At 44.1% G+C, this 72,089-nt stretch overlaps 1 protein-coding gene and 1 pseudogene across 2 annotated transcripts; both read left to right on the forward strand.

Moving 5' to 3' along the window:
* Positions 1-11,037: 11,037 nt before the first annotated feature.
* Positions 11,038-38,636, forward strand: LOC147109944 (myelin-associated glycoprotein-like; annotated as a pseudogene).
* An 11,678-nt stretch (positions 38,637-50,314) lies between these two features.
* LOC147109945 (myelin-associated glycoprotein-like) lies at positions 50,315-71,595 on the forward strand. Of its 2 annotated transcripts, none has more exons than XM_086003943.1 (10): positions 50,315-50,586; positions 53,816-54,172; positions 57,163-57,486; positions 58,709-58,969; positions 62,536-62,796; positions 64,046-64,303; positions 65,328-65,618; positions 67,211-67,304; positions 68,714-68,759; positions 69,956-71,595. In XM_086003943.1, exons 1-10 carry the CDS (start codon positions 50,538-50,540, stop codon positions 70,151-70,153), a joined length of 2,139 nt encoding a protein of 712 aa, XP_085860069.1. In that variant the 5' UTR covers positions 50,315-50,537; the 3' UTR covers positions 70,154-71,595. The 2 variants fall into 2 exon arrangements, with proteins under 2 accessions (XP_085860069.1, XP_085860070.1); XM_086003944.1 differs by having other exon boundaries at positions 68,717-68,759.
* Positions 71,596-72,089: the final 494 nt, after the last annotated feature.

Genomic DNA, 72,089 nt, shown 5'->3' on the forward strand with positions numbered 1-72,089 from the left:
TCCAATCCATGGGTACTGTTCCAGATTCCATCGAATGTTGGAAGATGATCAGCAATGCATCTACTATTTCTAGGGCCACTTCCTTAAGTACCCTAGTATGTAGATTATCAGGCCCTGGGGATTTATCGGCCTTCAATCCCATCAATTTCCCTCACACCATTTCCCTACAAATGCTGATTTCTTTCAGTCCTGCCTTTCTTCAGACCCTATGTTCCCCGACATTTCTGGGAGGTTATTTCTGTCCTCCTTTTTGAAGATAGAACCAAAATATGTATTTAATTGGTCAGCCATTTCATTGTTCCCCATTATAAATTCCCCTAATTCTGACTGCAAGGGACCTACGCTTGACTTCACCAATCTTTTTCTCTTCACCTATCTATAAAAGCTTTTACAGTCAGTTTTTATGTTCCCTGAAAGATTACTCTCATATTCTATTTTCCCTTTCTTAATTAATCCCTTTGTCCTCCTTTGTTGAATTCTAGACTGCTCCCAATCCTCTGGATTACTGCTTTTTCTGGCCAATTTATATGTCCTCTCCTTGGATCTTATGCGATCCCTAATTTCCCACGTTAGCCACTGTTGAGACACCTTGTTTGTTTTATTTTTATGCCAAACTGGGATGATCAAATTCTGTAGTTCATCTATGCAGTCTTTGAATGTTTGCCATTGCCTATCCACCGTTAACCCTTTGAGTGACATTCCCCAATCAATCCTACCTAATTCGCACCTCAGAGCATCGTAGTTTCCTTTATTTAAATTCAGGACACTACTCTGAGAATCAACTACTTCATTCTCCATCTTAATGAAGAATTCGATCATATTATGATCGCTCCGACCCAAGGGGTCTCGTACAACAATTTGGAGTTCTTTGAGGATGTAACTAGTGGCGTAGACAAAGGGGAACCAGTAGATGTGATGTATTTGGATTTTCAGAAGGCCTTCAATAAGGCCCCACACAAGAGTTTGCTTAGCAAAATTAGGGCACATGGAATTGGGGGGTAATATACTGGCATCGATTGAGAATTGGTTAACAGGCAGAAAACAAAGAGTAGGGATAAACGGATCTTTTTCAGGGTGGCAGGCTGTGACGAGTGGGGTACTGCAACGATCGGTGCTTTGGCCCCAGCTATTCACAAACTATATCAATGATTTGGATGGGGGGACGAAATGTTACTTTTTCAAATGTGCTGATTATGCAAAGCTAGGTGGCAGTGGCAGTTGTGAAGAGGATGTGAAGAGGCTTCAAGGGGATCTCGACAGGCTCAGTGATTGGGCGAGAACATGGCAGATGGAATATAACGTGGAGAAAAGTGAAGTTATCCAGCTTTGTAGAAAAAACAGAAAGGCAGTGTATTTCCTGAATGGTGAAAGATTGGGGAATGCAGATGCTCAGCGGGACCTGGGTGTCCTTGTATATGAGTCACTTAAATTGAATGTGCAGGTGCAGCAAGCCATTAGGAAGTCAAATAGTATACTGCTCTTCATTAAAGGAGGATTTGAGTACAGGAAAAAGAAGTCTTACCCCAATTATATAGGGCCTTGTTGAGACCACAGCTGCAGTACTGTGTACAATTTTGGTCTCCTTATCTAAGGAAGGATAAACTTGCCATAGAGGGAGTGCAACGAAGCTTCACGAGATTGATTCCTGGGATGGTGGGATTTTCGCATGAGAAGAGATTGAATAAATAGGCCTGTATTCTCTTGAATTCAGGAGAATGAGAGGGGATCTCATTGACGAATACAATATTATTAAAGGGCTTGTTAGGATGGATGCTGGGAGAATGTTTCCTTAGCCGGGGAGTCTAGATCCAGGGGCCACAGCCTACGGATAAAGGGTAGGCCATTCTGGACTGAAATGAGAAGACAGTTTTTCACACAGAGGGTGGTGAATGTATGAAAATCTTTACCACAGAGGGCTGTGGAGGCTCATTCATTGGATACATTCAAAACAGAAGTCGATACTATTCTGACTATTAAAGGCATCAAGGGGTATGACGAAAAGGCCGGTGAATGGAATTAAGGCAGAAGATCAGCCATGATCTCATTGAATGGCGGGGCAAGCTAGAAGGCCGAATGGCCTACTCCTGCTCCTATTTCTTATGTTCTTAAGTACTCCTTTGATAAATCTTCTATTATGCGGGTAGTCACGAGGCCAATTAGCCTCCAGTCTGATCCTGTCCTCTCTGCATGTTCATATGGATACTTGCAGGGGCCACTGAACAAGGATAGGAACTATTGATGTCTTTCCATTCCCGAACCCTGGGAACCGAGACAAGTTGGAATACCTCGGCCAAGTTTGACCAATGAACGACTCTATCACTTTGTTAATCTGCGTTGATTAACTTCATTGGTTAAAGCTGAGAGCGACACTGCAATGAAGTCTAATGCCACCCCAAGTAACCTAAAGCTGATTTATTATCAAAGGACGAAGCATCGGAGAAGGAATGAATGTGAAGTTTGGCGTGCACTCTGTGTTCCTGAATGCGACACCTCTGTGTGTCCAACCGAATGCTCGAGTCTAAAGGCAAGCTGACAGGCATGTCACAGACCTCCCTTGTTATTCGACATCTTAAAGCTAGTCTCGGCTCTGTAACAAAATGTATTGCGTTAGATTTGGAGCTACTGCCAGGTTGGGAGTGTTCTTTCTGCACCAGAATAATCGTCTTCATCCAATCTCTGATACCTGTATAATATTTTTCAGCTTACCAATACATAACCATAGGAAAAGATGATCAGCAAAATTGCAACTGCTGCACCGTGCCTCTCGCAAAACGTCAGGACCCATCATTGTTTTATTGCTTTTGGACTGGAGCATCCCCTCGCACCAGCATGTGATCTTCTGGGAGGGAGCACAAAAGAGATTAAAAGAACCACTCATCCTATTCCTCAAAAAAAGTCTGGAAATGTTTTCCGACCCCGTCAGTGGGCAAAAAGAGTTCCAGAAGATAACATGATCCATGAGGTACATCTCCCGACATCACAAGCATTCTTTTTGTGTAGCGTGATAATAACCACAGGAGGGAGCACTTCCATTTCCTGTTTGAACTGTTGCAACGAATTTGCACACATCACATGAGTTGCCAACTTATTCCAGGTTGATGACTCTCTGAGGAAAGCAAAACTTCCTGATATCTAACCTAGTTTTAAGATATATTGCATGACCGTGCTTTTCTTCTTAACTATCTAATTCAAATAGTCTGTCCACACAGCCACAGACTAGTTCCTTCGTAATTTTAATGACGTCGATTAAATTGCTCCCACGTCTGCAATTTTCTAGAGTAAAAGTAGTCAGCTCCTACGTGTATGGAATTGTGAACTAGGTACGTCTCTAACAGCCTTCCTCTGAACCTCCTTTCAGGGCCTCTATATCAACCATCATTTGAGGGGATCTAAACTGGAGACAAAGTTGCGAATGAGGCCGAACTAAGGTCTTCCCCAAAAATCCAAAGCTATGTTTTTATTTTGCTCTGGACCGCCTTGGCTGTATAACCGAGTACTCAATTTGCTTTTGTAAATCTCCTTTTGGTATTGGTCATGCACACTTAAAGCCTCATGTAATACGAGGGTTACCTCAAGAACGTGTATATATCCTCACTGCATACGCAAATCCGTTCGCTTGCTACCTGATAACAGAGGCCATATCTACCCTCTCAGGTGGATGTAATATATATTCCGGTCACTAGTTCAAAGAAGAGCAGGGAAGTTACCTTGTTGTACTCAGCCAATACTTATTCGTCAACCAAAATCACTAAAAACAGGTGATTTGGTTACTTTTCCATTGCTGTTTCTGGCAGCTTGCTGTGAGCAAATAGGCAGCCGCGTTTCCTACAGTACAACAGTGACTACATTTCAAAAATAAGTTATTTTTCTATAACGCGCTTTGAGACGTCCTTAGGTCGTGAAAGGTGCTAAATGCATGTGAGTCATAGAGTCATAGAGTTTTACAGCACAGAAAGAGGCCCTTCGGCCCATCGTGTCTGCGCCGCCCATCCATCCCTGTCCAGTCTAATCCCATTTTCCAGCATTTGGTCCATAGCCTTGTATGCAATGGCATTTCAAGTGCTCATCCAAATGCTTCTTGAATGTTGTGAGGGTTCCTGCCTCTACCACCCTTTCAGGCAGTGAGTTCCACATTCCAACCACCCTCTGGGTGAAAAAGTTCCTCCTCAAATCCCCTCTAAATCTCCTGCCCCTTACCCTGAATCTATGCCCCCTTGTTATTGACCCCCCCACTAAGGGGAAAAGTTCCTCTTTATCTACCCTATCTATGCCCCTCATCATTTTGTACACCTCAATCAGGTCCCCCCTCAGCCTTCTCTGCTCCAAGGAAAACAACCCCAGCCTGTCCAGCCTCTCTTCATAGCTGAGGCGCTCCATCCCAGGAAACATCCTGGTGAATCTTCTATGCACCCTCTCCAAAGCAATCACATCCTTCCTATAGTGAGGCGACCAGAACTGCACACAGTACTCCAGCTGTGGCCTCACCAGCGTTTTGTACAGCTCCATCATAACCTCCCTGCTCTTATATTCTATGCCTCGGCTAATGAAGGCAAGTATCCCATATTCCTTTTTAACCACCTTATCTACCTGCTCCGCTGCCTTCAGGGATCTATGTACATGTACACCAAGGTCCCTCTGACCCTCTGTACTTCCTAGGGTCCTACCACTCATTGTGTATTCCCTTGCCTTATTTGTCCATCCAAAATGCATCACCTCGCACTTTTCAGGGTTAAATTCCATTTGCCACTTTTCCGCCCATCTGACCAACCCGTTTATATCGTCCTGTAGCCGGAGGCTTTCCTCCTCGCAATTTACTACCCCACCAATTTTCGTGTCATCTGCGAACTTACTGATCATACCTTTTACATTCTCATCCAAATCATTTATGTAGATCACGAACAACAAGGGACCCAGCACCGATCCCTGAGGTACCCCACTGGACACAGGCTTCCAGTCACAAAAGCAACCTTCAACCATTACCCTCTGCCTCCTGCCACTCAGCCAGTTTAGGATCCAACGTGCCAAGGCACCCTGGATCCCATGGGCTCTTACCTTCTTAACCAGTCTCCTATGCGGGACTTTGTCAAAAGCTTTACTGAAGTCCATGTAAACCACATCCACAGCATTTCCCTCATCCACCCCACTAGTCACCCCCTCGAAAAATTCGATCAGATTTGTCAGACATGATTTACCCTTGACAAAGCCATGCTGACTATCCCCGATTAATCCTTGCCTCTCCAAGTGGAGATTAATTTTGTCCCTCAGAATTTTTTCCAATAATTTCCCCACCACAGATATTAGACTCACTGGCCTGTAATTCCCTCGTTTATCCCTGCTACCCTTCTTGAATAATGGTACTACGTTAGCTGTTCTCCAGTCCTCTGGTACATCCCCTGTGGCCAGAGAGGTTCTGAAAATTAGTGTCAGAGCCCCTGCAATCTCCTCCTTCGCCTCCCACAGCAGCCTGGGATACATCTCGTCCGGGCCTGGGGATTTATCCACTTTTTGGCCTGCTAAAACCGCTAGCACCTCCTCCCTCTCGATGCTAATATGTTCAAGTATGTCACAGTCCCCTTGCCCGATTTCTATGTCTGCATCGTCTTTCTCCATAGTGAACACAGATGCCAAAAATTCATTTAAAACCCCGCCTACATCCTCTGGCTCTACACACAGATTGCCACTTTGGTCCCTAATGGGCCCTACCCTTTCCCTGGTGATCCTCTTGCCCTTAATATACTTATTAAACATCTTAGGATTTTCCTTTATTTTGCTCGCCAGTGTTATTTCATGGCCCCTCCTCGCCCTCCTAATTTCTTTTTAAAGTATGCCCCTGCACTTTTTATACTCCTCTAGGGCTTCCTCCGTCTTTAGTCTTTTGTAACTGCCAAAAGCCCCCCTTTTATTTCTAATGCATTTTTGTATATCCCTTGTCATCCAAGGTTCCCTTTGCTTGTTGGTCCCACCCTTGACCTTTACAGGAAGATGTTGGCGTTGTACTCTCTCAATTTCCCTTCTGAAAGTCTCCCACTGTTTTGATGTGGATTTTCCTATAAGCAGCTGCTCCCAGTCCACTTTGGCCAGATCCTACCTTATCATATTAAAATCGGCCTTCCCCCAATTTAGAACCCTTATTTCCGGGCCGTCTATGTCTTTTTCCATGACCACCTTAAATCTCACCGAATTATGGTCACTGTCGCCAAAATGCTCCCCTACTGACACTTCCACCACTTGCCCGGCTACATTCCCCAGAATTAGGTCCAGTACCGCCCCCTCTCTTGTAGGACTTTCTACATGTTGGCTCAAAAAGCTCTCCTGGATGCACTTTAAGAATTCTGCACCCTCTAAGCCTTTCACACTCTGACTGTCCCAATTTATATTGGGGAAGTTGAAATCCCCCACTATTATTACCCTATTATTTTCGCACTTTTCTGAGATTTGCCTTCATATCTGTTCCTCTATCTCCCCCTGACTCTTTGGGGGCCTATAGTACACTCCCAGCAAAGTGCTTGCCCCCTTTTTGCTTTTAAGTTCTACCCATATGGCCTCATTAGAGGAACCCGCTAATATATCATCCCTCCTTACAGCAGTAATTGACTCCTTAATTAATATTGCAACACCCCCTCCCCTTTTACACCCCCCTCTGTCTCGCCTGAAGATTCTATACCCCGGAATATTGAGCTGCCAGTCCTGACCCTCCCTCAACCATGTCTCCGTGATAGCAACAATATCGTACTCCCATGTGTTCAACAACAACTTCAGTTCATCCACCTTATTTGCAAGACTCCTTGCATTAAAATAAATGCCTTCCAGCCCTGCCATATTCTCTTTTGCCTTCACATATTTGCTCTGCCTTCCCAGCTGACTTGTTTTTCCCTCTGTATTTGGCCATAAATCACCCCCTACTATAGCTCCACTCTGTACCCCAACCCCCTGCCAAGTTAGTTTAAACCCTCCCCAGCAGTGCTAGCAAACCTCCCCGCAAGGATATTGGTTCCCCTCTGGTGACTTCTTTCCTTCTTTCTTACTGAAATTCTTTCTTACTTATCTTACTTTACTTCTTTCCTCTGTTGCCTAGGACCTAAGAACTGGCTAGTCCTGCGTAAGCCTCACCCCCTCGCTATCTCTGTTTCCTCCTTTAAGAAGCTCGTTAAAACCTACCTCTTTGACCAAGCCTTTGGTTACCTGCCCTAATTTCTCCTTATGTGGCTCGATGTCAAATTTTTTGGTTTATAATACTACTGTGCAGCGCCGTGGTACGTTTTACTACGTCAAACGAGCTATATAAATATATGTTGTTGTTGTTGTTTATTCTTTCTTTCTTTCTGATACGGGGACCTGTAGGTGATTAGACCCAATAACATAGAAACATAGAAACATAGAAGATAGGAGCAGGAGTAGGCAATTCGGTCCCTCGAGCCTGCTCGGCCATTCAATGAGGTCATGGCTGATCATCCAAATTCAGTACCCTGTTCCTGCCTTCTCTCCATATCCCTTGATTCCTTTCGCCTTAAGAAATATATCCAACACCTTCTTGAATACATTTAATGAATTGGCCTCTACTGCCTTCTTTGGTAGAGAATTCCACAGGTTCACCACACTCTGGGTGAAGAAATTCCTCCTTATCTCTGTCCTAAATGCCTTACCCCATTTCCTTAGATTGTGACCCCTGGGTCTCGACACCCCGACCATCGGGAACATCCTTCCAGGATCTAGTATGTCTAGTCATGTTAAAATTTTATATGTTTCAATGAGATCCCCTCTCATTCTTCTAAACTCCAGCCTGATAAGCCCAATCGACTCAATCTCTCCTCATAAGTCATTCCTGCCATCCCAGGTATCAGCCTGGTCAATATTTGCTGCACTCCTTCCATGGCAAGAACACGCTTACTCAGATAAGGCGACCAAAACTGCACACAATACTCAAGATGTGGTCTCACCGAGGCCTTGTACAACTGCAGCAAGGCATCCTTGTTCCTGTAATCAAAACCTCTCGCTACGAAGGCCAACATACCATTTGCTTTCTTTACCGCCTGCTGCACCTGCATGGTTACCTTCAGCGACTGTGCACAAGGATGCCCAGGTCTCGTTGCACTTCCCCTTCTCCCAATCTATTGCCATTCAGATAATAATCTGCCTTCCTGTTTTTTACACCAAAGTGGATAACCTCGCATTTATCGACCTTATATTGCATCTGCCATGCAAATGCCCAATCACCCAACCTGTCCAAATCATACTGGAGTTTCTCGGCATCCTCCTCACAGCACACACGCCCACCCAGCTTTGTGACGTCTGCAAACTTGGTGATATTACATCTAGTTCCCTCGTCCAGATCATTGGTATATATTTTGAATAGCTGGGGTCCAAGGAGCGATCCCTGCGGTACTCCACTAGTCATTGTCTGCCACTCAGAAAAAGAGCCGTTTAAGCCAACTCTTTGCTTTCTGTCTGCCAACCAGTTCTCTATCCAAGTCAATACCTTGCCCCCAATCCCATGTCCCTTAAATTTACACGCTACTCTCTTGTGTGGGACCTTATCGAAAGCCTTTTGAAATTCCAAATACACCACATACACTGGTTCTCCCTTTATCTATTTTACCAGTTACATCCTCAAAATATTTCAGTAGATTAGTCAAGCACGTATTACCTTTTTTTAAATCCATGTTGACTTTGTCCAATCCGGTCACTTTTTTCCAAGTGCTCTGCTATTACATCCTTTATAATGGACTCTAGCATTTTCCCCACTACCGATGTCAGGCTTACCGGTCTGTAATTCCCCGCTTTCTCTCTACCACCTTTTTTGAACAGTGGGGTAACATTAACTACCCTCCAATCCATGAATACTGTTCCAGAGTCTATCGACTTTTGGAAGATGACCAGCAATGCATCTACTATTTCTAGGGCCACTTCCTTAAGTACACTAGGATGTATATTAACAGGCCCTGGGGATTTATCGGCCTTCAATTACATCATTCCCTAACACCATTTCCCTACAAATACTGATTTCTATCAGTTCCTCACTTTCATTAGACCCTATGTTCCCCGACATCTTTGGGAGGTTATTTGTGTCCTCCTTTGTGAAGGCAGAACCAAAGTATGTATTTAATTGGTCTGCCATTTCTTTGTTCCCCATTGTAAAATCCCCTGATTCTGACTGCAAGGGAGCTACGCTTGACTTCGCCAATCTTTTTCTCTTCACATATCTATAAAAGCTTTTACAGTCAGTTTTTATGTTCCTTCAAGCTTACTCTCATACTCTACTTTCCCGCCCAAATGCTTAGATCATCTCCATATACCCTCCCTTCAGAAGTACAAACCATAGGATTGAATTTTGCCTTTCCAGTCTGTACGGGTCAATACAACATCCCGCGTTGCACTTAAAATTTATTAATGACAGCGTGACTGAACATTTGGAGAATTTTGAACTGAATAGAGAGAGCCAAAATGGACTTCTAAATGGCAGGTCATTTTTCAAACCTATCTGATTCTTTTTGACGAATTAACTAAAATAGTAGACAGTGGAATATTTATGGAAATAGTTTACATGCTCTTCTAGAACGCATTTGATAATGTTCCACAGAAATGACTATTAGCTAAAAATAAAGTTCATGGAATTGAAGGCAAATTGTTAACTGGTTAGGAGATTGATTAGGCTTCATTAGACAGAGAGTATAGATAATGTGTATGTAGTCGATTTGGAAGGAAGTGACCAGTGGTGTCCCACAAGGATCTGTGCTTGGGCCACTATTATTCACCCTATTCCGACTGACATAATAGGTAGTGTAGACAGGAGCATAAAATTACAACGAGACATTGATATATTAAGTGCGTGGGAAAAATTGTGGCAGATGTATTTAAACACAGGTAAGTGTGACGTCATCCATTTTGGACAAAAATGGTGGATACGAGTATTTATTAAATGGTGAGAAATTAGGAACTGTGGCGTTCCAAAGAGATTTAGGAGTCCATGTACATAGACTGCTAAGGTGTGAGTTATACACCTGATCAAAAAGGCTGATGGTGTTTTAGCCTTTATAAATAGACGGCTTGAATGTAAAGAGGTGGAAGTTTTGCTGCACCTATACTTCGCCCTGGTTGGACAATATCTGGAGTGCTGTGTATAGTTCTGGGCACTTCGCCCTAGCAATGCTATATTACCCTTGGAAGGAATGCAGCTAAACTTGGAAAGAATTGACAGGGTAGATAGAGAGAAACGTTTTCCTCTAATGGGGAATCTAGGACAAGGGGAAATAAACTTTACAGCAATATCTATTTTAACGCAGTCTGGTAAAGGAATATAGGCACAGGTTCAGGTCCCATTTGTATTTGTAGTCACTGGTGAAGGTAGGTGTGTCCTGACCCAGGGCCCAGTTAGGCTTCATTTACATCAGCTTTGTAAAGTGTTCTAAAGCGTAGAGCCCAGACAGGTTTCCTATTCACTGGAGAAGTGATGTCTGCCCAATCTGATTAATGTTGGTTGATGAAATGATGATTGTCGCAACTAGCTTCCAGTTCGATTTAGGTTGACTAGTTTAGGAATGGGTGCTCAGATTGTGGGCCCAGTTTGTGTTTGAATGCATAGATTCGGGGTGTTAGCTCAGCTACGGGGCTTTTGGTTAAATTACCAGCTTAGGGATCTGCTTTCAGGTTCAAGGCCCAGTTTGGTTTTACTGACTAGATTAAGAATATGTGTCCAGACTGAGAGCCCGGTTGTGTTTAGAGATGTGAGCTCGAACAGAGCGGAAGCCATTCAGGGGAGGGGAAGGGATTCAAGGGGAAGGAAGTGGATTACGTTGAAAGGCAGCGGGTTTTCTGGGGTAATGCTGCACGTACGTGCGGTGAAGATGGGTAGGCAAGCGGTCACCCTTGCCCTGCGGTTTAAAACTCCACCCGACCCAACCCCCCGACCCGGCCTGTCCCCTGGTTCGAGGTGCCATTTGAACGGAGGAGGTGACGGCAGCCGTACGTTCCCACAAAGCAACTTGGCAGTAAAAGGACAAGCTGCACACTGGGAGGACGATTCATCTGATCCCGTGAACAATGAGGGAGTCGGCGAAGGCAGAGGGAGAGTCAAATGGAGTTGAGCACATTGCCGATTATTGGCAAGGTGATGGAGAGTGGGAGGTGCAGAGCTAGCGGCGGCCTCGTTGGCTTTCGCGCCTCACTTTCTGTGAGCCCCTAGAGCCCCTCCCCCAACATCACCCTCTTTTTAAATCTCCCACTTAACACACATGTAAAACCCTATTTGTAAACCCCTTTCGCTAACTCCTTAATATACCCCCAATTCACCCCCACATGTACCCCTTTTTGAACCAATGCTTAACCTTGTTTTTAAATCATTTTTCAATCCGCCTTGTGAAACCTCTTTTAATACCCGATTTAGGGTTATTTTATGAGGCACAGAGAAAGAGCCACCGAGTATGGAAGACAGAGAGAGTGTGAGAGAGTGGCAAAGAGTGAGAGACAGAGAGTGGAGCATAAAAATAGATTGGGGGGTGGTGGGTGGGGGCGGAGTTTGAGCTGTTGTTACCAGGACTAATTGCACTCTAAATAGAAACGAAGTCCTCACACCTCTGCCCTGGAGCTGTAACACTGCATGATGTAAAGAAAACCATCTCGGAGCAGCCAGATTGAAAGAGAACAGTGGATGAGGCACCGAGGATGCATCATGCGGACTTTGAGCCAAAACTGGGACTTGGATGTAAACACAAATCCGTAAACTACTCAATAAAACCAAGCTTGGCTCTGGGAATGAAAACACATCCCTTTGTGGGCGGGATGCAGTTCCTCTTCCTGTCCTGGGGAGGCGGTGAATGTGGGCTGCGTGCAGTTCCACCTCCTCTCCTGGGGCGGCGCTGTGTATTGGGTGGGTTCAGTTCCTCCTCCTGTCCTGGGGAGGCGGTGCGTGTGGGAAGGATGCAGTTCCTCCCCCTCTCCTGGGGAGGCGTTGCGTGTGGGGTGGGTGCAGCTCCACCTCCTCTGCTGGGGCGGCGCTGTGTATGGGGTGGGTGCAGTTCCTCCTCTTACATAGAAACATAGTAACATAGAGACATAGAAGATAGGAGCAGGAGTAGTCCATTCGGCCCCTCGAGCCTGCTCCGCCATTCAATGAGATCATGGCTGATCATCCAAATTCAGTACCCTGCTCCTGCCTTCTCTCCATATCCCTTGATCCCTGTCCTGGGGCGGCGGTGTGTGTGGGGAATGTGCAGTTCCTCCTCCTGCACTCCTGTCCTGGGGTGGCAGTGTGTGTGCAGAGGGTGCAGTCACTTAAACCAGAAATGGGACTCAATCTGAAAGACTATCCCTAATCATTCAGTATAAACGAAACTGGGCTTTAAAATTCTGAAAGCGATTTGATCGGGTTGATCTAGAGAAGATGTTTTAGATTATGGGAGGTAGCATAACACAGCGCCATTAATATAAGATAGTCTTCAATAGTGAATTCAGCATCAACCTCTTTACCTAGATAATGTTTCCAACGTGGAAGCGCATCACAATGTTAAAGACCTCAGCTAGTTCAATCCTCAGCCTTCTCTTTGCTAGAGAAAACAGGATGAGAGTGTGTGTGAGAGAGGGAGTGAGTGACAGAGTGTCTGTAACAGAGAGATAGAGGGAGGGAGGATGCGTGTTCAGATGCAGGGCCCCGTTTGGTTTTACAGGTTCGTTTGGGGAAATGTGATCAGGCTGAGGCCCAGTTGGTCTTAGATCATAGAATCATAGAATGGCTACAGCACAGAAGGAAGCCATTCGGCCCGTCGAGCCCGTGCAGGCTCTCTGCAAGAGCGCTTCAGCTAGTCCCACTCACTGCCCTTTCCCCGCAGCCCTACATTAGTTTTCTTTCGGGTACATATATAATTCGCCTTTGAAAGTCACGATTGAATCTACCTCCACCGCCCTTTCAGGCACTGCATTTCACATCATAACCACTCGCTGCATAAAAAAGTTGTTCCTCCTGTCGCCTTTGTAGCTTCTGCCAATCACCTTAAATCTGCTGTCCTCTGGTTCTCGACACTTCAGTCAATGGGAACAGTTTCTTTCTATCTACTCTGTCCAGACCCCTCATGATTTTGAACACCTCTTTCAAATCTCCTGTCAACTTTCTCTGCTCTAAGGTGAACAACCTCTATTTCTCCAGTCTATTCACTTAACTGAAGACCCTCATCCCTGGTATCATTCTTGTACATTTTTACTGCACCCTCTCTAAAGCCTTTAGATCCTTCCTAAAGTGCTGTTCCCTAGAATTGGACACAATACTCCAGTTTTTGCCGAACGAGTGCTTTATAAAGTTGCATCATACCATCATTGCTTTATTACTCTATGCCTCTATTTATGAAGCCCAGGCTGTTTTAACCGCTATCTCAATCTTTACTGCCATCTTCAACAATGTGTGCACATATACACCCCAGGTCTCTCTGTTCCTACACCCCCTTCAGAATTGTATCATTTAGTTTATATTGCCTCTCCTCGTTCTTCGTACCAAAATGTATCACTTCGCAATTTTCTGTGTTAAAATTCAGCAGCACAAGTCCGCCCATCCCACCAGTCTGTCTATGTCCTCCTGAAGTCTATCACTATCCTCCACACTCTTCACTATATTGACTAGTTCATGGCTGTGTTTTAAGATAGAGGGCCCAGTTGGTTTTTACTGACCAGTTTAGGGATGTATATTCAGATCCGAGCCCAGTTTTGGTTACATTCACTTGTTTAGGTATCTTTATTTAGATCCAAAGCTCAGTTTGGCTGTAACAAACAGTTTACTGAGGACTTTACTCACCAGGATCCAGTTTGAATTAGGTTGAATAGTTTAAGTATCTTGGTTCAGATTCAGGCCCCAGTTTGACATTGGTGAATCATTATGGGATGTGTGTTCAATTCCAGGGCCAAGGTTAGTTTTGTTCACTAGTTCAGGGATGCGTGTTTAAATCCGAGGCCCAGTTTTGGAAGAGGGCTGTCCTAGGAGGAGAGATTGTGTAGAATGGGCCTATACTCTCTGGAGTTTAGAAAAATTAGAGGTGATAACGTTCAAACATAAACGATTCTGAGGGGAATTGACAGGGTAGATGCTGACAGGTTGTTCCCCCTGGTTGGAGTGTCGAGAACTCGGGAGCATAGTCTCAGGATAAGTGGTCGCCCATTTATGATTCAGCTGAGGAGGAATTTCTTCACTCAGAGGTTTGTGAATATTTGTAATTATCTGCCCCAGAGGGCTGTGAATGCTGATTCTTTGCGCATACTCACGGCTGAGATAGAGAGAATTATGGACTCTAGGAGAATGAAGAGATATGGAGATCGGGCGGGAAAGTGGAGTTGAGGTCGATGATCAGCCATGATATTATTGAATTGTGGAGCAGGCTCGAGGGGCAGTATGGCCAACTCGTGTTCTTTACTTCTTATTTTCTTATGCTCTTAACACTGACGGCTTAGATGATGCACCCTCTGTTTCTCACCCAGTGTTCTCCTTTGTTGTCGTTGCTGCGAGTTAGCTCTGATAACAACCAGTGCCAGTAGAGTATAGACATGAGCAACTCCTTTCTATTCAGAGCTCAATTAGTGGTAGTGACTGCAGCTCACAGCCCCCTGCTATCAATCACGTCCTTGGCTGCAAATCGCTTTGAAAATTGAGACAGAAAAGTTGTGGTCAGGCCACATCCGCTTATAGCCTGTGCTGTATTGTGAAAGGTCTTGTTGTGTTTTCATCTGTAAGTTTATTCTGTAAAGTAAATTGAAAGCCCGCATCCTCCATATTAATGATACATCTACTTAATAAATAATACCCGCTAATAATGACCTCCTTATTAAGTTGGCAGCCGTGGCTCATTTGGAAGTAATCCCGTCTGAGTCCAGAACTTCTTACGTTCAAGTTCCACTCCAGAGACTGGAGCACAAAATCGAGAACGGCACCTCCGTGCAATGCTGCACTGTCTGCCTTGCCGTTTTTCATATGCGGCAACAAAGGCAGGCCCTGATTGCCTTCTTAGCTTAGTTATTGTGGCAGGTATTTTCCGCTCGGGACTTAATCACAAACTGAACCCACTATACGCTGGTCACTGCGCCACTTTTGGCCACCTGAAGTTACGTTCAAATTTCCACACACACTCACTAGAATAAGGCCCAATGTAAACTCTCCCAACAATCAGCGTAATTGGTCGGAATCGAGGTGTGACTGGAAGAGGGGCATTTCTATAGCATCACAAAGTGGGGTGGGACTCTTGGGAAATGAGACATTCTTACTCTTCTCTGATTGGTCAGTGAGGATGACGTGTCACCAACCGAATTAAAATTAACGAAAGTGTCCCTCTTTTTAAGCACAGGCAATCAGGTCCAAATTGTCAGTAAATATTAGGAGGAACTTTATTAATGTATAGCATCGTTGGCCGTGTTGACAAGGCACTCTCAGGATAGAACCTTGTTTAATTTCGGGAAAGTTAATTTCGGGAGAGCTTAAGTGTGGGTATAAAGAGTTAAATCTATTCGAAAAAAGGCTCCTATCTCTGACATCGCAGATGCAGACGAAGGTGAGGAAGCCACACGTATGTAAACTGCAGCAACCTGACTAACTCTAGTTACACCTCCCCAACATTCAGCTCGCACTAGCTGCTGTAACCAAAGTAAATGTAGTTACACCTCTCCAACATTGAGCTCGCATTAGCTGCCAGAAAACTAAGTAAGTGTGAAATGTGAGTCAGAGGCCCCTGCAAGCGTGGGCGGTGGCATTCTAACGCAGATACTAACATATTTTCAAAAATATTAACACATTTACTGTAAATATGTTTGAGAGAGGGAGAGCGAGAGAGAAAGAGAGAGAGATGCTGCTTCTATATTACGCATTGTTTAGCAACTGCTGACATACCATAACATCGATGGGCCAGAAATTCCAGGCCAGAAGCGTGAGTACGGTCGGCTTACTCACGCTTCTGGCCGTTGGAAATGCCGGCGTTCAGCATGAACAGCGCATGCGGGGAACGCCGGCATTTCCAGACCTCGAGCGCGTGCGACTGCACAGGCAGCGCTTGCGCAGTGAACTTCGTGGATTTCATTCATGAAATCCGTGAGGTTAAGTCCTTAGAAGTTACACTGAAAAAAAGCAAGTGTAAAGTGGTTCATTGGCTGCGGAGGAAGATATATTTTATCGTGGACCTTTTGAAATGCAATATTTTTTGGGGGGAAAGGGAGGGAAGTTATTTTAAGAAATTTTAAGTAAGTTTTAAAGTTAAATTTTTTTTTTTTTAAAGGGTTTTCAGAACGGTAGGTAGAAGGAGCAATTGTGGCTGTGTGAATGGAATGTGAGAATGAGTTATGTATGTATGTCCACATATATTCCTTTACGTATATGTATGTATGTTTTATATTCCTTTACTATGAATGTATGTTTTTAATTATGATTTTCCAATAAGTTACTTTCTCTGAAAGTCATAATTAAATAATACATTCATACACATAAGTAAAGGAATATATACATAACACGCAAAGGAATATATACAGACATACATACTTTCAGAAGCTCCACGATAAGAAATATCTTCCTCCGCAGCCTCTGGAGCAACTGTACCCATGCTTTTTTCATGTGTAAGTTGTAATGACTGGACCTCACTGAAAGCATTAATGAAAGCGGCGAATTATACTGCGCACGCGCTGCATGTGCAGTCGCACGCGTTCTGCCTCTGAACCCCTTCGTTAGAGGACAGGAAATGCCGGTTTTCCCCACATGCACTGCGCATGCTGAAAACCGGCATTTCATCTGGCCAGATGCGTAAGTACCCCGACCGTACTAGCGCATTTGGAAGGGAATTATTGGGCCAACATTTTACATGTCAATAAAATAAAAAATTTAACACTTGCACGACTTGCCCCCTCCCATCTGCGACTGAGGGTCCAAGGAGGTGCATTGAGCAAGAGGTCATCATCGGACGTATCCTCACACTGTTCCCTTTGGGGAACTGTATGAAGTGGTGGAAGGATTTATGGCCGTGATTAACGCTCATTCCGTGACCGTAACCATCTTTGAACCAGCCATTAGGGTGGTTAGTCCTATGGCGGGAGGGTTTTACGGGCTCCCACAACCCATCTGAGGGGGGGGGGCACCAACACCCACGGACGCAAGTATCCCGCTGGATGTCCACCCAGAATTTAAAGTTGGAGCTCCGACTCCACTTGCCGGGACTGTCTGGAGTGGGGTTCAAAACCCTACTCCTTCTGGCCCAGCGGCGGGGATGCTTACTGCTACGCAAAAGGCCCACTCCGCACAAAAGGTGACACCCATACGTTTCCTGCGCCTTTTCCCTCCTCGTGACTGGAGCACTATGCTGCCATTTCACGTTCTCAATCGGATTGGGCGTTTGTCATAGCGGTAGGATCCCCGCCGCTGGGCCAGATCAGGGTAGGGTTTCGAACCCCGCTCCAGACAGTCCCGGCAAGTGGAGTCAGAGCTCCAGCTCTAAATTCTGGGTTGACATCCAGTGGGATATTTGTGTCCATGGGTGTGGGTGGCCCCCCCTCCTTGTATAGCTTGTGGGAGCCCGTAAAACCCTCCCGCCATAGGACTAACCGCCCTAATGGCTAGTTCAAAGATGGTTACGGTCACGGAATGAGCGTTAATCACGGCCATAAATCCTTCCACCACTTCATAGAGTTCCCCAAAGGGAACAGTGTGAAGACACGTATGACGACGACATTGCTAAATAAATAAATGGAATTTAAAAAATTCTTTTAAAAGTCTTTAAATTGCTTTAATTCTCTTTAAAACTACTTCAGATTACTCAAAATAATGTAAGCATTTTAAAAAGTTTATAAAAGTTACCAAAATCTTCAAAAAACTTCCAAAAACCTATTTAAACTACTGCTTTGCATGTAAAAAAGCAAAGCAGCTTGACAGAAACATTGGGGGCGTGTCCAGTGAAACTGAGACCTCAAGGGGCGTGTCTCACTTACACTGCACGCTCCTGGGTCCGCGCTGGCTGCACTCCTGGGCGGCGTGACGTCATACGCTGCCCGGGAATGTGCTTTCTATTTCTCCAAGTTCAGGCGTCCCAGAAGCTGATCGGCAGGAGCGCGGGGTAAGTGCAAATACGGGGCTTGCACGCGCTGCAAGCCCCGTTCTGGAATTTCTGGCCCATCATAACAGTCGGTGACACGCAGCCCATGTACAAGATGTGCTAGTTGCCCACCTAACCTCCGAAGCTGAGTAAGTAAGGACTATTCCTACAGATTGTTGGTACCGACTAGCTGACTTTCCCCGATAGCCTGACGAAGATTAGCAAAGAAATCCAAGATATGACTAGCAAGAAGAATGAAGAAACCTGAATGGTCTAAATTGTGAAATTGTTTCTTCATTTTGAGAGTGAAATCTACAACAGGTTCCATTCATGAGGCGTTGCTTGTTTGTTTTTCTCATGATATTAACAGGTGATAAGTTTGTATTGTATATAATATTACTACAGTTGGTGCCTTTTATATTGTGGGAAAGGAACAGGAAAATACCAATATAAATGATTTTTGGTGATTGATTTTAAAACTGGCGAATTAGGAATGTCATGGCCGTTTAAGGCGCCCCTTATTGGTGTATTATTGTGGTTGATTACCTATTCAAATAACATTTTAATATATGGTTTTTCAAATAATATTTATTTAGTATAATAGTGCACATTCAATAACATTTTAATTCGTATATGTTGAGAAATCCAGGGAAGAATCAATAGCGTTTTAATATATATAAATATATATTTTGATCAATATTTTAACGTCTATTAAATGTGTTTTTATTGGGCATTCATTTGCTTGTTTGCGGATATGTGTTTGGTTTTTAGATGAGTATGAAATATGTATATTATTGGTTCATAAATCTCCTATCAAATCGTTATTCCAATAAACATTTTAATAGGTGTTGTGATTGTTATTGAATTAGTATTTTAAATGATTTTGAAAAGGCATTAACTGATATTTAAATTGTGTTGGGCATTTTTTTTATTCGTTCATGGGATGTTGGAGTAGCTGGCAAGGCCAGCATTTATTGCCCATCCATAACTGCCCTTGAGAAGGCCGCGTTCAGCTGCCTTCTTGAACCACTGCAGTCCGTGTGGTGAAGGTACAACCTTACTGTTTGCTTGTCAATTAGCACATACAGTAATGGAACGTTAAGATGTTGCAAAACATTTTCAATAGATACTGACATGGATTCTCATGTTCCTTTTTCTGAGTTGTTTGTAGTGCTCAGTGCTCTGTGGTGAGGCCAAAATTTGTGTCGGCGGTGTTGGGTTCATGTGCAGACATCCCGTGTACATTTGATAATCTCGTCTATTACTCCATCCCAAACGGGAGGTGGTTAAATTTGGGCCCCCTCTGCGGTCTCTCCACTGTCTATGATTCTAAAGATCCACACAGACGACATTATAACTGCGGTGGAAGAGCTGAGTTCAAGGGCAACCTTGCATATGGACAATGTTCCCTCCTGAAGAGTGATGATGGTACATATCAACTCATCCTGGAATTCCCTTTGGGCTCCAATACTAAGGAACATCTCACTGACGGTGCCCGAGACTTTCTTTCTATTTCGTGTGAGTTTTCCCTTAGTTCCTTTTGTACATTTTCACTCCCGTGCTTCAGTAGGAATCAACATATGTGCAAAGTGGGCAAATATTATAACGTCCCTGGCCGATCTCAAAGTGTAGTTGAAACACAGGGTGCAGGCGATACTGATAAGGGACGTTGTGGTTCATATCCTAAACACAGAAGTATCTAAACATTACAGCAGTAAACAGGCCGTTCGGAGCAACCAGTCCGTGTGGCTGTTTATCCTTCACATGAGCAGCACTCCAAATCGCGTCTGGCTGCTCAGTTCCCACAACTCTTTATTGAAATTCCCTTCAATCATCTGTCGAACCTATTCTGAACTGTTCAAATGAGGATAGATTTGCAACTTTTTGATGGGATGTAAGACGGACGATATTGATCTACACCAGAAACTGAAATCAGTTGCTTATTATTTCCAGACCCGCACGGCAAGTTCAGCATTCTGCCGCAGTCTGGTTCTATCGCCGCTGTCCCGTTGCTTTATAAGTTTAAGCACTGCTGTCAAATCGTCCCAAAATCTATGGTAGTCTAATGCGGTCTGGCCCCAAATTTAAAGGCGTTCTTGGTGTTGGTCGTTCCTCAAACCAGCCAAAAACCAACCGTATCCGCCCTTGTAGCCAACACATACAGTGAGTCCAAAGCACACTATGTTGTTCCATCTGTGAACTAACTGCGGTTCTCTTTAGAATCTTGACATTTATATTTAACATCAATGTTAAATGCAGACTCCAGTAATCTTTTCATGCCCGTTTCCACTGGAGGTGCGGCTTTCACTTTCTTATCAACCTGGAGCCCCACATTTCGCCTCTATTCCACATCACCGTTCAAACTAAAATCTACTGCCTCATATTCACTGACACTGAGTTGTATCTGCCTCATATTTCCCCATTCTGCTCTCCCTCCATTAACTCTTTGAAACTCCCTTTAGTAGTCAGCGTTACTTACTGGGAGGCGTAATTTCAAGTTTTGCCTGTGTATCAAACTGGCGATAAAGGATGAGCCTTTCATTTTACACCATGCCACATTTCCCTTTTCTATGTAATGCAATGGAAAGTAATTAACAGGCGGGTTTGTATAATCAGTAAGATCAGATATTGCCAGTTTTACACCATTTTCATTTGTTAACCTGTATCAATTAATTCTGCTATTAATTACTGTCGGTACATTGGGACATCACTATTTCCAGCGCTATATACAAATAATCGATATACACGATCAATAGAAACAATTAATAAACTCAACCCTGTGGGACATTCTCCTCAGTTACCATCCATTCTGAGCAACTGCAAATAACGGCGACGCACTGCTTCATCCCTTCCAAACAGTTGTTTTGCAATTTCTACCTTATCCTTAATTCCAAACTTCTTCATATTTATTTTCAAATAATCTGCTGTATTTATCATCAGGAATGGCTTGCTCGTTCCATTTCTAATTACTTTTGTGTGAAGCGTTTTAGGACGTTGCAAAGACTTTAAGGGCACTTTATAAATGGAGTCTTTTTCTTGCCTTTCCCTATTCAGAGCTCATTTACCCCGCATTTAATTAGATGTGAATTCCAAAGTACATTTTAGAGTTATGCGAAAGTGAGTTAAAATTAAGATGTATTTCTTCATTCTGTTCCCACGTCACCAACATGCTATTTGTGCTGCAGGTTTCATGAGATTTACATGTGAGATATCTGCTGTGTTTCTCCACCCCAGTCCATGTTACCTGTCGTTTTCTGGTCTCTTCATTTCTTGAGCATCATCTTTCTATATTGACGTTTCTTTGCATCGTAATTTTGGATCTCTCTGCGTCTGCATTAGTCACAATCTGACTGGTAAGTGCTCATGCAAAGCTAGGCAAAGGAAAGGATCAAATACTAGTGATACTTGTAGAGATAACCTTGATTTTAATTCCTGCGTGCAAAACTGGTCTATTGGTATCAGATCCATAATTTGAATAATGTAGGTGATAAATCGAAGAATAGTTAATGACTGGAGGTTATATATTGCCCAGTGAGGCAATAAACTACCTTTTAACACCAAGGCGTAATTCAGAATAGTGAACTCACTTGCAACCCTTAGCAGATAAAAAGTTGGAAAATATATTCCTTTTTAAAGTTCTTTATCAGATTGAGTTGGAGCAGATCACTTGCCCGTTTTAAGATTGAAATGAACCTAACACACGCGCCTGCTCCTACACTTATAGAAAAGCCAGAGATTTCAGGTTATGGCGAACTGATCGCTGGCAAACTGCAGTATTGATCTGTTCCATCATCCACAACTGTCCGGAGGGCTACCTGCAACTGAAGTGGATTAACTACAATGTGTCCCTGCCTCTTCCATGGTCTACTCAAGATGGATGCACGTTTTGGTTCTTGGAGAGTTTCATCCGTGATTACCTTCACTCCATCATTTGCTCATCACGGAGCAGTTCTGGGATGCACAATTTTAATTGGTGGTATCCCCACTCCTTCTCCCCAAAGTCGTACCTTGCAGATTAATTGTAAGTGCCTGCTCTACAGTTAATAGATATAACCTATCGGATAACGGCTTTTATTATTATACTTCCATCATAAACTATTTAATAAGGATTTAGGACCGCGACAAATAATGTATTGAGAAAAGATGGACGTCTGTATTCTGAGTGTCCACCTGGAAACTTAATGAATCGGAATGGTGCTCAAACCAATCCTCATAGCTATACTATTTTAGGAAGATTCAGACCGATAAATGAATGCTGGGGGCAGTCAGATTTAGGCTTATTTGATTGTTAATTCGTATTCTAAGGACTTCCAGTGACGTTCTGAGTATAATCATTCATAAAAGCATTAATAAAGGACGTGGCGAGTAACCCAAAGCTGATCTCTGCTATGATGCCAGATCAGAGATCTGGTTGGGCTTCAGAATTGGATTGAATGAAGTACCAATGTTAACATATGTAGGCCACAAAAACGGACAAAAGGGGAAGGGTGGTGTACATTTTCGAGGAAATATACATTCTTTCATAACTTTAAACTGACCGACAGTAAAGGTTAGATGTTTTCATTACATAACGACCGAATATCAATATTTCATTAGGAGCGAAATCATGCTTACTGAATATTCACGTTCTACATTAATTCCTATTTCAGATGGACTGGAAATATTAATCGTCAATTCCTCGACAGTAGCTGTGGAAGGAACCTCATATATATTATACTGCACGGCCTGGGGGAAGCCTCTGGCCAGCTTGAGGTGGGTGAAAAATGGTGAAGAGTTCAGCAGGTCCCCCAGTGGTGAACTAAAGCAGATATTCCACAACATTCGTTCTGAGGATGATGGTGAATATTGGTGCATGGCTGAAAATGCCCTGGGCAACACAAACCGCTCCACACTGATTTCAGTACAATGTAAGTATATATTAATTTATCAATTAACAAACTCTGAATTAAATTCCAATTTTCTCTTGCCTGCTTGCTGGAAGGCGTCTATGTGCACGAGTTTGGGATAGTGCCACCATTTCCAGCGGAAATAGCGCAAAAGAACCTCGATGGCTCCAACGGAAACTAACGCGACGTCTGGTAAAATAGATAAGGGAGAACCAGTGGATCTGGTGTATTTGGACTTTCAAAAGGCTTTCGATAAGGTACGGCATAAGAGATTAGCGGGTACAGTTCAGGCACATGGGATTGGGAGCAAGGTATTGACTTTGATAGAGAACTAGTTGGCAGACAGAAAGCAAAGAGTTGGAATAAACGGCTCTTCTTCCGAGTGGCAGGCAGTGACTAGTGGGTTACCGCAGGGATCGGTCCTTGGATCCCAACTATTCCCAATATATATTAATGATCTGGACGCGGGAACTAGATGTAATATCTCCAAGATTGCAGACGGCACAAAGCTGGGTGGGCGTGTGTGCTGTGAGGAGCATGCCAAGAAACTCCAGTATGATTTGGACAGGTTGGGTGAGAACACATCCAGAGTATTGTGTGCAGTTTTGGTCGCCTTACCAGATGAAGGATGTACTTGCCATGGAAGGAGTGCAGCGAAGAATCACCAGGCTGATACCTGGGATGGCAGGAATGACGTATGAGGAGAGGTTGGGTCGATTGGGTTTGTACTCGCTGGAGTTTAGAAGAATGAGAGGGAATCTCATTGAAACTTACAAAATTCTAACAGGACTAGACTGACTAGATGCAGGAAGGATGTTCCCGATGGTCGGGAAGTCCAGAACCAGGGGTAAGGGGTAAGCCATTTAGGACAGAGATGAGGAGGAATTTCTTCACCCAGAGAGTAGTGAACCTGTGGAATTCCCTACGAAAGAAGGCAGTAGAGGCCAATTCATTAAATATATTCAGGAAGGAGTTAGATATATTTCTTAAGGCTGAAGGGATCAAGGGATATGCAGAGAAGGCAGGAACAGGATACTGAATTTGGATGATTATCCATGATCTCATTGAATGGTGGAGCAGGCTCGAGGGGCCGAACGGCCTACCTCTGCTCTATCTTCTATATTTCTTCTATATTTCTATGTCTAGCTCAGTATGACTCGATTGGAAGATGGCATATTGTGGCATAAATGCAGCAGGTTGTACATTTATGAGTTTGCAACAGCAGCACATTGATTGGGACCTTTACTCTAATGTAATTGCTCATAAATATTAATCGTAGTCTGAGGTATACAATTTCCCAATTCATAGACCGGACATCCTGTATTTTGATGAGCACAAATTCTCTCAAATTAGCTAATAAAATGGTGTTAAACCAACTTCTGTTAATTGTATTGATGCTGAGTTAACTGTGTAATATTCTGAAAATAGGTCCTTTGAACTGTCGCCTTGTTAGCCGGATAATTATTGAAGAAACACGCCAGTCCACAAGAAACGAAGATGTTTTAAGTAGTACATAAAGTGAAGAAATTTAAATTAATTGACCTTTTAATACAGAGACGGGTGAATCACGGTTGTGGGTATATTATACATAATTAACACTCTGAACTTGCTCCGTCTGAGGTTCCCCCATAACAATTGTCAGGACAGGTCTGGTTGGACTGAACACTCATTCGGTTTAATATGAAATTATTCCTTACAGCGCTCACGTGTTACAAGTGAAAATATAGTAAGCCACCAACTGGTGCAAAAAAGGCTGCTTCATATTAAATTGGAAACTACCAGAACTATTATGGTTAGCTCAACTCATGACTTAATTGTACTTCGACACTGCAACTGTTTACATGATCATTTCCTATTGATGTTTCCATCTTTTTAGATAAACCCACAATTTTAGGAGCTGGCCCATCACTCGTCAGTCACTAACTGAACGGTGTTAGTTTCAGCAAATGCCAGCTCCATTTAGCAGGTCCATACTGAATCTTTCTCGAATTAATGTTAGGACCACTATCAATCAGTGGTCAATCACCATCTGAAAGTGAGGTCGGCATTATCCATTTTAGCTTTCAGCCTTCTGAAACTTTTAACGGGTTAAATTTTAAAGATAAGATTTGAATTATCTGAGCACCAGGAATAGCCAGTGATCTTGGAAAACAAATTCTTCTGAATTAGGATAAACCATTTAGAAAATCTCACAACATGATAGCAAACTGAAATCTACCCTTTTGTATATGCATGCTCCTTTCCATCTTCTGCAGACGCATTTGAGTATTTAAAACCAATCTAAGTGAAATTGAACTATCTCTATAGATTTTAAATATTACCGCTGTAACTGGTGACCTTGGCGGGCCTGCATTCTGATTGGATTATGTACACTGTTTTTACGAGGGTGGGTTTCATTTGAAGTTAATTTGTCACTTGTGATTTTTACACCAGCGAATCGTAAATTATTTATTTTGAATTTACGCCAGGCCGCAACACAGAATTAAAATGCTTTTACACAAGGATAATCAGGTTCAGACAAGCGTAGTGCCTAATTTTTCATTCGCTTTCTGATCCGAAAATAAAGGTAGCTTGCTTCCTCACATTCACAAATGAGCTTCCAAGATTGTTGTCTAAACCCAATTAATTAATGTACAGCAATGGTTTTTACCAACATTTTAGGAATATTCTCCAGGACAATCGTCCTCATAATAGGAGGAGGAACCATTGGGCTGTTTATTCTAATTGCAGTCGCGCTCATGCTGAAGATACAAAGTTAGGTGTGAACTTTATTGCATAGAATGCAGTTTTAAAGGTGACCCTGTATCAGAAAGTCCATGTATCAAAAACTCGTTTAAATGAATCTCACATGAGTACAGTGTGCATCTGCCTAAACCGGTGCATAATGTAGGAGTGTTAATAATCCGTGACCAGTCGCTCGCCTCTACTCGATTCACCTACACAGTTATATTAGTGGCTGCTTAAATCAGGCTGTCTGTGCATTCTTCCTGTTCCATTATTGGGGTCTGTTTCCTTCTGTTTCAACTGGAATTTTTTGGACTTCTGATCGCAGGCGCGTTATATGCCAAGGGGTGTTATACACCTCCCGTGTAATCTGGATAAAGATGTCAACATGCTCAAAGAATGTGCATAGAAAGCCCTTTCAATGTTTTTCTGCTGCTGTTTTTATGGGGCACCCTCACGCAAGCCTTCTTGCCATGTCTGACTCTCAGCACAACACTTCACCAACTTAAGTTGTAACAATCAAGCTAGTCCAGCAAACAGTAAAACAACAAGAAAATAGTAAAAGTAACGTGACACATATGTATACAGTAGTTGTTACATTTGTATGGCTCAAGGAGTACAACATTATATTTCAAAATTGGTTGTGACTGATGCGCTAAAGTATGATATAAGGGATTATATATGTTGCACTTGTTATCTTATTCTTAACAGTGACTTAAGCTATTTGTTCTGATTAGCTCTCTTTGAAAGCTCTAGACAGACTCCCTACTTTAAATAGACATGCTGATAATTACCTTCAGAAAGGTATCCAATTGAATTCAATTAACAACCAGTATGGTTTGCAATGAGATGCCAATCAAATATATCATTCAACAACCCACACGCGATCTTTACAATTGAAGTCTATGATGGTACTCCTCAGATAGGCATCGTCCCTCAACAGCCAATGATTCAGCAACAACCAGAACAAAATGAGCCAGCACAATTGAATCAGTGCTGCTAGCCTTTAACCGTGCATGTACCATGATATAATATAAGAAGGCATTCCATGCTTAATGATATCAACTAAACATAAGAACATTAATACATAAGAAGATAAGAAATAGGAGCAGGAGTCGGCCATTTGATCCCTGGAGACTGCTCTGCCATTCAATAAGATCATGGCTGATCTGATCCTGATCTCAAGTCCATCTTCCCACCCATTCCCCATAACCCTCAAATATATGTCGATCTCAGCCATGAATATGTTCAATGACTCCGCCTCCATAGCTCTCTGGGTTAGAGAATTCCAAAGATTCAAGACCCTCTGAGAGAAGAAATTTCTCCTCATCTCCGTTTTAAATGTGCCACCGGTTATTTTGAAACGATGCTCCCCAGTTCTAGATTCTCCCACAAGGGGAAACATCCTCCCTGCATCTACCCTGACAGGCCCCTCAGAATCTTACATATTTCAATAAGATCATCCCTCATTCTTCTAAACTCCATTGAGTATAAGCTGAACCTGCTCAACCGATCTTCAAAAGACATCCCCTTCATCTCAGGAATTAAGCTGGAGAAGCTTATCTGAACTGCCTCCAATGCAAGTATATCCTTCCGGAAATAGGAGACCAAAACTGCAAGCAACTCGAGATGTGGTCTCACCAGCGCCCTGAACAGTTGTAGCAAAGCTTCCCTACTTTAATACTCCAACTCCCTTGCAATAAGGGCCAACATTACCTGTGTCATCCTTAAAAATGTTCTGAAAAATTTTGATGAGGAATATTGAATTATTCCTGCTTTCTCACTCCAATGTGTTGAAGCGGTTTACCTAATAATGGGGGTGGGCCTTTGGCGTAGTGGTAGGATCCCTGCCACTGGGCCATGAAGGCGTAGGGTTTCAAACCCCGCTCTCAGACAGTCCCAGCAAGTAGACCCAGAGCTCCGGCTCTAAGTTCTGGGTTGATATCCAGCAGGATACTTGCGTCCGTGGTTGTGGGTGCCACCCCCCCTCATATGGGTTGTGAGAACCCGTAAAACCCTCCCGCCATAGAACTGACCACCCTAATGGCTGGTACAAAGATGGTTACAGTCACAGAAGGAGCGTTAATCACAGCCAGAAATCCTTCTACCACTTCATACAGTTCCCCAAAGGGAACAGTATGAAGACACATACGACGACGACCTAATAATGGTAAGGATTGTGTATGCACATTGACAGTTTTGCATCTGCTATTTAACCAGGTGTTGATAAAATTAATAAACCTTCTCTGTCCGTTATTTATCACACTCAACTTTCATCTACAGCAAGCAGCATGGTGCCGTTACCGCTCATCATAGATAAAGCAAAATGTTCCCTTTTGAAATGTAGGCAGTTCGGAATTGAAAAGATATGGGTATCGGAACTGGTCTGTGCTAATTGCATGAAATAAAAGACACAAGTCTCTGTTGGCCTACATCGCGCAGGCGCAGTGTACTTTCACTAAACATTCCAGTTAATTATGGGAAGTGCCTCATTTGCATTTGTTATTATTCAGGCAGCAACACCGGGAACCTGCATGTGTCTCCGAAGCACACGATGATTTGCTGATTTACAGCATGGGGCAGAATGCACTAAACGCTGAGGTATGTGATGCCAAGCTGGAGTGACAACTGTAGGATGTTTGGTGTGCTGTCATCCAGCAAGTGACTCATAATGGGCAATGCCCAACAGATTACCGGGAGTTTTAGAACACTTTTGGCCTTTAAGGGAGGATTAGCCTCCTCCTCACCTCGCTAAGAGTGCAACAGAGATAGACTCTAAGTGTAGTGACCTACTAAATTCAATTAGGGAGTATTTCTCACCTTGGCGTTCCTTCTCCGACCAAATCTATATCTATATATAAGAGCGGTTGATCTATCTGTCTGTTGGTCTGTCTGTCCTTCTGTCTGTCTGGCTCTACACTCTCAAGTTATAGAGCGTACCTACATGTGCATTACATCAAAAGAAAGCTTACGATTCCAGAACTGTCATAAGCGTATTTACGAGACAAAAATTGCGCCCGCGTTATCCAATAAACGGTCAAAATTCCGCTCATTATCTGCTCATTAGCATCGAGTGACATGAAGGTTGACCAATCGTACGGTCGACCAATCGCAGCGTCACGGGGGCGGGTTCATTGCAAGTGTGGGTGGGCCATCCTACAGTCGAGTGACAGGACGATTGACCAATCCTACAGTTCAGTGACCTGACGGTTGACCAATCGGTGCATGTGTGGGCGGGCCTTATCATTCTGAAATGAGGTGAGTGGCCGCCATCTTGATTCCAAACTCTTCATTTTTTTTCCCTCTTTCTGCGTGTTTCTTTTCAAATCTACATTTCCAGCAAAAAAATAAGTTGCTTTTCAAACACAAATTGTTTTTGAAACAAGTTAATTAATCTGTAAATCTTTTCTCTAACCTCTATAATTTTCCTACCTTTCACCTTTTTTCTAGGCCTCGAAGCCTGGGCCTCTGTTGCCCAGCCACGCCTGAGCTAGGCACCTCCCGTCGCGCTCAACAAGCTCAGGGCCATATCAGTGCGGGGACCCGGGGCCTAGGCTTCTCCAACTGCCAGCAGCGCAACTCCACTCCCAGGCTCCCGGCCTAGACAGGGACCAACACTGGCAGATTGGAGAGGGTGTGCTGCCTCAGCTCCATTCCCAGGGTCAGTAGGTGGGGAGGCTTCATCAGCAACTGGGGTAGGTCGCAAGCCCCGAATAATAATCTGAAGATCCCGTGTTTGCAGCTGAGGGGCTTTCTTCTGCTGACAGCCCCAGGTTAACGGCAGCCATCTTTGTCAATGAGGGTGAAAAGTTTCTGTGCGATGCCATTTTGATTCAGTGTGTAACAGAGTACATACGCGGCCATCTTAGTACAGGAACATAGAGTGGGCTGGGCTTCAGTGCTCCCAATCGGGTCCTGGTGACCGGGACAGACAATCGACTGTGTGGGCGGGGCCTAATCTTTACAACTGAAAAGCAAGCGGCAGTCATTGTTGTTTGTGATACAACACACTTACAGGTGAGGACCCGTTTTTTAATAAAAAGATTGGTGAGGTTGTAAAGTGTATGTTATAGAAAAATTTATCAAAAATATTTTATAAGTACTTTAAGTTTCATGTTTCAAGGTATTAAAAGGTAGGCTGGGCCATATCAGTGCAGGGGCCCGAGGCGTAGGCTTCTCCAATGGCCAGCAGCGCAACTACAGTCCCAGGCTTCCGGCCCAGACAGGGTCCAACACTGGCAGAGGGGAGAGGGTCTGCTGGCTTCCCCCCTCCCTCCCCCTTCCCCCTCCTTCCCCCACTCCCCCTTCCCCCCCCAACCAACCCTCCCTTTCCCCCCTTTCCCCTTTCCCTCCCCCCTCCCCCCTTCCCTCCCCCCTTCTCTTCCCCCCTTCCACCCCTCCCTTTCCCCCTTCCCCCCTCCCTTTAACCCCCCTCCCTCTACCCCCTCCATCTCCCCCCTCCCCCTCCCTCCCACCCCACCCCGCCCAACCCATCTTCCCCACCCACACACCCCCACACACGCCCTTCCCCCCCACACCCCTAACCCCATCCCCCCAGAACCCTTCCCCCACCCCCCTTCCACCCCACACCCCCACCCCCCTCCCCCCCACTCCCCCAGCACCCCTCCCCCCCACACCCTCACGCCCCCTTCGCCCCCTCACCCCCATTCCCCTTCTGTCCCCCCCACCCCCCCCACACCCCCACCCCCCACACCCCCACCCCCCACCCCCCTACCTTCCCCCTTGCTTCCCCCCCTACCTTCCCCCCCAGCTCCCCCTTCCACCTCCCTCCCACCTCCCCCTCCCACCTCCCCTCCCCCTTCCACCTCCCCCTTCCCTCCCCCACTTCCCCCCAGTCGCTCTCTTTCTTCCCCCCAGTCTCTCGCTCTCTCTCTTCCCCCCTGTCGCTCTCTCTCTTCCCCCAGTCGCTCTCTCTTCCCCCCAGTCGCTCTCTCTCTTCCCCCCAGTCTCTCACTCTCTCTCTTCCCCCCAGTCACTCTCTCTCTTCCCCCACGTCTCTCTCTTCCCCCGTCTGTCTCTTCCCCCGTCTCGCTCTTCCCCCCAGTCGCTCTCTCTCTTCCGCCCAGTCGCTCTCTCTCTTCCACCCAGTTGCTATCTCTCTTCCCCCAGTCACTCTCTCTCTTCCCTCCAGTCGTTCTCTCTCTTACCCCCAGTTGCTCTCTCTCTTCCCCCCAGTCGCTCTCACTCTTCCCCCCAGTCACTCTCTCTCTTCCCCCGTCGCTCTCTCTCTTCGCCCCAATCACTCCCTCCCTCCCCCCCAGTTGCTCGCTCTCTCTCTCTCTCTTCCCCCCAGTCGCTCGCTCTCTCTCTCTCTTCCCCCCAGTCACTCGCTCTCTCTCTCTTCCCCCCAGTCGCTCGCACTCTCTCTTCCAACAACAACATGCCCACAAAAATCCCTCGGCACCGCCGGCACTTCAGCTTGTATATAATAAAGCGGTTGGTTTGTCTGTCTGTATGTCTGTCTGTCCGCTGTCTGTTTGTCTGTCCGCTATACACTCAAAGGTTATAGAGCGTACCTACACATATGTTATATCAAAAGAAAGCTGATGATCAGTGGAGAGTCATAGGTGTATTTACTTTTTGGTCAGACAACAATTGTTCCGACAGTATACAAAAACTCCAGGAGCGGAGAGGCAGCGGACCTGCGAGGGAGCACCAGAGGCGGCAGAGGTACTTAAAGAGCACCAGAGGTGGTGAGGCCCAGAGCCCCGAGATTGGAGAGGCAGCAGACCTGTGAGGGAGCACCGGAGGTGGCAGAGGTACTTAAAGAGCACCAGAGGTGGTGAGGCCCAGAGCCCCGAGAGCAGAGGGGCAGCAGAGCTGCGAGGGAGCACCAGAGGCGGCAGAGGTACTTAAAGAGCACCAGAGGTGGCGAGGCCCAGAGCCCCGAGAGCGGAGAGGGAGCGGACCTGCCAGGGAGCACCAGAGGTGGCGGAGGCACTTAAAGAGCACCAGAGGTGGTGAGGCCCAGAGCCCCGAGAGCGGAGAGGCAGTGGACCTGTGAGGGAGCACCAGACGCAGCGGAGGTACTTAATGAGCACCAGAGGCAGCGAGGCCCAGAGCCCCGAGAGCGGAGCGGCAGCGAGCCTGTGAGGGAGCACCAGAGGCAGCAGAGGTGCTTAAAGCGCACCAGAGGTGGCGAGGCCCAGAGCTCCGAGAGCGCAGAGGCAGTGGACCTGCGAGGGAGCACCAGAGGCGGCACAGGTACTTAAAGAGCACCAGAGGCGGCTTACCAATCCAGGTTTCGGGAGCGGGAAGCAAAAAGTAATCGAAGTGTGGCGTCACCAAGAAGCAGGTAAGTGATTGGTTGGTGAGTATTTTCTTTCTAAATTTTTGTAAACTTAAATTTTGTGGTTTCTAACGTCTCTGTTGTGTCGTGGTGACTACTATTAACCAAGGGCCTTTCAGTCAATCATTTAATTGAAGTGAAATTGGTGGGATTCATTTAATTCTAATTAATTAATTAATGGTTAGTCATGCCAGGACAGCCCAGCCCCGTAGTGTGCTCCTCCTGCTCTATGTGGGAAATCAGGGACGCTGCCTGCGTTCCAGATGACCATGTGTGCGGGAAGTGTGTCCAACTGCAGCTACTGACAGACCGCATTGAGGCACTGGAGCTGCGGATGGATTCATTTTGGAGCATTCACGATGCTGAGGACATCGTGAATATCACATTTAGCGAGTTGGTCACACCGCAGGTAAAGGGTGTACAGGCAGGAAGGGAATGGGTGACCAGCAGGCAGAGTAAGAGGCACAGGCAGGTAGTGCAGGAATCCCCTGCGGCCATCCCCCTCTCCTACAGATATACCAATTTGAAGACTGCTGGGGGGGATGACTCATCAGGGGAAGGCAGCAGCAGCCAACTTCCTGGCACCATGGGTGGCTCTGCTGCACAAGCTGGGAGGAAAAAGAGTGGAAGAGCTATAGTGATAGGGGACTCAATTGTAAGGGGAATAGCTGGGGGTTTTTGCAGCCGCAATCGAGACTCAAGGATGGTGTGTTGCCTCCCTGGTGCAAGGGTCAAGGACGTCTAGGAGCAGCTGCAGAATATTTTGGAGGGGGAGGGCGAACAGCCCGTTGTCGTGGTGCACATAGGCACCAACGATATAGGTAAAAATCGGGATGAGATCCTAAAAGCAGAATATAGGGAGTTAGGAGTTAAATTAAAAATAGGACCTCAATGGTAGTAATCTCAGGATTGCTACCAGTGCCACGTGCTAGTCAGAGTAGAAATAGGAGGATATTTCAAATGAAAACATGGCTAGAGGAATGCTATGAGGGGGAGGGATTCAAATTCCTTGGACATTTGAACAATTTCTGGGAGAGGTGGGACTAGTACAAACGGGACGGTTTGCACCTGGGCAGGGCCGCGACCAATGTCCTAGGGGGAGTGTTTGCTAGTGCTGTTGGGGAGGGTTTAAACTGAAGTGGCAGGGGGTTGGGAACCTGAGCAGGGAGACAGAGGAAAGGGAAACAGGAAAAAAGCAAAAGACAGGAAGGAGAAAAACAAAATTAGAAGGCAAAGAACTCAACGGTTTAAATCAAACATGGTCACAGTAAATAATAATTCATAAATGTCTGAGAGCATTAAAAAACAAGCCTGAAGGCTTTGTGTCTTAATGCAAGGAGCATTCAGAACAAGGTGGATGAATTAGCTGCACAAATAGAGGTAAACGAACATGATTTGATTGGGATTACAGAAACATGGCTCCAGGGTGGCCAAGGCTGGGAACTCAACATCCAGGTGTATTCAATATTTAGGAAGGATAGGCAAAAAAGAAAGGGAGGTGGGGTAGCATTGCTGGTTAAAGAGGGGATTAACACAATTGAAAGGAAGGATATTAACACTGATGATGCAGAATCTGTATGGGTAGAACTGAGAAATATCAAGGGGCAGAAAACGTTAGTGGGAGTGGTATATAGACCTCTAAACAGTAATACGGATGTTGGGGATGGCATTAAATGGGAAATTAGAGACACGTGCAATAAGGGCACAGCAGTCATCATGGGGGACTTTAATTTACATATAGATTGGGCTAACCAAATTAGTAAAAATACTGTGGAAGAGGAATTCCTAGAATATTTACGGGATGGTTTTCTGGAACAATATGTCAAGGAACCAACCAGAGATCAGGCCATCTTAGACTGGGTATTATGTGATGAGAGAGGATTAATTAGCAATCTTATTGTACGAGGCCCCTTGGGTCAGAGCGAGCATAATATGATAGAATTCTTCATTAGGATGGAGAGTGAAGTAGTTGACTCGGAGACTAGTGTCCAGAATTTAAATAAAGGAAACTACGATGGTATGAGGCGCGAATTGTGTAGGATTGATTGGGGAATGTCACTCAAAGGGTTGACGGTGGATAGGCAATGGCAAACATTCAAAGACCGTATGGATGAACTACAGAATTTTTTCATCCCAGTTTGGGACAAGAATAAAACAAAAAGGGTTACTCAACCGTGGCTAACAAGGGAAATTAGGGATAGCATAAGATCCAAGGAGAGGGCATGTAAATTGGCAAGAAAAAGCGGTAACCCTGAGGATTGGGAGCAGTTTATGATTCAACAAAGGAGGACAAATGGATTAATTAAGAAGGGGAAATAGAATATGAAAGTAAGCTTGCAGGGAACATAAAAACTGACTGTAAGAGCTTTTATAGATATGTGAAGAGAAAAAGATTAGTGAAATCAAGTGTAGGTCCCTTGCATTCAGAAGCAGGGGAAGTTATAATGGGGAACAAAGAAATGGCAGTCCAATTAAATGCACATTTTTGTTCTGTCTTCACAAAGGAGGACAAAAATAACCTCCCAGAGATGTTGGAGAACATAGGGTCTGATGAGAGGGAGGAACTGAAAGAAATCAGTATTTGTAGGGAAATGGTGTTAGGGAAATTGACGGGATTGAAGGCCGATAAATCCTCAGGGCCTGATGATCTACATCCTAGGGTACTTAAGGAAGTGGCCCTGGAAATAATAGATGCATTGCTGGTCATCTTCCAGAACTCGATAGACTCTGGAACGAGTACCCATGGATTGGAGGGTAGTTAATGTTACCCCACTATTCAAAAAGGGTGGGAGAAAGAAAGCGGGGAACTACAGACCAGTAAGTCTGACATTGGTTGTGGGAATAATGCGAGAGTCCATTATAAAGCATGTAATTGCTGAGCACTTGGAAAACAGTGACAGGATCGGACAAAATCAAAATGGATTTACAAAATGTAAATCGTTCTTGACGAATCTACTGGAATGTTTTGAGGATGTAACAGGGAAAATAGATAAGGGAGAATCAGTAGATGTGGTGTATTTGGACTTTCAAAAGGCTTTTGATAAGGTCCCGCATAAGAGATTAGCGTGTAAAGTTAAGGCACATGGGATTGGGGGCAAGGTATTGACTTGGATAGAGAACTGGTTGGCGGACAGAAAGCAGAGCGTAGGAATTACCGTGTCTTTTTCTGAGTGGCAGGCAGTGACTAGTGGGGTACCGCAGGGATCGGTGCTTGGACCCCAGCTATTCACAATATACATTAATGATTTAGATAAGGGAACTAGATGTAATATCTCCAAGTTTGCAGATGACACAGGCTGGGTGGGCATGTGTGCTGCGAGGAGGATACCGAGAAACTCCAGGATGATTTGGACAGGTTGGGTGATTGGGCAGAAGCGTGGCAGATGCAATATAACATGGATAAATGCGAGGTTATCCACTTTGGTGTCAAAAACAGAAAGGCAGACTATTATCTGAATGGCAATAGATTGGGAGAAGGGGAAGTGCAAAGTGAACTGGTTGTCCTTGTGCACCAGTCACTGAAGGTGAGCATGCAGGTGCAGCAGGCGGTGAAGAAGGCAAATGGTATGTTGGCCTTCATAGCGAAAGGGTTTGAGTACAGGAGCAAGGATGTCCTGCTGCAGTTGTACAGGGCCTTGGTGAGACCACACCTTGAGTACTGTGTGCAGCTTTGGTCGCTTTATCTGAGGAAGGATGTTCTTGCCATGGAAGGAGTTCAGCGAAGATTCACAAGGCTGATCCCTGGGATGGCAGGAATGACGTACGAGGAGAGATTGGGTCGATTGGGCTTATACTCGCTGGAGTTTAGAAGAATGAGAGGGGATCTCATCGAAACTTACAAAATTCTGACAGGTCTGGACAAACTAGATGCAGGTAGAATGTTCCCGATGGTCGGAGAGTCCAGAACCAGGGGTCATAGTCTAAGGGTAAGGGGTAAGCCATTTAGGACAGAGATGAAGAAGAATTTCTTCACCCAGAGAGTGGTGAACCTGTGGAATTCTCTACCACAGAAGGCGGTTGAGGCCAACTCTTTAAATATATTCAAGAATGAGAAAAATATATTTCTTAGAGCTAAAGGTATCAAGGGATATGGGGAGAAGGCAGGTATGGTGTACTGAGTTTGGATGATCAGCCATGATCTCATCGAATGGCGGAGCAGGCTCGAGGGGCCGAATGGCCTACTCCTGCTTCTATCTTCTATGTCTATGCCTATGTTTTCTAAAAATCCACTCATTTGCGGTTGACAAATCCTGCCGCTCATAGCGTTGAGTGACCTGATGGTTGACCAATCGTAGAGGGGATAGCGTTGACTGACGTGTTCGTTCACCAATCCTACAATTTAGTGACCTGATGGTTGACCAATCGGTGTGTCACGGGGGGCGTTTCATTCCGTGTGCGGGCGGGCCTAATCCTGCAGCCTCCCGAAACTCCGCCGCCATTTTTAAAATCCCAACAGCGACAGTACCAGCACAACATCCCCGCACATTGCGGCTCTGACACAGCATCCTGCTCCCAGCCCGCCGGAGCGGCAGATGAGTTGGGGTCACTCGTGCTGGGCCTGACAACCGCTCGACCCGAGACACAGAGCGGGCGGGGGAGTGGCAGTGGCCGGCCGTTAACCACGCGGCCCGCGGCCGGCCACACTGGGAGCTCAGCTGGGTTCAGTCTCGGCCCCAGAGCCCGGCTGGACCTGAAGCGCTAGGCCGCGCACTGCCACCGCGGCCGGGCTCCATTTGCAAAGCCCTTCCCCGGGTGCCAAAACATGGGGAGGGAGGGAGGGAGGGAGAGGAGAGGGGGAGAGGGAGAGAGAGGGAGGGAGAGAGATAGGGGACAGACAGGGGCAGGGAGAAAGAGAGGGGGAGAGAGAGGTGGACAGAGAGAGTGTCAGGGAGAGATAGGGGCAGGGAGAGAAAGGGGGAGGAAGAGAGAGAGGGTCAGGTTGGGGAAGAGTGACACAGAGCAGGGGAGCGGCAGCGCCCGGCCGTAAACCACGCGGCCCAAAAAAGCCCTGGCAATGCCGAGCCCCGCCAGCTAGTTCTTAATATAAAAGTGCATTTCCAATATCATCTTACTCCCTTCAAATTAGGTTGCACCTGTTCAATGTCCAACAAGATCACAAGGTGTGAGCGACTCCAGAGGGGATAAACATTCCAGTTATGCAGTGTTATGTGCAACTTCCGAATTGCATCTTGCTGTCAATGTGGTCCCCATATTCCTCACATTTGACTAACACGGTTGCGACTTCAAGCTTTGCTCCAGCATTTCAACTTCTAATCTAGGCTGGAACTTCATTTCATTACTGAAGGATTGCAGCATTGCCGGAAGACCCGGATGTTAAAACAAGGCCCCATTTGTTTCTTCATGTGGAGATAAACAATCCCATAGTCCGATTGTGGGGATGAAAAAGAGTTCTCCCCGTGCCTTTGCAAACATTTCTCCCTCAATGCACACCAACTACATTAGATTAATTCCGCATTCATCTAATTAACTGGTTGCTGCATTTTTTCTACAACAGCAGCTGGAATCCTAAAGTTTTAATTGCATAGCAGCGCTTTGGCCTTAATAATCATAGAACCATACAGCCCAGAAGGCCAGTCAGCCCACGTTGCTTGTGCTGGCTCTTTGAAAGTGTTTACCAATTAGTCACACTATACTGTTCTATTCCCTTAGCCCAGATTTGATATTTTTTCATGTTACCGCATATCTTCAATTTCCTTTTGAATGTTATTGTTGAATCAACATCCACAGCCCATTCAGACAGCGCATTCCAGATCCTGACAGCTCGCTGAGTTAAAAAAAAAAACCTTCTCATCTCCCATTTTGTTCTTGTGCCAAATACCTTCAACCTGTGTTATCTGTTTAGCGACGCTCATGCCAGTGGGAACAATTTCTCCTGACTTACTGCAGAATTTTGATCACAAATTTCTAATCTCCCTTTAACATTCTCTACTCTAAGGAGAGCAATCCCTGCTTCCCTAGACTCTCCGTTTAAGTGCAGACCTTCATCCCTCCTATAATTGTAGTCAATTTGCTCTGCACCCTCTCTAAATCTTTGACATCGTTCCGACAATGTGATGCACAGAATTGGACACAATACTCCAGCCGAATCCTAACCACTGATTTAAATAATGTTCATCGTAACTTCCTTGTTTTTGTAATCGGTACCTCTATTTCTACAGACTCGGATCAAGTGAACTATTTAAGAGCCTTAGAACAATAGAATTTTACAGCACAGAATGCGACCATTCGGCCCGTTGTACCTGTGCTGGCTGGTTCATAGTGGTTTTCAATTTAGTCCCACACCCCAGCCTTATCTACTCGTCCGGATATACAAATGCAAGATGTTTGTGTCCTTTATCTCGACTTAACAACGCTATTCTCACGGATCAGGGCCATTAGAAAACTTACCTGGCATATAATAGTTAGATTTCTTCTGGTGCAGACAGCACAGTCCCATCACGTTCAGCTCTATATCTGCAATAACTCAATATCTAACTCAACTTCCTTCCGTTACAGAGGGATGATCAATATACAGAGGCTGGTCGTGGTGCTGCAAACTCGACTAAACCAGCTCAGAGCAACGAGATTGTGTATGCGACCATCAATGACTCAAACTTTCGCAAACATGAACAAGATATTCAAAATGAGGCGACCTGCGAATACGCAGCAATTAAACATAATTGAAAGTTAACAGGCCTTATACTGTCAGGGCAGACGGTCTTGAGCATGACAATGCCTGAGCACACCTGATATGAAGTAAAACAGGCACCATTGCATTACAATAAGGACTATGAGAGTGGAGATCATTCAGAAAATGGGTGGCATATTTTAATTTACGTTCACAAAGTCGAGTTAATTTGAATTGCAGTTGAGAGTGTGAGCTTTTCATCAGTGTAACTTTACAATATTTTTCTCTATTCTGTGAAAATAGCTATTTTACAAACCATTTCGAACATCGTCTTTGTCTGTTAAACTACTGAAATCCATTGTCCCACATTATGAACCCTCACAACCGGGGATCAGGTTGCCAAAAAGGCTTGCAACGAAACACCAGAGACAATAACGTTACTTTCTGGTGCGCCTAAAAATCAGGTGCTAATTTAAGGAGGTCCAAAATTACGTACATAGACTAGTTCTGGCGACAGATCCAAACAACTTTATGCTGTTAGCCCTGGAATTGCGGTGTCTGAGATGGCAGAGTATGCCGTTGTAATCCTTTTGAAATATCCTACAATTCCAGATTTCCGCATATATGTGAATTTGTGAATTTCGGAACTTACGGCCGGTCAACGTATGTGTTGACAGGCCATCCACGGGGACTCCGAGAAAACAAACGCTGGTGCAGATTTGGTCGATTTGTCCAGTGACTGGCTAGCAATGGCCCACGTAAGTCATATTGTTGATGCAAGCAGCCATAGGGCTTCTTTGCTTCAGTGTAAGGGCATATCTAAGGCTTAAATAAAATATTTTAAAATTCAAAATTATGCGCATACATTGTATTGAATGAGTTTATGCAAATATTGGCCCGGATTATAGTTTTAGTGATGTATGAAATTACCAAAAAATAATTATTTATTGTCCCTGAATTTGCAGTGGGAGGCGTACCTCTGGGTAAATATAAATATAAAAATAAGAAATATAAAAACAGATAATAATAGCTTCTACAGGCACATAAAAACGTTCACGAGGTTGATTCCTGAGATGAGAGGGTTGACTTATGAAGAAAGGTTGAGCTGATTGGGCCTATAGTTATTGAAGTTTAGAAGAATCAGAGGTGATCTTATTGAAACATATAAGATACATAGGGGGCTCGATGCAGAGGTAGATGCAGAGAAGATGTTTGCCCTCATGAGGAATATAGAACTAGAGGGCATAGGTTCAGAATAAGAGTTTGCTCATTTAAAGCTGAGACGAGGAGGAAATTTTTCTCTCAGAGTGTGGTCAATCTGTAAGTCTCTGCCCCATGGAGCTAAGGAGGCTGGGCCGTTGAACATAAGAACATAAGAACATAAGAAATAGGAGCAGGAATAGGCCATATGGCCCCTCGGGCCTGCTCCACCATTCAATAGGATCATGGCTGATCTGAACCTAGACTCACGTCCACTTCCCTGCCCTCACCCTGTAACCCCTAATTTCCTTATCTGCTAGGAAAATGACTATCTCCATTTTAAATGTATTTAATGTTGCAGCTTCCACAGCTCTCTGGGGTATCAAATTCCATAGATTTACTACCCTCTGAGTGAAGAAGTTTCTCCTGATCTCAGTTTTGAAAAGGCAGCCCCTTATTCCAAATTATGCCCCCTAGTTCTAATCTCACCCATCAGTGGAAACATCCTCCCCGCTTCCACCCGAGCAAGCCCCCTCAAAATCTTTTATGTTTCGATAAGATCACCTCTCATTCTTCTGAACTCCAATGAGTAGAGTCCCAACCTACTCAACCTTCCCTCATACGTCAACCCCCTCATCTCTGGAATCAACCGATGAACCTTCTCTGAACCGTCTCGAGAGCAAGTATATCTTTTCTTAAATATGGAAACCAAAACTGCACGCTGTATTCCAGGTTTGGCTTCACCAATACCCTATATAACTGCAGCAAGACTTCCCTGTTTTTATACTCCATCCCCCTTGCAATAAAAGCCAAGATTCCATTGGCCTTCCTGATCACCTGCTGCAACTGCATACTAACTTTTTGTGTTTCATGCACCAGGACCCCAGATCCCTTTGTACTGTAGCACTTTGCAGTTTCTCTCCATTTGGATAATAACTTGCACTTTGATTTTTTCTGCCAAAGTGCATAACCTCACACTTTCCAACATTATATTGCATCTGCCAAATCTCTGCCCACTCACTTAGCCTGTCTATGTCCTTTTGCAGGTTTCTTATGTCATCCTCACTCACTGCTTTCCCTCACATCTTTGTATCGTCGGCAAACTTGGATATGTTGCACTCGGTCCCTTCCTCCAAATCATTAATATAGATTGTAAAGAGTTGGGGTCCCAGCACTGACCCCTGCGGAACACCACTAGTTACTGATTGCCAGCCCGAGAACGAACCATTTATCCCAACTCTTTGTTTTCTGTTAGATAGCCAATCTTCCACCCATGCCTGTATATTACCCCCAATCCCGTGATTTTTTACCTTGATCAGCAATCTTTTGTGTGGAACCTTGTCAAATGTCTTTTGGAAGTCCAAATACACTACATCCACTGGTTCCCCTTTATCTACCCTGTATGTTACATCCTCAAAGAATTCGAGCAAATTTGTCAAACATGACTTCCCCTTCGTTAAACCATGCTGACTCTGTCCTATTAAATTATGTTTATCCAAATGCTCTGTTACTGTATCCTTAATAATGGACTCCAACATTTTGCCAACCACAGATGTTAGGCTAACTGGTCTATAGTTTCCAGCTCTTTGTCTACTCCCCTTCTTAAATAACGGTGTTACATTAGCAGTTTTCCAATCTGCCGGGACCTTTCCTGAGTCCAGGGAGTTCTGGAAAATGATCACCAATACATCCACAATCCCTACCACCACTTCTCTCAAGACCCTAAGATGTAGGATCATCAGGTCCGGGGGGGTTTTCCACCTTAAGTCCCATTATTTTACTGAGTACCATCTCCTTAGTGATTCTAATCGTGTTTAGCTCCTCCACCCCCCCATATCCCCCTGTTTGTCCAGTGTTGGGATATTTTTAGTGTGCTCTACTGTAAAGATTGTTACAAAATATTTGTTCAGCGTCTTTGCCATCTCCATGTTCCCCACCACTAGTTTCCCAGTCCCATCCTCTAAGGGACCAACGTTCACTTTAGCCGCCCTTTTTCTTTTTATATAGCTGTGAAAACTCTTGCTATCTGTTTTTATATTTTTTGCTAGTTTACTTTCATAATCTATCTTCCCTTTCTTAATTAATCTTTTAGTTATTGTTTGCTGGCTTTTAAATGCTTCCCAATCTTCTATCCTCCCACTAGATTTGGCTAATTTACATACCCTTGTTTTCAGTCGAATACTAGCCTTTATTACTTTACTAAGCCACGGATGGCTGTCTTTTCTTTTACTCCCGTTTTTTCTCAGTGGAATATATTTATCTTGAAAGATGTGAAATATCTCCTTGAATGCAGACCACTGCTCTTGTACCGTCTTACACTTTAACCTGTTTTCCTATTCCACGTTAGTCAATTCTACTCTCATACCTTCATAGTCTCCTTTATTTAAGCTTAGTACGCTGGCTTGAGATCCAACTCTCACACCCTCAAACTGAATTTGGAATTCAACCATATTATGGTCACTCATTCCAAGGGAATCATTTAATAGGACATTTAATATTTATATTTATATATATTTAAGGTGGAGACAGACAGATTTTTGAACAACGAGGGAGTGAAGGTTTATGGGGAGCGTGCAGGGAAATGGAGCTCAGCCCAAGATCAGTTCAGCCATGATCTCATTAAATGGCAGAGCAGGCTCGATGGGCCAAATGACTTACTCCTGCTCCTATGTCTTACGTTCTAATTTTCTTATGAAATCAGGCCCTCCGCCTGACTTTACCAGTCATCAGTGTTTCGTGGGAAATTGCTGGACATTAATTGAGCAAATAGCCCAACCCTGTGCCAGCGAATGTTATTTCTCAGTCAGGTCAATAGATCTATCAAGGCGAACATTGACAGATCGCAAGTTCCGCATTTGCTCACATGCATCACACATGCGGCAACCCGGAACTGGTGGGGCCCAAACTAAAGGATTAGGATGGCATAGGTTCAGAGTATGCCGTCAAAGCCAAAATAAATTCTGACCCATTGCGTTTGGTGGAACTAAGTTAATTATGAATAAAATTCCCATTCTGTTAATTATATGTCTTACATTTCGGGATTCCATTGCATATTATTAGAGGATACCCGTTGTAAATGACTGCAAGAAATTCGCCTTTGTCATTGGAGGACCAGGCCCATGTGATCCCAGGTACGCTTCCACACTGCCTGTGACCCTGGAACCTGTGTCCATTAAGCTGGCGTCCACCATGTGGTTTGAGACCGCAACTTTTCGCAGCCTGGCCGCCAGCAGGTAGTTTCGTAATTGTTTTGCGAGTCAGATCCGTACTCTGGAGGTCCGTCTCTGGCCTCAATTTCTAATTCATCATTAATTAGGGCATATTTGATATGAGCACTCATTGTGTATTTGGGAAACAAAAATCACTGGGCCTGTCAATCTGTTTTCCGTTCATTCACAACAGACAACACGTGAGCTTCTGCTTGATTTTATTTAAGATATAAGTGGCTCCAATCAGGCTCCACCCACAAAACTGGCTATGCACTCCGGTAGAAATCGTGAGATTTCGGTGTTGTGGAAGGTTCTTAAAATTTTGCTTAATTTTCGTTTGTGCACAGGCATATGTTCAAAGTTTCCTCATATCCAAAAATAGTTAATTTGGAAGAAACCGACTATTTTTACTGATGAATCCATTTTCGGCTGTATTAATAAAACTGCACCAGGTTACATTCGTAGAAGGAATACATTTTGATGGCGAAAAATAAACATTATCTATGATGCCCCATTGTAGTGGTTCATGTACGATCTTACGTTCGTAATCAGCAAATGAATTTTAGCGGATACCTGAAGCCTAATCTAACCAGCGCAATTTCAAGCAAAAAGTTTCTTCTTTTGTGCGTACTCTGGAAATTGCGACTGAATACGCTTGAAATTTCACTGGTTAGTTTTGGTATTTCTGCATGTTATTGGTTAATTGACATCTCCACCTATATACGGGAAATACCTTATGGAAAGGTGACTCACTGTAATTATACCCTGCCCCTATTGGTGGAGCTCCAATGCTTCAACTTCCGGGAGTGTGAAATTACAGTTTGATCACCGGAAGTTATGGTGGGGAACGTTGACTGGCATTGCATCAGATGCATGTTTAAAATATTTTCTTATTCCATCTCCCCAGTCATGCCACGCATGGTAGGTTAGAGACGGTGGTCCCTCTTAACTCGCTCTGCAGACTTCTGTTTGCCAACTTGCTCCCTCTTTCTCCTCTTCCGCTACTCTCTCTCGTTCACTCATTTTCAGATCTCTTGTGTTTTTCCCCAATTAATTTTTTTCACTTCTATATCGCACCCGTCTGATTCTCTATATATTTTGTAATTTCCTTCTGTCCTTTCAGTGCCATTGGCATTGCATGCTCTTGTGTGGAAAGGAGTCACCAATGCCTGTATGATGAATTTGCCCAGAATATTGTAGGAACAATGCGACCACAGTAGCTTTCTTCCCATCTCTTCCACAATCATTTATCCTTCCCCAATCCCCTCAATTTAATCTTTTTGTTATTCTGTCAACCTCCTACTCATCTCTCCCTATCCTATATTTCTTGCCCTACCATACCTACCCCGCAATTGCCACTTTCTACTAGCTGCAAAGCTCCTGCAGCCACCACTTCCTTTGTGCTGTATAATTCAGCTAAATCTTAGCCGTCCATTCTTGACCATATGCTCTCATAAGGGAAGTTGGTGAAAAGACAGAGTTCCCTCTCCCGCAGCCTGTTTCCATGGTTGAGATCAACTGTCGTTTCTATCCTCCTTCCCTATTTGGCTCTCAACGATGCAATACTTGATTTCGAATTTCTATTTAAAAAAATGAAAATCACCTTACAATATGGAAGTAAACAAGACAGAGAGATGGTGATAGCTGGAGAGATAGATAGACAGATACATAGAGAGATAGCTAGATGGATAGCTAGATAGATAGATAGACAGATAGATAGATAGATAGACAGAGAGATAGATAGATAGAGAGATAGATAGATAGATAGAGAGATAGATAGATAGAGAGGAAGATTGATAGATAGATAGATAGATAGATAGATAGACAGATAGATAGACAGATAGATAGAGATTTAGACAGACAGAGAGATAGATAGAGAGATAGATAGATAGATAGATAGATAGATAGATAGATAGATAGATAGATAGACAGATAGTTAGACAGATAGATAGACAGATAGATAGAGAGACAGATAGATAGATAGATAGAGAGATAGAGAGATAGATAGAGAGATAGAGAGATAGATAGATAGACAGAGTTCGTAGATAGATAGATAGATAGATAGATAGATAGACAGATAGATAGATAGATAGATAGATAGATAGATACATAGATAGATAGAGAGATAGAGAGATAGAGAGATCGAGAGATAGATAGATAGATAGATAGATGGACAGGCAGACAGACAATCAATGAGGGAGAGATAGATAGATCGATAAACTCAGCAGGTCAGGCAACATCCGTGGAGAGAAATTTGAGTTGACGTTTCGGGTTGAACCCTTCTTCAAAACTGGAAAGAAAAGAAAATAGATCGAAGGCAGGACTGTGATCGGACAAAAGAAGTAAAAGAAACAAAAGCAGTAAAAGAGACAATAAAAGGTATTCAAAGCTAGACGAGATGGTAATAGGCTGAGATTAGGTGTGAAGTGTACTGGCAGGGCAAGAGATAGCTGCCAGGTGTGAGAGAGAAACAAAAGGAAAGGGGGGGGGGAAAGGTGTGGAAAAATTACAAGTAAAAATGTAATCGGGGCGGAGGTTAAAATCTGAAATGGTTAAACTCGATATTGAGTCCGGAAGGCTGCAGAGTGCCTAATCAGAAGATGAGGTGCCCTTGACCATGTCAGTTATGTCTCCCGAACTTCTGCCCTCTACCCTGCCCCTCCCTCCCGGAACCACGATAGAGTACCCCTTGTCTTCACCTTTCAACCCACCAGCCTCCACATTCAACCAATCATCCACCGGCATTTCCGCTACCTCCAAAGTGATCCCACCACCAGACGTATCTTCCCCTCCCCTCCCCTTTCAGCATTCCGTAGGGACCGCTCCCTCCGAGACACCCTCGCCCAATCCTCTATCATGCCAAACAGCCCTTCCCCTTCGCCTGGCACCTTCCCGTGCAAGTGGAGGAAATGTAACACCTGCCGCTATACCTCCCCCCTTCCCACTATCCAGGGCCCCAAACGCCCCTTCCAGATGAAACAGCGATTTACTTGTACTTCTCGTAATCTAGTATACTGTATTCACTGCTCACGATGCGGTCTCCTCTACATTGGGGAGAACAAACGCAGATTGGGTGACCGCTTTGTGGAACACCTCCGTTCAGTCCGTAAGGGTGACCCCGAGCTTCCGGTCGCCTGTCATTTTAATTCACCACTCCATTCCCACTCAGACCTCACCGTCCTTGGCCTCTTGTATTGTTCCACGGAAGCTCAATGTAAACTCGAGGAACAGCACCTCATCTTCCGATTAGGCACTCTGCAGCCTTCCGGGCTCAATATCGAGTTTAACTATTTCAGTTCATAACCTCGGCCCCTATTACATTTTTACTTGTAATTTTTCCACTCCTTCCCCCCCCCTTTCCTTTTGTTTCTCTCTCACACCTGGCAGCTATCTCTTGCCTGGCCAGTACACTTCACACCTAATCTCAGCCTATTACCATCTCGTCTAGCTTCGAATACCTTTTATTGTCTCTTTTACTACTTTTGTTTCTTTTACTTCTTTTGTCCGATCGCAGCCCTGCCTTCGATCTATTTTCTTTTCTTTCCAGTTTTGAAGAAGGTTTCCACCCGAAACGTCGACTCAAATTTCCATCCACGGATGTTGCATGACCTGCTGAGTTTTTCCTGCATTTTCTGTTGTTATTTCAGATTTCCAACATCTGCAGTATTTTGCTATCATAGATAGATAGATAGATAGGTAGACAGATAGATAGAAAAAAAGAAAGAATAATCCACTGCTGTATATCATCAATTACATCCCTGGCACAAAACTGGTGTGTGGACCAGCCGCCCATTATGGAACCCAGTATGATTTGGTTAATATTATTGGACATTAAGATTATGTGGATTTATAATGGCCGCTAAATCGATAACAACAAATTCCACCCCGAGAGCAAATTAAAAATCTGCAACATCAGCCCAGAATTTGAGGTAGTAGTAACTGCGAGGCTGTGTAAAACTGACAGAAACTTCCGGCGTCCGCACATCTACAGTTAAATGCAGTAATCCAGCAGTTACTGTCCGTGATACCCTGCTCCACCACAGGGTGCGCTGCGGCAGTTTTCACAGATTGAATTAAAAGAGAAATCACTTATTTGTCACGAACCTCATCTATTTACCCTCTATTCTCCCTGTATGGGCCAATGGCACAGTTCAGCCCTGTTCAGTCTGGAGTTATTGAGTTTGTAACAGTGTACCAAGTCATAATTGCTGCTGAACAACCTCTATGGCTCTGAAAATTCATTGTGCAACTGTGGAGTCTCATTCCCTCAGAAGAACATTGACAACTCCAGGACTTTTAATAAATAAAAGTTACATTCATTTTGTTATTGATTGTGTTTTTATATTTGATGTTCTCCCTTAAGCCCACCTGTATATCCTAATCTTTATTTCGCATTCTGTACAATAATTTAAACGTGATTTACATTCCCTGCTTTTTAGTTCTTGCTTTGCCATCTTTTAGAATTCTTCAACTCGAGTGGCTGATCAGCCCGCCTGCTGCCTACCCTGTTGCCAGGCGCCAAATAGAAACTTACATCGGAATAGAGGAAATCTGCCCTCTGAAGCCCAATAAAGCCAGTGCGCATTTTTTTCTGATGAAAACAGTGACCGTCGTGCCTTTGCCGCTGACCGGATAATCCGGAGCGTTGGCCCAGAAATTCGGGTTGGAGGCTTCCCGCAGGTGTAAACCCCCGACTGCACTTACCTAGCACACCGGCCGTTGAGCTGTGGGCCCGCGTGGGATTCCAATCCTGGGCCTGCTCCAACTGCCGGCACGCAGTGCTTGCCAATTCCAGGGGCGCAGTTCGTTCGATGTGTCCCCTGGGATCACGTGGGCCATGGGGAGCCAATCGGAGCAGGGAATGCTTCATTCATATGTTTGACAGGAAGGGCTGTCAAACTTAGAAATACTACGAGCCCCAAAACATCACTAAATTTTCAAATACATTTTTAAAAAATCATATTTTTAAAATAAACTATAAATTACATGAAATAACTAAACGGTAATTAAAATTTCTGAAAAAAAAATATTTTCTAACTGGTCTAAAAATAATCTTACCTTTCTTTAAAGTATTTAAACATAATAAACCTGTGGAAAAAATGTTTTAATTTTAATTTATTCACCAATAACCTTGCAAAAAGCAGGCCTTGCGACTGCTTTTTATATGTGTAACTTCTGGAGACTTACCTTCCCGGGAAAACCTGCAAAAAAAACATAAGTTCGATGCACAAGCGCTACCTCTCCGGCGCACGCGTTTGACTCCTGAATCTCTTCTTTCAGGGGAACGGAAGTGCCCGTTTCCCATGCATGCGCAGCGGATGCACGAAACCAACACTTCCATTGAGCCTACGCGTGAGTACCCCATGTGTACTCACCCGTGGAGACCCGAATTTCTGGGCCATCATCGCGCACTGTCATTCTAAGGCTAATAAACTATTCCTGCAAAAATATCACACATTGCCATTTCAAAACCAGTCCTGTATTTGTATGTTATAATCATACAGTACAGTATCAGTTCCAGGCTGGTAATTTTCCATGTCTCATCATGCAAACGAAACTCGGTTAAACTAAAAGAGGAACCACTATGTCACTTAAATGAAACGTTGATCTCATCGATTCAAAATTTAACTGCAAATGAAACTCTGGACAGCTGCATGTTGGAAATGCGGAACCAACAATAAATCAACGCGAAATTTGTAGATTATTATTAACCCTTTAATAGTCTTAATGCATGCGAAGACTGAATGCAATATAATATTGTGGCTCAGGAGCACTGGGACTGCAAGGTGAGATCGTGAATTTTGATATTACCCATATGCACCAATTGAAAACGAACTCAGTGATATGCGATGGAATCTCTTCTTGTTAATAGCTATAAGGCTTTGGTACTGGGAGATTGAATAGCACCACGCAGGTTATGATAGGGAATGGGTAAAATATCAAAATGGGTCATCTTTAATTCATCATTAAATTGGCAGCAATTCAGAGAGAGCTCACAAAGGTGTGAAACAATTCAAACGTCAAACTTGTGCAGGATCGCTGTTGAACTGGGACTGTTGTAACAGTAACTCAGACAAGAGATGCACTGGGTGCAGTGTGCATTGGCACCAGTAATTGTTGCTGAAGATTATCTTCCATTTGTGTTTCCATTGAAATCGAAAACAGTTCAAGTTCAGAACAGAATCCAGGCAAAAGTTCTTCATTGGCCCCAATCTAGGCCTTTTATATAGATAAACCGAAACCTACGTTTAGGTCATTTGCTGAAATATACTGCAGAGGTTTGAAAGTATTAGGTGTGCATGAGTAAATACTCAATTGTGGATTAGAGATTGGAATCTGATCTAGGTGTTTTGGGTGGTTTATATATAGAATAGCCGATAGCTGGGAGTGAGTTATAGGCTGGGATCTAATCGAGGGTTTCGGGGAGGTTATATATAGAATAACAGATACCCGGGAGTAAGTTACAGGCTGGGATCTAATCGAGGGGTTCGGGGGGTTTATATATAGAATAGCAGATACCTGGGAGTGAGCTTTAGGCTGGAATCTAATCAACATTTTTAGGGGGTCGATATACAGTGTAACGGATACACGGGAGCGAGTTACAAGCAGGAATCTAATCGACGGGTTCGGGGGGTTTATATATTGAATAACACATACCCGGGAGTGAGTTACAGACGGGAATCTGATCGAGGGGTTCGGGTGGTTTATATATAGAATAAGAGATACCCGGGAGTGAGTTACAGACTGGAATCTAATCGAGGGGTTCGGGGGTGGTGGTTATATATAGAATAACAAATACCCGGGAGTGGGTTACAGGCTGGAATCTAATCGAGGATTTCGGCTGATTTATACATAGAATAATAGATACCCAGGAGTGAGTTACAGGCTGGAATCTAATCGAGGGGTTCGGGGGGTTTATATATAGAACAACAGATACCCGGGAGTGAGTTACAGGCTGGAATCTGATCAAGTGGTTCGGGTGGTTAATATATAGAATAGCAGATACCTGGCAGTGAGTTACAGGCTGGAATCTAATCGAGGGGTTCGGGGCGGGCGGGGTTTATATAGAATAACAAATACCCGGGTGAGAGTTATAAGCTGGAATCTAATCGAGGTGTTGATGAGTGCTATGTCCGCAATATTTGTTGCCCAGAATTATTACAAGACGCCGAGATGCAGAGAGGACATTTCCCCCGATATTTAAACCACCCATGGGCACCCAGGCTATGAGAATAACGGAAGTCGCAGCTGCTTTCTCAGCAATTCGACTGTCGGTATAACATATAGCAGGGGAAAACCAGACGCACTTCTGCATTTCAAACACTCGTGATATATCTGCTCAGTAGCGGACGTTCTTTGTGCTGGGGGAGTCTGTGCAGCAGATACAGGAGACACCATCAGTCCACCGTCCCTCCAGGGTGAGCGGTCATTGTATGGACTGCTGAACATCGGCCTCACCTCAAACTCCGTGCTCAAATCACAGCCCAGCACCGTGAACCCGAATACCGGGGGCAAGAGACGCCAGATCTTTTCTTATTCTGAAGCCCCATGAGCTGCTTTGGATTTTTCATTCTGTTTGCCCTGCGGTTTGCTGAAGGTAAGTGATTTTTTATTTACGAAATCCACTCGAGTAGGAGGAATGCCACTGCTGGTAGTGGGAGGCGGGATTTAAATCAGCAGTTTTTTTATAGCCGCTGAGCTGGAGTTTTTAACCTACTGCTGCCTATTTTTCGGTAGATCTGGGGGAAGGTGCGTCTGAAAACTTGCTAGAGGCTCGCTGGGACGCATGAGGCCTCCGCACGACAACCAGTCCTAGGTGTGCGTTTAAAGCTTGGATATAACTAGCGCCTGGATCCTATATCCCGCTGCTTTATGCATTAATCTTAACAGCGTTTAATGTTTAGCACAGGCGGCGGGCCGCCGAGAAACTGTCTCGTTAGAAGGTTGATCGACAGCACCAACACTTTAAACATCCATTATTCAGCTTGGTTAGTAACGGGGAATGATAGACCGGTAAGCCTGTCATCAGTAGTGGGGAAAATGCTGGAGTCCATTATAAAAGATGTAATAGCAGAATACTTGGAAAACAGTGACAGGTTCGTACAAAGTCAACAGGGATTTACAAAAGGTGAATCGTGCTTGACTAATCTACTGGAATTCTTTGAGGATGTAACTGGTAAAATAGATAAGAGAGAACCAGTGGATGTGGTGCATTTGGACTTTCAAAAGGCTTTTGATATGGTTCCGCATAAGAGATTACCATATAAAGTTAACGCACATGAGATTGGGGGCAAGATACTGACTTGGATAAAGAACTGGTTGGCAGACAGGAAGCAAAGAGTTGGAATAAATGGCTCTTTTTCCGAGTGGCAGGCAGTTACTAGTGGGTACTGCATGGATCGGTCCTAGGACCCCAGCTATTCACAATATATATAAATGATCTAGACGAGGGAACTAGATGTAGTATCTCCAAGTTTGCAGACGACACAATGCTGGGTGGGCGTGTGTGCTGTGAGGAGGATGGCAAGAAACTCCAGTATGATTTGGACAGGTTGGGTGATTGGGCAGAAGCATGGCAGATGCAATATAATGTGGATAAATGCAAGGTTATCCACTTTGGTGGCAAATACAGGGAGGCATATTATTATCTGAATGGCAATAGATTGGGAGAAGGGGAAGCGCAACGAGACCTGGGTGTCCGTGTGCACCAGTCACTGAAGGTAAGCATATAGGTGCAGCAGGTGGTTAAGAAGGCAAATGGTATGTTGGCCTTCGTAGCGAGAGGGTCCGAGTACAGGAACAAGGATGTCTTGCTGCAGTTGTACAGGGCCTTGGTGAGGCCACACCTTGAGTATTGTATACAGTTTAAGTCGCCCTATCTGAGGAAGGATGTTCTTGCCATGGAGGGAGCGCAGCGAAGATGCACGAGACTGATACCTGGGATGGCAGGAATGATGTATGAGGAGAGATTGGGTCGATTGGGCTTATACTCGCTGGAGTTTAGAAGAATGAGAGGGGACCTCATTGAAACTTATAGAATTCTAACAGTACTAGACAGACTAGTTGCAGGAAGGATGTTCCCGATGGCCGGGGAGTCCAGAACCAGGGGTCACAGTCTAAGGGTAAGCGTTAAGCCAATTAGGACAGAGATGATGAGGAATGTTTTCACCCAGAGTGTGGTGAACCTGTGGAATTCTCTACCACAGAAGACAGTGGAGGCCAATTCATTAAATATATTCAAGAAGGAGTTACATATATTACTGATGTCTAAAGGGATCAAGGGATACGGGGAGAAGGCAGGGACAAGGTACTGAATTTGGATGATCAGCCATGATCTCATTGAATGGCGAAGCAGGCTCCAGGGGCTGAATGGCCTACTACTGCTTCTATCTTATATCTTTCTATATTTATATGTAACTGCCTTCCGCCAGCATTACCCTGTTGTAACACATCCCCTCCGCCTCGGGTCTGCTGCCAACTCCATGCCCTCAGTTATCGGAGTTTCTTCTATTCATCTTCAATTATTCTGCAATCGATACTAATTGGGTTACGTAAACACCCCAAGAATTATGTTGTCTTGGGGGAGGACAGCATGGTATCACTAACACCAACATCCGGATTTCTGCATTTAATTGCGCCCGCCGTACGCCAGATGTCACTGTCTCTTTTACACTGTAATAACGGCGAGCGCCAACAACCTCGTCATTAGTAGTACATCAAAATCCAGATCATTGTATCCAGGATAGAATGAGTTCAGGAGAGTAATTTCAAAGAATCATAGTATCGTTACAGCAGAGAAGGAGACCATTCGGCCCTTCGAGCCCATGCCGGCTCTCTGCAAGAGCACTTCAGCTAGTCCCACTCCCGCGCCCTTTCCCTATAGCCCTGCAATAACTTTTTTTTCCTTCAGGTACTTATACAATTCCCTTTTGAAAGCCGCGATAGGGTTTGCCTCCATCACCCTTTCAGGCAGTTCATTCCAGATCCTAACCTCTCGCTGCATAAAAAACGTTTTCATCATTTCGCCTTTGGTTCTTCTGCCAATCACCTTACAGCTGGGTCCAATGGTGCTCGACCCTTCCGCCAATGGGAATAGTTTCTCTCGATCTACTCCCGCTATCTGGACCCCTCATGATTCTGAACACCTCTGATTAGCACTGTACAGGACCTGAGCGATCAACACGCGATAATTCATGTCACAATTCCTGCTTCCGCAGATTGCAATTTCTCTGCAGTAGTTTCTTGCTTGAGACTTCCTCCTCTCCCGCAGCATCACAATAACCACAGCCTGTCACAATCGACATTCCCTGTCGGAATGTCCATGGTGCTTTATTCCCCATTGTCTTTTAAGAGCTTTACGTAGCCTTTGCTCTGGTCGACTTCACCAGCACGTTGCGATCACTGCAAAGGGAAATAGGATGACGAGTGTAATGTTAAACTGAAAATGACCCCTTTGAGAAAGAGATAGGAGAAAGCACAAGGCGAAGAAAGTGTAAGTTCAAAACATACACACACGTCTGTGAAGCGGGTAATGACATTTTTCTACTTTATACAACCTATATAAATGCAAATTGAAGTTAAACTCGCCACATTTTATTTTAAATCTAAAGCCTCCTAGCGGTTGATTGATTATCCTTCATTTATAGTCAGGATTATTTTAATAATTATCTTTAACTTAAAGAAATTTGCGGTCGAATTTTTACCAGTGGAAATAAAAATCGGGCGGTTTGTACAATGGGCGGGCGTAAGACAACATCAGTTTTACACCGTGGTGCCAAATTTTAAATCTGCTCTTTTAATGATTCAAATTTGTTTTGTTTTGTCAGCTGCCGTTAGCGGTCAAAGCTCAGTAAAGATGCCAAAGCAACTGTCAGTGTTGATTGGCTCCTGTGTGATAATCCCATGTTATGTTGCCCATCCATTGGTTGCACTGGATAGGATGTGGTTAAAGGGAGGGTCGGATCCCAATGACCCGGGAGTCACCATCATTTTCAACTCAAAAAGACGAGAGTCGGCAGACCCTGCATATCGAGGTCGCTGTGGGATGATGACTAGCCGGCACACAAATAATTGCTCCTTTTGGATATCTAGCATCAGGAATGAAGATGAGGGTGACTATTACATTACAGCAACATTCGGTGGAAAAATTATTCCCTCTGAACCGGTGTTTCTTTCCATTTTCGGTGAGTTTTTTCATCCTTTTGTTTGGAAAAAAGTAATTTTCAGGATGCGGGCGTCACTGGGAAGGTCGGTATTTATTGTCCATCGCTAGTTACTCTAGGAAAGGTTTGGCGAACCTTCTTCCTGAACTGGCACCTTATTCTTAGTAGGAGTTTGATACAAGTGAGTGTTGTATGATTCGGATCACAGGCTCACACACAGATTACCCAACAGGGCTTTAGTAGTTGTAAGGCTTTTATTAAAGAGCTACAGTTTTAAAGCATAATCAGGCATTACATATGGTTTAAGACATACAACCCGTGACAGTAGAGAGCAATCTACGACTCCTGAAGCAGAACGCCAAGACCCAGGCGGACAGTTGGTTGGATGGCTGATGAGGCAGCTTGCAGGTCTTGGGTCAGTATGTCTCTGTAGTCACTAACAGCGGTCACCTCTGTCGATTCGTCCCCAGAACTGTTGGAGGTGTTAGGCCTGAGCCAGCATTGATCCACCTCAACGGCTAAACTTAGTCAAGGTGTTAGGCCTGACAGGCATTGATTTCCACCTCGAACAAGCCTTCACCCCTCGCTGTCTGATTCCCTCTCTCAGCCCTCTAAATGTATAGTTATTTCAGTGGGCCGTGATCTATCTAATGTCAATCATCAATAATCCACGTGTGGTGCGGGAAGTCATTTCGCACTGCCCCTTTCGGCCTGGCTGACGAGGCCTTTCTCTTATCTTTCTGAGGAATGTTTTGTTATGTTTCTTTAAGGACATTTTATGACTTTTCGGCTTCAATTTGTCTAGCTATGTTACCACCACCCTGTGTTGTCTTCCATTTAACGATCCCCTTATCACTTTCAGGCCTTTCAGTGTTTGTTATTTGACCTTGCTGATACTTCCCCCATTTATTCCTAACTGCAGTTTTGACGTCTGTTCTAAGATTTAAACATCATCCATGAATCTAATAACTGTTTCTTACAATGCCTTGCTAAGCCACGTCAGAGGGAAGTCAAGATTCAGCCACGTTGTCAAATATAGGTCAGACTGGGCATGGAGGTCAGATATCGGTCCTGAAAGGATATCACTGAACCAGTTGTCTTTTCACCATAAACCGACAGGTTCATGGTCACCTTTACTGGTACTAGCTTATTATTACAAGATGTTGTTTTGTGAATCTGAATTTAAATTCTGAAACCGCCGCAGTGGGATTCACATTCCCTGGATTAGTTGAACAGGCCTCTGCCTTACTATCCCAGTAACAGAGACATCACACTACAAACTATTAACTTGATTGACCTGAAGGAGCTTCTGTTCCCCAATTCAAAGACCACTTGTACTGGGAGGCCTGGAAATAAGAAAATAGACCAACATGCAAAATAAAAGTAGGGGGACATTCAGTCAAATTAGACAGCTATTGTATACACATATAAAGGTAATTTGAACAGGTGGTCAATCCCAATTCACAGACTTGTCCAATGCGAGGTTGCACGGAAATTCAAATCCACGCCCCTTTCTGATTTCCCCTCCATTAATTTAAAATGTAATAGAAATCATGACAGGCTTGTACAAGCACTCCCCGAGATACAGTCCAGTGCGAGGTGTTCAACACAAGGAAATCATATTTGATAAAATGTCCAATTTTTTAAATATATGCAATTTACGTGTGATTAAGGCCCTTAGCCGGATTGGCATTCCCATCAGATGAAGGATGTCAGTTTTGGGGAATGGAACACTTTCAATTTCAGGCACGAAGTGTCAACAAGTAATGTTGCAGATCAGTTGCAGCAGGGATGAGGTGCAGATTAGCTACCCCTCTACTCAGACCCAGTGATGTGCGAAGTGCAAGCTGGAAAGAGAATTGTCCGGAAGCAACAATTCGGGATTTTCCATTTCCACCCCGCCTTTCAAGTTCCAAGCACATTAGGACAGTTTTGTGAGGTGGGGCTTTCTACTGTAAACTGCTTGTCCTCATTTCAAGTACAGGGATGAAACCTTTCACCCCCTTCAATTTCGGCGGGGCTGGCACGGGCATAAAGTGCTGAATGGCATTCTGCGTGCCTTATGTTCCTATGTTAGGTCTGGTCTAGATTAAATAATCATCTGTAATCCACTCACCCCACTGCGTCAACCAGTCCGAAGGAATCAAGGCTACAAATTTACTTAGATGTGATATTCCAATGGCGGTGTTGTGTGGGAGAGATCAGAAACAAGGTAGTGAGAGTTTCTACCGTCGCCATGTGTCATTAGGATAAGAGACATGGCTGGGAAATTCCCTATGATCACCATGTGTCCATGAGCTTGCAAACATAGAAGACTGGTCTCCTCCAATAACTGCTTCTGAATGCATCCTAAGATAGGCAAAATATACTGCTTGAATATTTTGGTAGGAAAATAAATCAGTAGTGCCTCTCCCCTTGGCCTCTCAGTGTCAGCTGTGCCTCATTGGGTAGCACGCTCGTCTCTGAGTTCGAAGGTTGTGGGGTCAAGTCCCACTCCAAGGATTTGAGCACAGAAATCTAGGTTGACACTCCAGTGCAGTGCTGAGGGAGTACTGCACTGTCGAAGGTGCCGTCTTTTGGATGAGACGGTAAACCCAGGCCTTCTCTGCGATCTCAGGTGGACGTATAAGATCCCATGGCACTATATCGAAGAAGAGCAGAGGAGTTCTCTGCGGCGTCCTGGGGCCAATATTTATCCCTCAAACTACATAACAACAACAGGTTATCTGATCATTATCGTATTGCTGTTTGTGGGAGCTTGCTGTGCGCAAATTGCCTACCGCATATCCCACATTACAACAGTGACTACACTCCAAAAGTACTTCATTGGCTGTAAAGTGCTTTGGGACCGGTGGTCGTGAAATTCGCTATATAAATGCAAGCATTTCATTCTCTGGTAAAGGGGATCAAGGAGCTATATCATTACATTGCATCCGGTGTTTATCGTTATACGTGAATATTATTCAGTGAAAAAGCACCAATAACATTCATTCTACCTCTTCATCTTATAGAGAAGCCGAATATATCAGTGACGGAAGAAATCATTGCTGGACAAGCAGTGACCGTAACATGTTCGCTCGTCCAAAGTTGCCCCGATGCCAAAATTGATTTCAGGTGGATTGAGAGCAGCAGTTTTGTCGCTGCGGTTTCGGCCACAGAATTTCAAGACATCGACACCGGCTTTGACCATCCAGATTGGAAAGGGTCGCAGAAAGCTTCCTCCGTGCTGACGTTCACCGCCTTGCGTCAGCATGATGGTGAAATGCTTGGATGTGAGATTCTGGTTTTAGGACATGCACAAGGGATTCGGGAAATGGTTACATTGGACGTTCAGTGTAAGTATCCGCTATTGGCGTTATAAAACATTTATGGTTGGGACTGCAATTGTCACAACGGCAGAACTATGCAATTCATCCACGGCCTCAGTAGACTGGAAAAAATAAATAGGGACGAAGTAGTCTAATTATATAGAAATGCAGTTGCATGCACGTTCGTTTTCTGTGCCTCTATCAGTTTGGGCGAGAGTCAGGCGGCAGCCACTCAGTCTGAAACCAGTATATGTGGAATACCAATTGCAGTCACTAGATGTCAATTGTACTACCGGCTGAACTTTCCTGACCGTCCCACTAAGAACAATGTCAAATTAGCTCTATGGGTGAGTGTTTCGAGATAGGAGCTGGAGTAGGCCATGCAGCCTCACTGAGACTGCTCCGCCATTTTAGCACGAACCATGGCTGAAATTCTAAATTAACACCACTTCCCCATCCAATCCCCTTATCAATTGATTCTTTAGTGCCCAAAATATCTCTCGATCGTAGGCTTGTATTACTCAACGACTGAGCATCTGCAAACCACTTTGGTATGGAATTCCAAAGATTCCCAATCCTCTGAGTGAAATAATTTATCCTCATCTCAGTCATAAATGCCCGACCCATTATCCTGATACTAGGGGATCTCCAGCCAGGGGAAACAGTCTCTCAGCATCTACCCTATCAAGCCCTTTAAGAATTGTATACGTTTCAATGAGATGGCCTCTCATTCGTGTAAACTGCAGGAAAATAGGCCCACTCTAGTCAATCTCTCCTCACAGGACAGCCGTCTCATGATAGGTACCAATCTAGTGAAACTTCGTTGGATCGCCTCTAATCAAGTGTATCATTCCTTGGGTAAGGAGACCAACATTGCACATAGTACTCCAGGTGTGGTCTCAAAAAAGCCCTACATAAATGCAGTAAGACAGTCTTAGTCTTATACTGCAAGCCCGTTGCAATAAAGGCTAATAAATAATTTGCCTTCTGAATTGCTTGCTGTACCTGCATGCTACCATTCTGTGATTTATGTACAAGGACTCCCCAAATACCTCTAATTCCCAACATTTGCTAGCCTGTCAGTTTTAAGAAAAATATTCTGCCTTTCCAACCTTCCTACCAAAGTGGGTTATTTCACAATTCTTTATGTATTGTTGAACGTCGTATGTCAATGCAGAGCAGAGGACCTTGTTCATAACCTTCCTATTATGTTAACAGTACCCTGCTACACTCTCCTCCTCTATTGCAGATCCACCGACCGAGCCTGTCGCCAATTCAGCATCGGTGATAGTGTTGGGCAGATCTGCATTCATTCTCTGTTCAACGCAGAGTAACCCAGAGTCCAGTCTAAAATGGGAAAAGGACGGTAGAATTGTCAGCAACACGTCTTCCAACAACGTTTTGAAGACAGAATTTTCCAACATTACATTTAAGGATGAAGGCCAATATTTCTGCTACGCTGCCAATAAACACGGGACGTCAGTAAGCTCCATAAACCTTGCTGTTGAATGTGAGTACAAAATAATTTCAATCTTTTGAAAAATGATTGCATTGACTTTTATACAAGTGAATGAAAATCGAAATTACTGAATCACAATGTCGTATTTTGTACTAATTTAATTATAAAGCCCATGGGGTAAAATGGGCGGTGGCGGCCGTCCTTTTTACACCCCGCCTGATTTTTGTTTCTGCTGCCTATAATGGAAGAGAAAAGTGAGCGGGGTGTCTATTCAATATCGACACTTTGGCTCTTCCACAATAAACACTTTCACCCCTATAAATTTTAACTAGTCCTCATTTTCCATTGAGAGGAACACTAAAAATATTTGCTAGCAGAAGCATGTCAACATAGTACCATCCGCAGCTCGGAATCACATGGTGCAGGAATCGATCCCGCTCCAGGCCAGAGAGTGCAAACAAAAGGCCTAAATGCTGAGTTGAAAGGCAGCAGAATGTGCAAGTCCCGTGGGTGTGCACGCCCCCACTGAATCTTGTGTTTTGGAAGAACATAAAGGCTTCCTGCACTACATGACAACCCACACTATTGGTTGGTATACATATATATAACTACCACTCTTCACAATGTGGCCTGTCAGGTTGTTACTTAGGTGCCAGGTTACAGACTCACTACAATGATACAGCCCTCTACCATCAGGCGCTAGGTCGCGGAATGTCTACAAAACAGCAAACTCAGTGTGAGCATTCTGAGAAGTTGTTCAGACTGACAGAATGTGAGACGTGATTTTGCTCAGAGATCCTTTCTGGGGGCACTGTTGTTTACGGCTTATACAAGTGAGGAATTGGGGTCACAGAGGGGCAAAACTGCACATGATCGGTAAAGCAAATCAGGCAAACATGAATGGGCATTCCATTTTATACCCTTGACTGGAACAGAAATCGAGCAGGTGTCAAATGGGCTGCCAGTGCACTGTCCCTCATTAGGCCCAGAATCTCGGGTCTCCACGGGTGAGTACGCACGGGGTACTTACCCGTAAGCCCAATGGAAGTGCCGGTTTCGTGCTTGCACTGCACATGCGCGGGAAACCGGCACTTCTGTTCCCCTGAAAGAAGTGGTTAAGAGGTTGGAACGTGTGCGCGGGAGAGGCAGCGCGTGCGCATCGAACTTACTTTTTTTTGCAGGTTTCTCCGGCAAGGTAAGGCTCCAGAAGTTAGACATGTAAAAAGCAGTTGCAAGGCCTGCTTTTAACAAGGTAAGTGGTGAATTAATTAAAATTAAACATTTTTTCCACAGGTTTATTATTTTTAAATACTTTAAAGAAAGTTAAGTTTATTTTTAGCCCCGTTAGAAAAGGAAATTAATTTTTTCAAAAATTTAAATGATTGTTTAACATAGTTATTTCATGTAATTTATAGTTTATTTTCAAAATGTGATTTTTAAAAAATGCATTTGAAGTTTTAGTGATGTTTTAGGGCTTATCGTATTCATAGGTTTGACAGCCCTTCCTGTCAAACTTATGAATGAAGCATTGCCTACTGCCATTGGCTCTCCATGGCCCACGTCATCCCAGGGGACACATGGAACTAACTGCGCCCCTGCGATACGCAAGCATTGCGCCCTGCAGTTGGAGGAGGCCCAGGATCATAATCCCACGTGGGCCCACTGCTCAACGGCCGGCGTGCTAGGTAAGTGCAGGTCGGAGGCTTGCACCCGCGGGAAGCCTCCGACCCGAATTTCTGGGCCATTGTGCGTTATTGCGAAAGATCAATCACACCCGCATGGTGTGTACGTTTGCAGATGACACTCCCCTGGGATATACAGATAATAACGTGGAGGACTGCACCAAGATGCCTGAAGGCGTCACCAGATTTTCAGAGTGGGTGGAAAAATAAAGAATATCATTCAATATAGTGAAGTGTGGGGTGATTCATTTTGGTAGGAGGGCAGTAGATAAGGACGAAACTAAATACAATGGAGGATCAATAAACATCAGCAAAATAAACTGTGCTGTGTGCACTTCTGGTCTCCTTGTCACAAAAACGATATTAAAATACTGGAGACAAGGCAGAAACGATTGACAAGGATGTTACCAGAATTGAGAGGCTGCAATTGTCAGGAAACGCTTTGCAGACCGGAGCTATTTCCTTTGGCAAGGATAAGCCTAAGAGGAGATCTGACAGAAGCCGTTAAAACTATGATGGTTGGGCGTGGATAAACTGAACTTGCTTGTTGGTGAGTCGCGAACAAGTGGGTATGAACGTAAGATAAACACAAGCAGATCAAATAAAGAATTTAGCAGGAAGTGTATTTACGAGGAGCGAGATGAGAATGTGGAAATCGCTGCCACATGCAATGGTTCATGCAGATAGTATTGATGCATTAAATGCACTGCTTACATGAGGGGGGAGGGAATAGAGTGATATGAGGGCAGAGTGAGACGCTAACTAGAGTGTGAAGACCCTTGTGTGGAGTATAAACAGAGGCATGGACGGTTTGCTCCGAATGACCTGTTGCTGTGCTGTAGATTCTAAGTAATCGTTGTAGTTTCCATTTAATTTGCAAATGGCTATCGAGTGCAACTAGGGACAAGATTATCAATGAAGCCTAAAGTTGTAGAAATTTTATTCACGTACGAATTGGAACATCGAATGTTATACCACAATTAAATAAACAGACAGAGAGATTTAAAACATTTGAAAGGGAACTGATTAGCTACTTGAAAAGGAAGATTATAAAACGAAATGGGGAGAGGGGAGTGCACAGGGATTAGAATAGGATTAGAGTGGACAGCTCCCATGAACGAGCTAGCACGACCACGGGTAAGAGGGTCGAATGTGTTGCAATCTCTAGGGCTATATTTAATTTTATACTGTTGTTGGTTTAAATTGATTCAAACATTGGTTGGAACTTAAGAAAGTAGTCAAATATCCCTGCTCGCTTTGTGCACCAGCTGAAAAGGGAGAAACTGAGTTGTATCTCTGTGTGTGAACAAAAGACAGATTGGAACCTCAAAGACAGAAACTAGATAAGACGATTGGTTGCTAAGGGACGCACATACTTGAAGGTTGGGAAACTAGGATTTGGAGGCACGATGCGAGGACAGTAATGAGTTGGTATTCTTATAACAAAAGCGCACGTTCTCCTGCGAAGAACATGTTGTGCTTTCAGTCATGCTAAGAGATGAGGTTTAGCAATATGAGGCAACTCTGAAGATAGCTGAAATACGGTCATGTGAATGGGATTAACGACCGAGGGATAGGGACAGAAATGCGTTTGTGCAGCTCAAGGTAGACGAATAGCATAAAGATAGAACCTGTTCCCTCCTGAAGGTGAGAGCTCTGAGGAAAGTTGGAAGTCTTGGCAGCCCACAAAGGTCAAGTTTGATCATCTTGAGACCACGTGGAAAGGCCAGGTTGTACTAACATCTTGTCATTTATTACAATACTGTAGGATAGTCTTATAAGAACAATACTGTTAATATTCAATATATATTATGTATGTCATTTGAAACTGCGCAGGCCGGAATCACGTGGAAATTATTGTTGCAGGACTAACAACCCTTTGTTCTGACCATAACCACTGACCGTCTGCTTTCATATAATCTTCCACTTTAACAGATCCACCCTCAAAACCACTGGTAAATTCCTCGCTGACTGTAAGAGAGGGTAGTTCCATACCGATATACTGCATTACGCAGAGTAAACCAGAGTCTCGTTTACAATGGATGAAAGACGGTGTCACCATTAAGACCTCCTATTCAAACAATGTGCTGACAACGAGTTTTCCTGACATACAATATGAAGATGAAGGGCAGTACCAGTGCGAGGCAAAAAATAAGCATGGCAGCGTGAGCAGCTGGATGAACATCACTGTAGAATGTAAGCCTAGGAATTTATCTTCCTTCTTTGAAAAAACACAATGATCAATAAATGACTTGTTGTGATATCCATCTAGAAATTGTTACGTAGTAATGCCTCTGTTAAGAAGCCGGTGAAAGAAAATCATGCAACGCTTCAAGCATCGGGGCACTATAAGCACAGACTGCAGGTTCCTGCATATTACCTTTTCAAGCCATCAGAATTCCGTTAAAATAGGAAAATTAAGTCATTTCTATATTTAATTATATTTCTGTTCAATGCTTAACAATACTTTAGCATTCAGATTTACAAAAGAATCTGTGTCATTGACTGACTGAAGAGAAAGCAGGGTCTACAACAAATGAGATAGGGAGCGAGAAAGAGAGCGAGATATATAGACCCGGTCCATATATAGATTATTTGCTTCCAGTGGTCGGTTAGTTTCAAAGAGATCAGAACAATGAGTGACAGCGATAACGACAGGGACGCACGGTGGACTTTCCCTAGATGCAAACGATTCAACAAAGGTTAAAAAGAAGAGGCAGAGAGGCAAATTAAACAAATAAAGACGCCAGTGTATGATTAAGAACTAAATTGTCAATTTGATGTTTAAAATAGTACAGGGCTCTAAAAAAAGTACCACAATGTTCCAGATGTGAATGCTATGCTGCAATATGCTCCCTTGCACACGAACAGTAACTATTCTTGCGGTGCATCACGGTGGGTGCAGATCTGAATGCAACGTTGTAGGACATTCCTTTGATTTCGAATACAATGCTCCATTGGGGAACATTGAAATATAAATGCAATTTATATTGCATGCAATTAAGGTGATGCAGAAAATTGCACGATACCAGTTTGACACAGAAATTTAATTTCAACTGCAGCAGGAAAAAAGTGTTCAGCATTCGCAAAGAAAGTTGTTGGCAATAAAACATGTGATAGCTAGACATGAATATTTTACTGAATTCATTCTGAAGCCATTGGTGAAAATAATTTTCCCAATATTACTGTTTTGGGGTCTTTCTAGAAGTACAGCTGCAACAAAGTCTATAAATCTCTCCTCTGTGATTTCGATCAGGTTCAAATAATGTTAAACCAGCTTTGCATTGACTTAGCATTTGAGACATTCACAATATTGGCTCATTGCACTTTAAAATGATTTTTGCTGTTCATCGAAGCTGTAAGAGTCACGGACACAATGGTTGTAAAGCCAATGAATTATTTTTATAATATGGTCTTATATTGGTTAAACCTGGCTCTGTTTCAGATGCACCGCGGAAACCAGTGGTCAATTTGTCTATAGTAACATTGGAAGGAAGCTCATTCTTCATAGATTGCAAAGCCCAGGGAAACCCACCTGTCACTTTAAGATGGATGAGAAATGGTGAAGAGATCAGCACATCTTCCACCAGTGAACTGAAAGAGGTATTTCAGAACATTAGTTCAAAAGAAGATGGACAATATTGGTGCACCGCTGAAAATTACTTGGGCACTACAAGAAGCTCCACAATGATTTTTGTAGAATGTAAGTACAGCAAAGTGGTTGGGATATCTGGGTTCGAGTGACGTTGTTTCATTGTACTACAGCTGCAGCTAACTTCCTTCCATTGGAGCCCAAATACATTACTGGCGCTCCCTATAGGATGCTTGGTTTCCCATGGCTGTGTCTAAGCCAGAGTGTGATGGAATACTCTCCACTTGCCTGGATGAGTGCAGCTCCAACAACACTCAAGAAGCTCGACACCATTCAGGGCAAAGCAGCCCGTTTGATTGGCACCACATACTCCACCTTAAACATTCACTCCCTCCACCACCGGTGCACCATGGCGGCAGTGTGTACCATCTGCAAGATGCAGTGCAGCAACTCGCCAAGACTTCTTCGGCAGCACCTCCCAAACCCGCAACCTCTTCCACCTAGAAGGACAAGGGCAGCAGGCGCATGGGAACACCATCACCTTCAAGGTCCCCTCCAAGTCACTCACTATCCTGACTCAGAAGTATATAGCCAATCCTTTATCGTCGCTGGGACAAAATACTGGAACATCCTCCCTAACAGCACTGTGGGGGAACCTTCAACACACGGACGGCAACGGTTCAAGAAGGCGGCTCACCACCACCTTCTCAAGGGCAATTAGGGATGGGCAATAAATGCCCACATCCCATAAACGAATAAAAAATGCAGTGGTTGACATTTACAATGGTAGCCAACCTGAAAACAAAGCACGGCCCAGCACACTGAAACCCGATGGTACCGCACAGTATTTCTAACCCTAGATGCATCCATCCGGCATATTTACACCGCGATTATCACTGGGCATTGAGAGGAATTTGCACCTGTTTACTATTATTGTCGCTAACTCGCATTGTTCAGCTAACGCCTTTCAAGATGTTATTTGTCACATTCTCCAGGGTTAATTAAATATTTTTCCTAATAGAATTGCAATGCACATTGGCCTCAGACACATTCTGTGTCTGCTTTTGTCACACCATTCCATAACCCTGCTGTTAGTTAAATTTAAGGAAGAGTTTTATATTTTACTTTATTATAGATCCACCGAGAATACTGGAACAAACGAACTGCACCAGGGCTCAAAACACCATAACGTGTGTGTGTACATTGAAGGCCAATCCATCAGTAGACCACATTACATGGTACCTGGATGGCCGTAACATCACGGGGAACAGTTCTGATTTTGGAGTCGCTTCTTCAGCAATGGACAACAACCTCATGCTAAGCACACTTACACTTAACAAGGAACTGGGGCTTGACCATCGCATCTCTTGTTATGGAAAAAACAAGCACGGTGTCACTTCCTCCACAATTCTGCTCTATTTACCAGGTAACTTCTGCTTGTATTTCACTGAGTAAAACTGGAAAGGAATAAATTTGAGAAGCGCCTTTCTCATTGGTATCTGCTTGTATCTTGCATTGTAAATTAATCATCTGGGGGAGTGGTTTGGGCTTACGGCGATAGTGTAAAATGTGCAAAATCAGCATGGCGAGCTGTTAAACGCCTCTCTAGATTTCCATCTAAATTCACTTTAATCTTCAGATTCATGGCTAGCGTGCCCGGAATTTCCCAATCTGTACATCCAGCAGTAAATGCTCCAACACGATAATGTGTGTTCGGAAAATCCATCCTGGAATGACATAAGCAGTGCCCCAATTGATGGTCTTTTAAAAAACGTAATCTTGGGTTACGGGGGCCGCTATGTAAGATCATAATGCTCTCTTAGAGTAATTGGACAATAGACAAATAGGCAGCAGCCAGTATGTTTGAGCAATAGATCAAGATTTAATAAGCTTCATGCATAATATACTTAACAACAGGCGATAGTTTAACGAGTAGCTCGCAGCCCATGGCCTCTAGAACCTCTCGAACACAGGTGACGTCGTCTTCAGTCTGTTCATTTGTCTTCATAGTAGATCTGTTAAAAGTTATTCTTTGAGTATCGAGGTTTTAACCCTTTTCTTAGCAAAAGTTCGCTTGGCCAGTGTCCATATTTGGGCTTCAACAAATACACTTTTATTAATTGGTACTAATAGCCAAAATACCATTGTCGCTCAGACTAAGGGTGGCATTTTGGCCCCGACATTGCAGTGTTTTTCCGACAACTCTGCGATGTTCATCGTTTTCTTGTTTGTACGTTCTTCACGTCATTGGAATTTACCTTATCTCTCTTATTTCTAGCTTCCCTGGTACAACCAGTACAAGGCCTCATAAGCTGCTTAAGCTGTGTGACTGACTGTTATTAGAACTAATCAAGACTGTTTTTGACTGTCCTTGCGGTAAAATTTTGAACAAGCCTGAGCATTTTAGTTACCCAGGGAATTGAGGGTAAGATTAGTTGGTCCAGTGGTGCAATTAAATCCTTAAATTATGATTCTCATCCACTCAGCACCTCTAAATACTAGTCTTTGGCACACTGGTAAGACTGGCAGCCTATCCATTGTTGCCCTTGGGAAGGTGGTGGTGGGCCTTCTGCTTGGACATCTGCAATCCAGGTGGCAAAGGTCCTCCCACTGTGCTGTTAGCCAGCGGTTCTTGGATTTTGAATAGAGACCATAAAGGAACGGCAATATATTTCCAAGTCAGGATGGTGTGTGTCGAAGAGAAATTTGAAGGCGATGGTGTTCCCATGCACCTGTTGCCCTTTTCCTTCTAGGTGGTGGGCCTCGGGTTTGTGAGTTGCTGTTGCAATATATTTTATGTAAGAATATTATAGAATAGAATATTCAAACGAGGGAAGTATGTATAAAATCACATGATTGTATACAAGCTACTAACTGTTATGATTTAATATTTAGGGTTATTTTTGAATATGCATGAATTTGCTCCCACAATAGGAACTCTTATGTATTTTTGCCAGAGCTGACTTGATGTTCCTTGCAACATACTTAAATCTGCTAATATTATTTTCTGATATTTAGAAAGATGGTTTTGGAAATTGGCAGTCGGAATCGGAGCAGCAGTCATGATTTCCATTGTTCTGATTGTGATCTTTGTGGCCAGGAAGTTCGGGAAGTAAGTGTTGTTTCGCGATTACAATTACTGTTATACTTAACCCGTAATATCTAACACGCTACCTGTTAACTTGATGCAGTTGCAGCAACTCTGGGTTAAATGGACAACACCAGATCGAATTTCTCAAATTACTATTATCTCCAGTGCCTGAAAATGAATGTATTACTTATTTACTGAATGAAAGTAGTTTGTTCACATAATAATCCTTACTCTAAGGCATTCCATTGAGATATTCACCAAACAAACTTTTAGGAGAATATTTAGATAGTATAGTGCTTTCAGGATCTGACATGTCCGAACAACCAGAAGCGGAAGTAGAAGCAGAGTCTGCAATAACTTTTTAAAAAGAAAGTGGATTAAAATTTAGCAGAATAAAGTAAAAGCGAACGGATGAAAAAGAATAGGATTTGACTTTATTAGACAGTTCTTGCAGAGGGCTAATATAGGGACGACAGGGAGGACTGCTTGTTTTGTGTTGATAAATGTCCTGAATCCATGCTTCTCATGGTCGGCCAATCCATCCTACATTAAGACCAGCGACGCATAATTGCTAGACACCATGTGGAACACTGACCACGTCCCATTCCTCTCAATGTGCTATGTTCCGTTTGTGGATTCAAGCCCAACTTCGGGATTTAAGCATATAATTTAGTATGACAATTCACTGCCCTACTGAGAAGTTGCTAAATTTGCAAAGATGCCATCTTTCAATTGATAAGTGAAACCAAAATCTGCTTGTTCCAGTGGACGCTACAACTGCAATGAGGAACTTTAGGGCTGGCATTCTGGGAGGATGAGAGCCGTAGCACTTGTTGTGGACTGCAATAACATAATGGCCCAGAAATTCGCGTCAGGTGCTTCCTGCGGGTGTAAGCCCCCGACCTGCACTTACCTACCGCGCCGGCCGTTGAGCTGTGGGCGCGCGTGGGATTCCGATCCTGGGCCGCCTCCAACAGATTGAAATTCCACTGCTAATAGTGACCAGAGGAAATCAGCCTTCCTCTTGTGTTTGTTTTATAAATATTGCAATCATTACACTTCGAAGGCGTGTTATTCTGTAGCCGAGCAGATGGATTTGGGGTCAACCTCTTAAGATCGACATGAGGAGGAATTTCTTCACTCAGAGGGTTTGAACCTTTGCAATTCTCTACCCCAGGGGGCTGTGGATGCTCAGCCGTTGATTATGCTCAAGATTGAGAGAGGTAGATTTTTGGGCTCTTGGGGAATCAAGGGATATGGGGACCGGGCGGGAAAGTATCGTTGAGGGCATGGATCAGCCATGATTTTACTGAATGGTGGAGGAGGTTCGCGGGGACGTACGGCCGACTCCTGCTCCTAATTCTTATGTTCTTATGATTTCTTGACATTTAAATTAGTGTGCTTTTATTTAACTCTGTTCTTTTTCTCAGCAGAAAAAGAAAGAATGGTTCTCTACGATATTGGCGTGCCGAAAAGGTAATAACTGACGGGAGCGCCATACAATACAAACAGGCGTCACTCCTGTATCCGCGTGAAAAATAATAGCCCTGAATTTCCGATCAGAGGCCTTCTGCGGGCGGACGCCTTTGATCGGAAAAAAATCTATGAACTTACCTGCTGATTCCGTAGATCCCGAAGCTTCCGATCCTGCGCCTCTCCTCTGCCAAATGTCTAGAGGCCCAGGTATCCCACGGGGCGCATGCGGTTCGCAAGCGGCCGGGGATCACGTGGTCCAGGCGAACCAATCAAAGAAGGGAATGCCCCTTCATACTTTTGAAAGGTCCGAACGCACAGAACTGTCAAAAGCATGAATGGTGATCACATTTCAAAACACACTAAAACATTAAATATGTTTTTAATTACATATTGAAAATCAATTAAAATGGCAATTAATTAAATATTTCAAACAAAAATTAAATTTTCTGTAAAAAGTAATTAAATGATTTTACAGGGCTAAAAATAAACTTACATTTCTTAGGTGTATTTTTAATTCATAAATTAGTGATTACATTTTATTTTTCTATTTGTTAAACTCTTATGCTGGTAGAAGCAGGCCTCATGAGGATTCTTGACAGATCGCAAGTGCCGGGTTTGAACACTTCATACACAACCGTGGGGGTCGGAAATTCCCGCCCAATATATTTATAAAGCGCATTTCAATTCTTCAGGATGTTCCCAAGTGCTGTGTGCCCAATGGATTAATTACAATGTCCTAATTGCCTCGCTGGTTTTTATCAGAGATAACATGTGTTCTGAGCGTAAGGTCTGCGCCTGGTGTAAGGTGGCCGCAAGTTTCAATCTCAGGTCTGTGCCAGGCTGACAGTTGCCTCTAAGTATAGCCTCGATGCTACTGGGGTAAATGGCAGACATCGTTCCAATCCCTGATCACTGTCGAGTAAGTCCTTCCCGGCTGGGCAATGTGCCCAAGTCATGGCTGGTTACGCAGAGGATCAGGCGCAAATGTGAGCACGTATTCCCTCCGGCAGCCAGTGTCAGCACACATTAACAATGTCCACTAGATTACAAAGAACAACTGAGAAAACTAGAACTGCGGGCTAGCCAAGATCGAAATTCATCGCGGACGATAGCGTAAAAGGAGCGATATTACATGGATCACCTGTTTTACGCCCCGTGTTTTTTTTTAGTCGTACCACGGATTCTTTCTGTTGCAGATGGAATATCCCGACAGTGACGGCGGAGAAGTGATATCCAACTGGACGGAGCAGAACGACGAAATTTCTTACGCCAATGTGCAATTTTTAACTATTACTCAAGAGCAACAATATGTAAATCGCAACGAGAGGAGCGTGTATGCAGATACTAAATTCACCAGAAAAGGACCAGAACTTGCAGAGGACGCCTTGTCTTAATCCTAACATTTCAGTTGAAATACCATGAGAGACACGACGCATTTTTACAATCAGGACATTGGAGACGCTCGCTGTTGTTGCTTGCAGTATTTGACCCAATATGCTCCACTTCCAACTTGAACGCTAGTTGGCTCCGATTCCTAAAATCTCTGCCTTAAGCTGCTTTTGTGCCGCTGCCTCCCTTCACCATGAGATATGTCGCGAGTCTTTTCCTGTCCTTATTAGATATCAAAAAAGGCCACTTGCAGTAGCGTTCACTGAACAGCGATATAAAAAAATGGATATATTGTCCCTCTCTAACCCAGGGCTCCGAGTCCATTTGGATACCCTCAGAGACGATTCATCCATGAGCAACTTGTTTACTTTCGAAGCTGCATTGCTCAACTGCATTGGTTAAAGCCATTGAGGGCAATTGTGCGATGCAGCCCACTGCCACTCACCGGGTAATCTAACGCTGATTTGATGGCCCAGAAATTCGGGTCAGGGGCTTCCCGCGGGTGCAAGCCCCCGACTTGCACTTACCTACCGCGCCGGCTGTTGTGCTGTGGGCCTGCGTGGGAGTGCAATCCTGGGCCTCCTCCAACTGCCGGCGCGCAGTGCTTGCGTAACCCAGGGGCGCAGTTAGTTCGATGCGTCCCCTGGGATCAGGTGGGCCATAGAGAGCCAATGGTAGCAGGGCATGCTTCATTCATAAGTTTGACAGGAAGAGCTATAAATACTATCAGCCCCAAAACACCACTCAATCTTCAAATAATTTTTTTTAAATCACATTTTTAAAATAACTATAAGTTACATGAAATAACTATTTTAAACAATAATTAAAGTTTTTGAAAAAAATTATTACATTTTCTAACGGGGCTAAAAATAAACTTACCTTTCTTTAAATTATTTAGAAATAATAAACCTGTGGAAAAAATGTTTTAATTTTAATTAATTCACCACTAACCTTCTTAAAACAGGCATTCCGCCTGCTTTTTAAAAGTGTAACTGTTGGAGACTTACCCTCCCGGCTAAAGCTGGAAAAAAAACCTAAGTTCAATGCGCACGCGCTGCCTCTCCGGCGCACGCATTCCACCTCTGAACCCCTTCTTTCAGGGGAACGGAAGTGCTGGTTTCCAGGCATGCGCACTGCATGCATGAAACCGGCACTTCCATTGGGCCTACGGGTGAGTACCCCGTGCGTACTCACCTGTGCTTGCCTATGTAGGAAGCATCCACGGACAAAGGAATGGGTAGGAACGGGAAACCGTGCACTGTGTTGTCCATGATGCTACATCTCCGAGTGTCCAACCGATTATACCGTGTAAGGGAGATCTGACGGACACTTTACAGCCTTCTCATCGGATTAGACATGTTAAACACGCTGTACACTGATGGAAGATTTGGACCAATCGGTGCAGACCCATATTGCAGCCTGTGAGCACAATAAAATTCAAACTACTGCCTTTGTGTTGACTATTGCCTGTAATTGAATCACCCTCAGCTGCTTCTAACCAAAGAGGCAAAGTATTAATAGACTATTAAACAGGAGAGCCAACCGGATTATTAAAGCGCTGTAAGAATTCACTGTAAGAATGATTAGTAAACATTTTTGGAGCAACTTCGCAGGTCCACAGAGTGGTTATAATAATGGAGTAGTAATCCAGAGGCCTGGACTCATGATCCAGAGACATGAGGTCAAATCCCAACACGGCAGCTGGGGAATTTAAATTCAGTCTATAATTTTATTTTCGTTTATGGGATGTGGGCGTCGCTTGCAAGGCCAGCATTTATTGCCCATCCCTAATTGCCCCTGTGCAGGTGGTGGTGAGCGGCCTTCTTGAAGCTCTGCAGTCCGTGTGGTGAAGCTACTCCCACAGTACTTTTCGGGAGGGAGTTTCCTGATTTTGAGTCAGCGACGATGAAGGATCGGCGATATGCTTCCAAGTCAGGATGG

This window comes from Somniosus microcephalus, chromosome 12 (genome assembly GCF_052327205.1).
Source record: "Somniosus microcephalus isolate GS21.2 chromosome 12, FLI_Smic_1.0, whole genome shotgun sequence".
NCBI classification, from domain to species: Eukaryota; Metazoa; Chordata; class Chondrichthyes; order Squaliformes; family Somniosidae; genus Somniosus; species Somniosus microcephalus.

Coding starts and splice junctions, on each gene's coding strand:
- LOC147109945 (XM_086003943.1), top strand. CDS start 50,538: ATGAGCTGCTTTGGATTTTTCATTCTGTTTGCCCTGCGGTTTGCTGAA. Junction 54,173..57,162: donor GGTGTTTCTTTCCATTTTCG/GTGAGTTTTTTC, acceptor TTCATCTTATAG/AGAAGCCGAATATATCAGTG. Junction 57,487..58,708: donor GGTTACATTGGACGTTCAGT/GTAAGTATCCGC, acceptor CCTCTATTGCAG/ATCCACCGACCGAGCCTGTC.